Below are 72,089 nucleotides of genomic sequence, written 5' to 3' on the forward strand. Positions count from 1 at the left end.
CTCGCTAATAAGCAAATAACCGACGCTAAAGTAGGTTAGCGACGGCCTAACGTAGGGGTCGGGGCGGACACTCTAAAGATGGAAGCAAAGCATAATGACGAAGTGTCGCTACATGTAGTGACGACTAAGAGAACGCTAGTGGGACACTATACTAATGAAACCGACGCTGAAGTTAAAAATAAATTTTTATTAGCGGCGGCCACAGTCGACGCTAACTGTTACGTAATGACAATTTAAAGTGTCACTTTAATGTTTGTTTTTTATATAGCGTAGGCCATTAGCCGACGCTAATTAATTTTTTAAATTTTACATATAATGTAGCGTCGGTCCTTCGCGTCGCTATGGTTCAATAATTATGCGTTTTAACATCGGCTGTAGCCGCCACTAAAGTTTTTTGTCAATTTTTTTTTGTTAATTTTAATCTTTTAAAAACCAAATTAATACCTGTAATTTATCGAAACCTATTTTGCAATTTCAAATTATTCATTGATATTTATCACATATTAACTCCAACACAAGATAACAAAGTTGCATAAATCCACAATATTGCTACAATAATTAAGATGTCAATGTTGCATTAAAATATTGACACAATATATCAATTTGTGCCCATTCACAACGTTGGTACATAAAGATGTCACAGTTACATCAAAATATTGACACAATATATCAAACTTGTGCCCATCCATAATATTGCTACCTAAAGATGTCAAAGTTACATCAAAATATGAACAAATATATCAAACTTGTGCCCATTCATAATGTTGCTACCTAAGATGTCAAAGTTATAACAAAATACAAACACAAAATATCAAACTTGTTAAAGAACAAACACAGTATCAAAATACAAACACAAAATATCAAACTTGTTAAAGTACACAGTATTTTAAACAAGTTCAAAAACTAAGAAAAGGACAATGCATATGACTTAACATCCATCACCCATTTCCTCTAGATCCTCATCATAATCATCATCGTAAGGGCCTCTAGGATGGCTACTAGAAGGAGCAATGGAAGTACCCCCTTGACTCGACTGCCAAGCAAATAACTGTTTCTGAAATTCTTTAAATTTCCTTTTCAATTTTGTTGTTTCGGCTTTAGCTTCGTTTGCACGCGCATTAGCTTCGTCTGCACGTGAATTAGCTAATGCAGCCGCTTCACGTGCTCTAGAAGCCTCAGCTCTAGCCGCCTCAATAGCTTGGCTCTCCGCTTCTCTATTCGGATTTGAAACAGTCACTTGTGTCAAGTAAGACACTCCATACTGGATGTTGAAAAAGTGACACATGAATTAGACAGTATATATGAAAAATAGTTTTTCACAACCATATAGAAAGATTTCTTAATTCGGTTCAAAAAGGACAGAGATGACATATACCTGGGATTTTAACCTATCAAGCTCCTGATGATTTTGATGAAAGAGTGAAACTGCAGTTTTATTAAGAGCAAAAATTGGAATACTCCTGGAACACAAAAACTCAAAATCCAGAAATACAAATAAGCTTCCAAGAGATTCACAACGAACAAATTAGAAAACAGAAAATGGAGAAGAAACACAAATTCGAACCTTAAAGCTATTTCATGAAGAGAATGACAATTGGAATCCTTGAAGTTATTTCTTGAAGCGGTCCCTTGAAATTTCGTGAAGAGAAAGAAATGAGAAGATATGAATCATATGGAGATTACATAAAAACCCTAAATCAAATGAGATTAACCACTTACACCAAATTAAATGAAGATTGAGCTTTGTGTGAGACTGATAAGTGTTGCTGAGAAAAACCTAAATGAGTTAGAAGTGTTTTTGAGAAGCGTTTCTGCGAATCGTACCGTATCTTTACTGCGAAGGAGAGATTGAATCGTACCGTATCGTTACTGCAAAGGAGATATTCAATCGAATCGAAATGACAAATAGAGATGAATAGAATGAGAGACGAACCTGAAACAAAACAAACCTGAGAAGCTGAAGCTGAATCAAACGTAGAACCGCCGAACATGGTTTCTTTGAAGTTGAAGCGATGAGAATTTGAGACACAATTTCTTTTTCTGCTTTTACTTAACTAGGTTTGCTTTAGTTATAAATTTATTTAGTTTTATTTTATGATATTATGATTATAATTTTATTTAATATATATTATTAAATAGATTTCAAATAATTTGTTTTTTTATTATTAAATAATTTTTTTATAAGTTTAATATAGTTTTGATTTTATTTTATTAATTTATAATTTAAGAGTTAATTAATATTTACACTTTTATTTTATAAATACTTTTATAAATGAATTTTATTTTAATAATTATAAAATTGATTTATTTTATAAATTTGAGTTTAATAAAGTTGTAGTTTTAATTTTTTTTTATTTTATAAATTACGTGTAATGTTAATATATAATTATATTTAGTTTTTTAAATTTATTATTAAAAATAAATAAATTACGTGAAACAATAAAAAAATGAATTAAATTGGTGGGGAAATAAAATTATTTGGCACCAAAATTAGCGTCGACAGAAACCGTCGCTATCATTAGATTTAATATTATTTAAAACCATATATAAAAAGGAGGCAAACAAAATCGATGGAGGGAAATGAAAAAATTTGGCACATAAATTAGCGTCGACATAAACCGCCGCTAATATTAGAAATAATTGTTTTAAACAATATTTAAAAAGGAGGCAAACGAAATTGATGGAGGGAAATAAAAAAAATTTGTACCAATATTAGCGTCGGTTGCGGCCGTCACTACTACTAATATAAATAAATCTTAACTACAATAAATAAAAAGGAGGCAAAGTAAATTGGTGAAAAAAATTTCGTATTAATGTTAGCTCGGCCTAAACCGTCGCTATTGTTAAAAAAACTATTAAAATAATAAATAAAAAGGAGGTAAATGAAATTGGTGGGGGGAAATGAAATTATTTCGCACCAATATTAGCGACGGTCGGGGCCGACGTTATTATTAATGGCCTATAAAAAATAGAACAAAAGAAGTTTACTCAGGTAGCGTCGGTTTATTGAAACGTAACTGTGTCGCTAATTGCGTCGGAGTCGGGGCCGACGTTAAAAGCTTACAGCTAAAACGTTGTTTTCATGTAGTGATAGTGTCAGGACCGGAGAAATTTATTAATTTAGAGAGTTATTAATTTATCGATAAATTAATAATTATTAATTTAAAGAGTTTTTAAGTAATTATACTGTACATACCAAACAAAAATAAAAATTAGTCTATGCCTCTTAGAATTACGTTGCAGCGAACCTTGAGACTCAATGTAAATTAGTAACTACTGTGTTCATATGCATTGGAAATCAATAATGACTTTTGAAGTATAGTAAATGTAAACAAGAGGAACAAATGTGTTCAATGTATTCTTAAAGGGAAACAGATAACTATTGAATCATATTTCAATAGAGTGTAATATATTTCTTTCGGTTCCTATGAATTATTAATTTATGATTTTCTTGGGACCGAAAATTATAAAGGGATCTCCCGAAAAATTATTATCTTATTATTTTATCGAGTTTTTCAATTTTTTACATTGGCCCAAGTCGAGACCGGACAAATTTATTATTTTAGAGAGTTTATTAATTTACCGAGTATTAATATAAAGAGTTTCTACTGTAGTTGTTTATAATTTTAATTTTACAATTTCTATTAACAAATATTATATAATAAAACATATTATACAACAAAAAAACATATTGGTTTAATAATTTGATTGGATTTAATGAATTGAACATATGATTTCTAATATTTGTTATATATATATATATATATATATATATATATATATATATATATATATATATATATATATATATTCAGAAGTCATTAAACATATGATCTCTGATATATGTTCAATTTAAGTAAATATTTTATCGGCCCGTCAGAAAAATAGGTTCAGTCCGTCGAACATGCCTATAATTTTTAAATTCTTCTGTATTGTAAATTTAGGGATTCTATTGATATTATATGATTTTATCATCTAATAGAAAATAAATTTAAACACACTTAAGTTTTATAAAGAATCTCTGATAAATCTTGGACAAATAACAATGGTTGAAAAACTTAAAAGAACAAGTTTTTAAAAAATGGAATGTGATAAGTAAAATATTTATAACTTAATCCCGTTTATAAAAATAATTGTATGAACAGTTAACTTTTTCTCGTTTATAAAAATATTTGTAACTTATTCTCGTTTTACAAAAATATTTGTATTAGCCGTTGACTTATTTACATTTCTAAAAATATTTAGAACTTAATACCATTTATAAAAATAATTGTATCAACAGTAAACTTTTTTCTCTTTATAAAAATATTTGTAACTTATTCTCGTAAAATTATTCTTGTTTATATAATTGAATTAATAAATTAATTGATATTTTTAAATGTATCTTGTAAAATTAAATATGAGTATTGTTGATTAAATAATACTCCCTCCGGTCTCAATTATAAGCAAACATTTAATTTTTAGATTCATTCAACAGTCAATGTATTTAGTCTAATAATAGACTAAATACATTGATTGTTGAATGAATCTAAAAATTAAATTTAGTCTAATAATAGACTAAATACATTGATTGTTGAATGAATCTAAAAGTTAAATTTTTGCTTATAAATGAGACCAGAGGGAGTAATTAAAAATCAAATGAACCAATTAAAAATTCCATAAAATTAAATGTATAATTATTAGTATTTATTATTACTATACAGTATTTATTATAACTATATAGTATTATTGTATAGTACATTATTAGTATTTGTTATAATTATATGGTATTATTGTTAATTTGTTGGAAAAAATATATGAATCAATTATTATTATTAAAATTGGATACATTTAAAATATATGAATCAATTATTATTATTAAAATTGGATACATTTAAAATATACGAATCAATTATTAAGTAGTCATCTATCTGTGCGTTCACACGTATCGCATAATATTGTTATAAATAGTAAATAACTATAATATAGTGATGGTTAAAACATATATATATAATACATGCAGATTAAATAGTCTTGGTACGTATAATATATTTTAGTAGAAAAGTAATTAAATAATCATATACCTGTACGTTAACACGGGTCACAGCTTAAATAATCTTATATTTACTTTATTAATCTATTAATTAACATATGAATTCAATTAAGTATTAAAGTATTAAAGTAATAAAGTATTAAAAAGTTATTGAATTCATAATTTTTCTGAATGTATTATTATAAATATTTAGTCTTATGTAGTAAATATTATTAATTAATAGATTAATAAAGTAAATTAAAATTATTAAAGTATTATAGGTAATAAATATGCAATTATGAATGTCAAAACTACATGCAGTTCTCATTGAATAGTAATAATAGTGCATGCAATAGTAATAATTACATAGCGTCATAATTATTACTTTGATTAAATTATATTTTTAAGTTTTTAAAACACCTAAATGACTATTTTGTCCTTAAAATTTGATTAATTTATAAATTACTTTAGGATTAAGATGTAATTATGTGAGACATTAAATTTTTTATATTAGTAGTAGAAGTCGCACTAATTAATTTATATTTATATACTTTATATTAATGTTTTCAAAAGTTAAGTTTAAAATCAATGCTTATTCTTAATTTTTATTATTTTCTCAAATCTTATTTATAAAAGAAAGATTATATTTTTAGATTCATTAAATAGTAAATGTATCTAGTTCAACAATAAAACCAATACATTAGTTATTAAAATATGTTATTTGTTTTTAAATTATTTTATTTATTTTTCATACCATAAATAAATATAATATTTAGAATTGTATTTTTTTCGTATAAAATTAATAATATTTATTTATATATAAAAAATTGGAAAATAATTTGTAATAAAAAGTAGATAGAGTATTGTTTTAGAAGTTATGGCAGTTGCTTTTGTCGCGTGATATCTATCATCTTATTTAGTTTTGGTTTTAGTAAATGTATTTACTTTTCATTTCCCTGTTTATGTATACATAGAAAACATTATTACACTTATTTTTGGTTGTTTGTATCCTACCGTCTCTATTTATAAGCAGACTATTTTATCGCATATCTCTAATATATAAAATTTGAATTAAAAGATAGTGTCATTTTTGCCTAATTTCATTTCTTTCTCCTTATTTCTTTCCTAAAACCAAACGAGAATGAAGCATGAAAATTGAATAAAGTCCAAACATAGTAATCAAAATCCTCGTCACAATTCTGTCTGTGGCTCACATTGACTCATCAAATTAATCGAAAAACATATGTGTGGGTCCCTTCAGTGGGACTTATTCTCATGGTGTAGCTTCTTTGATTCATCAAGCACTTGCCTGTTGCCTTTACCTAATTGAGTTTTGGCATTGTGTGGCCATACTCTAGCACAGTGACACGTTGGAAGTCTTATTCTAAGACAAGACACGTTACATGTATTACTATTATTTATGAGTTTTGTTTGGGGATTATATTGTCTGCTAGTAAGAAATTTATTTAAGATTATTATTGTTGTTATTTTTAATTTTCATAGCAATGATTGATTGTTGAGTGAGAAATAAGCTTCAGATAGATGTTGATGTGGGTGAGAAATTTGTGGAGTAGCAATCAACCCAGATAATAAAGTAACAAGAGAAGCATGATGTGGACTCGGATCGTTTGATTGAGTTTCCTAATAGACCAAGTCGCTTTATATGGGTGGATAGAGGGGTAGTTCAGTTGACAATTATTAGTTGAGTTAAAGAATATAATTTTTTGGTCTAGAGTTTAACTCCTCACAATAACTTTATTAAAAGAAAGTCGCTTTATAAAATTATATTTTTTAAAATTATTTAAAAAAATATATAAATAAAAATTATTTTTAAAAAGTTATATAAATAAAATAAATTTTTTAAAATTAAAAACGGACCACTATCACTAGCAATTACTAATAGCTTTATTTATTGATAAGAGTTATATATATAAACGTGGAAAGGAAAGAAGTGGATATCACTTGAAGATAGGACTCAACTTATCTAAAAAGAAGTATCCCTCTCTCATCTATTTCAAAAATGTGATGGATAGTACTGGTGGAATAGTGGAGAGTATGCACTGTGAAATTTGGTGACTATGAATGAATCCTGAAATGTTGTGGCTATTATAGTATTTCGTTTTCTATCCACACATAAGAATTGAATGGTGGGTCTATTGAAGTAACCTAGACAGACCTCTTAAGGATAAGAGGGACCAGGTAATACGATGTCTCAACCACAATGTGATGGTCACTCACTGTTGCAGAATCAATTTAAGTTTTAATGTGACAAACATGTGGGCATCTTTATTCTTTGTCGCTTTACTTTTCTCTTCACTATCCAAAAGGAAAATTTGTGATAAGAGAGGCCAGGTCGGTTATGAGATTATTATGGCTCTGTTTGGTAAGATATATTTTCAAATTTATTTATGTCTTATAAGCTCATATAATAATTTAAACTCGTTTGGTAACGGTCTTTTCATCACGAGCTTATAGCTTATTTTACTAGCTTATAACTTATTTTTCGGGTCAAATAGCGTTTTAGCTTATATCGTATAGCTTATTATTTTTTCTTCCTTTTTTTATCCTTATAAGTTATCAGCTAACTTACAGTCAACTGCTATTTTTATCAAACAGACCATATATTTAATTTATACATTATTTATTTAGAATTATTATCCTTAGTAAGAATAAAATAATTATCTCAAACAATGTGTGATATGATACTACAAAAGGAATAATATTATGATAATGTTTGACATAGAGTACTAAGATTTTTCATGTTATGTTCGGATTTTTTTGGGTCTATTGACTATCAAATGTGAAACAACATATTTTCTAATGTCTTATAACATCTAATATGATGTTTACCTATCTAATTTATTTATCTAAAATAACATATATGCTAAACGTTGCTATGCGTGCATTTTGTAAATTATAAGAAGATAAAAAAAAACTTTGCTATTCATTCATTCATTTTAACTTATAATTCATGTATTAATTTAAAATATTCTATTTATGGAATATAATTCAACTAATAAATATTAATATTATTATATTGAATATTTTATTTTAAATTCGAATATGAAATGTCACATATAAAAAAAAAATCAAAATATCCATTTTATGAATGTAATCTACAATAACACAAGAAACTCAAAGAGCACACAAAACCAATTCACCACAAACCACACAACTGAGGAAAACAACAAGCAACAGCTATCAATGTGAAACATTAAGCTCCTACTCCTAATCAAATAAGTGGCTGAGACTTGACACCACAAATCATTTGACAGTTCTTAGACTTGAATTTTGTCACATCACCGAGACAATAATTTAACTCAATCAAGCAATTCAACAACAATTTCGGGTCAAGATCCTCTCCATTTTTCTTTCTCTCCATTTTCTTCATTATTATAGTTTTGTATATAAATAACACGTATTTTTATGACATGTGACATTTATTTCACATTTATTTAATTTTATATACTCAAAACTATAGTAATGGAGTCTTTCATTTCTTTTAAGAAATGGAGAGGATCTCTACCCAACAATTTTTGGATTGAGATCCTCTTCATTTCTCAAGAGAAATGGAGAATGCCATTACTAATGTTTTTATTAGATATCAATCAAATTATATAAATTATATGTCACACATGTCAAGAACATATATATTTATACATCAATATTTTGGTAATTATATTCTCCATTTCTCTTGAAAAATGGAGAGGATCTATACTCCAATTTCTTATGTAGCATTTTTAATATATTACATTATTTAGAACTTTTCAAATAGACAACAGTTAAACCAAAATAAAAATGAAGTGTGAGGTCTAAAAGTGTTAATACACTATAATTTTAAGGTTTAAGAGACTTCAACACTACATATTTACAAAAAAATTTAAAGTAATGGGGTATGAGTTACCTCTCTTATAAATCTAATTTTTATTTTTAGTGGATGCGGGACTTTAGCACTTTCACACTTTAAACCGAACAATCTCTCATATAAGTGTGAGTCACCCACATTACTAACCTTATCTACATGGGATCCATTTTCATTCTCCCACCTAATCAACCAGGCTTTGATACCACTTGTTTTTTGGGAAATAATCAAATAATCGAAATATTTTCAACCGAAATACTTTCTGAAATCTATGCAATTTAAACAGACAACCAGCAAAATCAATTTCAAAGCACAATAATAGTAACAAAAAAATAGAAAAGTAAGAACACCAAATTTTTAACGTCGAAAACTTCCCTCAAAGAGAGAGAATAAAAACCATGGGACCTAGTCTAGTAAAACCTTCCACTATATCGATAATGAGTATACAAAAGTCTTCCTAGTTACACTAGAGAATAACAATTTTCACCGATAAACAATAAAGGTGAGAAACACGCTCCATACAACTCCTCCACAAAATATGGATAAACCAAAACAACTCTAAGGGAAGCTAAAACTACTTGACATGAATATAAATAAAATTAACTAAGTGATATGAACAACATACTGAATTTGTAGCTTAAATTGATAATCTTAATTACACTTATCTATCACTTGTGCTTTTTCCTCTTCTTTATTGCAGTTTTCTAAAACTCTTGTAAGTTGCTTATTTATTGTGTTGTTCAACACCTAAATCTTGTAGGAATTTCTTCATCCACAAAAGTTCTTTAGACGCTTCAATTGCTATAATATACTCAGCCTCCGCAGTAGATAAAGCAACACATTTTTGTAATCTTGATTGCCAAGACATTATTCCCCATACAAAAGTCATCATGTATCCAGAAATAGATTTTCTATAATCAATATCTTTAGACATATCTACATTTGTGTAGCCATCTAACACAAAATCACTGATCCCAGAGCATAAGCACACTCTGGAAGTACCTCTAAGATATCTAAGAATTAACTTACATCAAACTACCAACTGGCTTTGTGCATACACTAGGATTAAAGAGAACCCGACTAACAACACAAAAAATATGAGCAATATCTGGCTTTGTGCATACCACAACATACATCAAACTACCAACTGCAGGTGCATAAGAAAAATTCTTCATATCTTCTTAATTTGTCTTCTTCACTTATAAGACATTGCTTAGAATTTAGTTTGAAATGACTAGCAAGTGGAGTACTCGCAGATTTTGAATTGCTCATGTTTAACTTCTCTAACATCTTCTTAATGTAATTGTGTTGAGACAACCATAATTTACCTTTTTTTTCTGTCACGAAAAATTCTCATGCCAAGGATTTTTTGTGCAGGACCCAAGTCCTTCATTGCAAAGGACTTGCTTAACTCTATTTGTAGGCTTTTAATTTTCTTAGTGTCATAACCAACATTCAACGTGATATCAACAAATAATAAGAGAATAATATAATCCTCATCAGAGAATCTTTTCATAAACACACAATGATCAGCATTAGTTTTACAATAACCATTTCCTTTCATGAAACAATCAAACTTTTTGTACCATTATCGCAGAGCTTGTTTAAGCTTATACAAAATTTTATTCAATGTATAAACAAGCTCTTCTTTACCTTTGACTTCAAAGCCATCAGATTGCTCCATATAGATCTCTTCCTCCAAATCAGCATGAAGGAAAACAATCTTCACATCAAGATGTTCAACCTCTATATTTAGGCTAGCCGCTAATCCCATCACAACTCGAATATGTGTCATCTTCACCACGTGTGAGAAAATTTCTTCATAGTCAATACCTTTCTCTGATTAAAACCTTTCACAATTAATCTTCATTTGTATATTGGTTGAGATTTATTCTCTTCAGACTTTATCTTGTATAATTCTTGAGCTGGTCCTTCACTCGAATCAACGACTCTGATATTATTGTTGGGTCATGAGGGGGTCCGAAGATCATCACGTCGGGCTTCAGGAGTAACCACACAAGTGAGAGAGACACCACATATTAACTCAAAACCTTACGGCTTTGGATCTATGGGTCTTTTCACATATAAAATGCTCAACATTCACTTTTCCATCCAATGTGAGACTCATACTCACACTTGATATACCAACAATCTCCCTCTTAAGTGGGAGTCCATTCATTTTTATGGGTATGCTCACCCTGAAATTGAAGATTTTTGATCCATATCTATTTTCACAGCCGTTGGATGAGAACATAACATGTTTCCTGAACACCCTTGCTAGGAAGGCTTTCAATACAAAGAGCTCCAGTCGAACCAAAATCTGATACCACATGTTGGGGAGTCCAAGGAGTGAGGCTCGAAAGTGTCAATGGGGTAAATATTTATGGCCAAAGAGACATTTACACCATATATCCATCTAAAACCTTAAGGAAATGAGGGTATTGGTCACCTCTCTTATAAACCCAATATTTCCTCTATTTCTAGTCGATATGGAAATTTAGCACTTTCACACTTGATATATCAACACTAACATCCCCATAATCCTAACACCCCCCATATAATTGACAATTTGACTATAATATTTCAAAAACATAAAAACTATTTTTTTTTAAAAAAATCAAAATCACGTATTTTAACTTTTTTTTCAAAAAAATAATATTTTGTCTAAGAGATTTGCTGGAAATTATTGAATTTTTACCATTAAGTAGCATTTTTCATTCAATTTATGTGTTTTTACCGTTAAGATATTTGCTGTTGTAGGGAGTTCTGGAGGATGCGAAAGAGATGATGGAGACAACCATCTATAAACTAGTGCGGGCATAGTAGCTTCCACCACTTCTTATCACAGGAGGATCCAATAGTCTCGTGGACCACATACTCTCCAGCGTGGAGAAGGTAGAGTTGTTGTGTCTTTCTCTCCACTGTTGAAGTTGAGTATATTGCTTCTAGAACAAGTTGCTCTCAATTTCTCTGGATGAAACAAATACTAAAGGAGTACAATGACGAACAAGATGTCAAGACATTATTCTGCAATAACATAAGTCCCATCAATATTTCAAATAATCCCCTTTAACACAGTAGAACCAAGCATATTGACATTCACCACCATTTTATTAGGTATCTTCTGGAGGATGAAATGGTCAATTTAGAGCACATTGCAACTGACCAACAATTAGCAGACATATTCACTAAGCCAGTTGGTGTTGTCCACTTTGAAAATTTGAAAAGTGAACTTGGTATGTGCATATGTGAGATCTTATAGCAGTCAATGCTAGGGAAATATACAAGGAGACCAAGGCAAATCCTCTTTTCTATTTTCTATTGCGCACTTATATTCATGGTGATTTATTCATTTTTCAATCACTTCTTTTATCTGGACAGTCGATACAAGCAAGAGAAAAGTTCTCTTATCCTTATCTAGTACTAAGATAGTAGTTATCTCTTTCTTCTTCCAAGTGTTTGTGCTAGCCAACATGAGCCAGAACCATGAGAGTCCCAAGAAGAATTCCTCTAGGAAGGGAATTAATATTGACAAAGCTATTGAGAGGTTTCTTAAGGCTGAGAGGAACAAGAACAATAACAAGAAGGGTGGTTCCTCTGTTGGAGGGTTACATGGTGGACCATCGACTAAAGCAACTGTACTTGGGAAGACTTCAGTTACTAGGATGAAGACTGTGAAGAAGAAACTAGTGTAAGAAAGTGACTCAGAGGCTGATGGAGATTGGGTTACCTACCTGGCTTCAATCAGGCATGAAGATTGAAAGACTCTATCTTAAAGGAGCTTATAATCCTGATGGTTGAAGGGGTAATTTTGTTTTAGTTCTATTTGTTGGCCCGTGTATTTTGGGCATTTCTTTCTGGATCTATAATGGCTCTTGTGCCTCTTAAATACTGGTTTTTATAACTGAAATAATGCTTGTGCATCTTTTGATGCTGATTCTAAATGTTCTACTCATGATCTGGTTGTGTATGTACTAACATACTAACCTCTGCATGACTGACCTCTAGCTGCTATTTTGGAGTGTTAACCCTTTTCCAAATTATGGAAAAAAGGGGGAGTAGTGGTGTGGTGTGATCTTTGTTAGTGAAACTAACTAACATGTAACAAGTTTTTGTTTAGTACTGATTCTGAAGTACTAATGATGTGCTTACATGTTGGAGCATTAGGCATGACACAAGCCTTTTTTTAGTAAGCTTTTTTATTAGTAGTATTTTTCATATCTTGATATTAACTACTAAATGTTTGTGTTATGGATGACTAAGTATGTGAATGATTGTATGCTTATAATTTTTATTTGGTAGGATTGTATGCTAATAACTATATGCTGACTAGGTTCATGCATGACTAAGTCTGTGAATAATTCCATGATTGATTGTTCATTTGGTTTGGATCAACTGAATAGATTGTTTGTGTGACATCTGTTCTAATGTTATTGACTTCTATTGCTGGTATTGGTTCTTAACTCTGATGATTGGAAGGTGGTTGTTGTTGTTGCTGCTGATTGTATCTTTTGATTGTCCAATGATTTTACTGGTTGCATTTTTCTGGACTGAATGAGTGCTATATTTTGGATTGGCTGCATTTTGCAAAACAACAATATGGAGAAATGTTTAAAGTGTTCAAGATTATTCTAGCTTGCTTAAGCTATATGGAGGTGCAGAAGGGCTACATTTTGCTTTAGCATCTATAGTCAAAGATTATATCAGGTTTTATTGTTATTGGTTTAGCATAATGATTAGGTGATTTGTTTGACAACTGAAAGAATATTAATTGAGATTTATTTAAATGGAGATTTAAATTTGAATTTAAATTGTAACAAATCATACCTTGTTGGAAAGATTTATGGAACTAATAATGTCCAACAAATTCTGCATTATTTCTGGCCAAAATCAAATCTAATATCCATGGAGAAAAGCCATACATTATTAAGCTATATAAGGAGCTCAAACCTGTATTGGAATTCAAGCATTCACATTGAAGATTTTAGAGTGTTATGTTTACAAGAGTCCCTGTTATTGTATGTACACCACTATGTTTTGGTAACTTGATATAGTTGGTTTGTCTTAGTTGAGTTGTAAATCAACATCTTTATGTATACCACTGTGTTTCAGTAACTTGACATAGTTGGTTTGTCTTAGTTGAGTTGTAACATTCAACATTATTTGTTTAGTTGTAAACACCAATCACGAGTTGTGTGATTGAGAAGAAAGTGAGAGTGTGTCTCATATTTAGTGGGAGTCCTAAATAGAAAGTCATTGGATAGTATTAGGAAAATGCATTGAACAACATAGAGTTTGTTGTTGCTTGTAAGACTAATTGTACTAAACTACTAATAGTGAATTTTCTTTCTTGGGTTGGAAGCCAACCCTCAAGATATAGGTGCATGTTGCATCGAACTGGGTTACTAATTGATTATGCTATTTATTGCTTTTCTGCTCCATCACCTTGTACAAGTTATGATGATTTTGGTTTATCTTGTCGAACCAATTTCCAGGATATTGCATGCGACACCTGTCCCATGAGAAACATAATTTAATACACAAAAGTGTCGATACAATCATAACCCCACAAAAATGTCGAGACACTCATAATTGTACAAAAATATCACCATCATATTTTAAGAGGTGGGGGAAATATCTAGTATACAGAATTTTTGAAATTTTCGATAAAAATCATAACTACGCACGAGATATTTTGCATACTCTGGTAAAAACACATATCGAATTTCTCGCATTTTAACTTTTTTTTAGAATAAATTTTTTTCAAAAAATATAAATTTTGAGAGAGGTAGTTCTGAATTTATTGAAATATGTGGGTATCATGATCAAGTGTGGGGGTGCCAAGTATATTTTTCTAAACAAAACCAAATGAGAGCTACCCCAACATGTAAGAGTTTACCACAAATAGTTCGGCCACAAAATGATGAGAATTATATATCACACCCTCCCCCGCATGTACCTAACACCCACATATTATTTTAAAATTTTTATATTTTATGCTAGTTTATATCTATAAAAAAAACTCCTTTAAAATAATAAGTTTTTGAAAAAGATATACGATATATACCATTTTTTTCAATAAATTCAGACACTCGTAAAATACAAATATAATTTATCAAAAAAGTTCAATTGTATTAATTTTGTGATTTTTTTAAATAATTACAAAAAAGTAGCCTATAGAATTTATCAAAAACTACTACACACCCTATATTACAGATTGAAAAAAACGATGACATTCTATAACATAACACATTTATCAGACAGTATTAATTAACTTTGTGTTTCATAAATAATTGTTAAAAAATAGTCTATAAAAATTTTCAAAAAATTTGGTATACCTCTACATTCCAATATTTTATACCGGTTCTTTGAAAAATTCAATATAAAACCAAATATTTTTCTAAAACTTTGTTTAATTTTAAAATTTTGAAAAAACCTATAAAACCATTATTTTTATTCTAAAATTTATTATTTTATACTATATTTTTGAAAAAACAAATATAACACAAAAATATCAAAAATTGTAATTTTTATTTTATTTTAAAAAACATAATCATTTCAAATGAATGGTGAATATCAGGTGCATATGTATTGGGTGATGGATATAATTCTCCAAAATAATTGCGTATGTATTTTAAAAAACTACTTCGTTTCATAATGAGTAACTTATTTAAAATAAAATAGTGTCTCAAAATAAACGATCCATTTTAATTTTTAATACATTTTTTTTTAATTTTACTCTTTAATTAATTAAAACTTCATCATACTCAATACATGATAGGGGCACTATAATAAAAATATTATTCTCTCTTATTTTTACACACTATTCTTAATATATGTGTAATGGCCTAATAAATCACTTATTGTGGAGCTGAAGGAGTATTACTAATACCCACCAAACTCCTAAAAAAGAGAGCCATAAAAAAAATGACAATCAAAGAACAAGGCTTTGATTGATTAGTGGATTACCCTACAATTGCCAATGCAAATATATAAAAATCTAAATTTAAAATTCAACGATGGCAGGGTTATTTTTTTAAAGGAATTTTATTATTAAAAAAACTTTCCAAGCAAAAAATAACACCTTCAACAAATTCACATTTTCGATATAAATTTGTCAGTTAGTAACCACGTTAAGCCAACTAAATTGATAGTTATGTAGAAATATTAAATTATAAGGTTCAAACCATGACATCTTACTAATTTACGAAACTGTTTTATAGTCGCAAATGTAAGTACACTTAAGTGAACTATAGAAACAATGATTGGGCTCATTGTTTTTTATTTACGTTTTTATTTACTCTTTTGTTATTAGTCACTGTTCTCATGATTGGTGTCAAATGACAATTAACTTTGGTGAAAAATTCGAGGTGACATGCTTTGATGGAACGTACAATTTTGAATTATGGAAAAGGATGGTTAAGGATATATTGACTCATTAAGGTTTACAGAAGGTGATATGTGAAACTAAAACGATATACATGGCATATACGATTGGTTAGATTTATAGAAAATTATCGCAAAATTGATGCGTCTATGTGTTTGAAACGAGGTGATGTATCATATCTTGGACCTAATATCTTTGACGAAGGTTAGAGATAAATTGAAGAATGAGTATGTGTCTAAGTTATTGATGAACAAATTGTTCCCGAAACGGTAACTATATAATATACACAAACACACACACACACACACACACACACACACACACACACACACACACACACACATATATATATATATATATATATATATATATATATATACACACACACACACGATGAGTCTGATTTACAATGACATGTCAATACATTTACCAATATAAACACTCACCTAATTAGGCTTGGTTGATGATGAAGACAAGACAATTATGTTGTTTTTACGACTACATGGTGACCACTCTTATCTATAAGAAAGACACTATGAACCACAATGTAATTATTGCTACACTCTTGTCTCATTCTTAAAGGAGACAAAGCGTAGAGGAGGGAAATCAATGTGAATGTTTGTATATGAAAAGCGTAGAGGAGGGAAATCAAGGTGAATGTTTGTATGTGAATGAGGGTCAGGATCTTGGGAGGAAAAAAAAGGTAAAAATAAGTTCAAGAAGAGGTCCAAATCTAAGAATGCAAAAACAAAGGAGTGTTCTGGTTGCAAACAAATTGAATATTGAATGAGGGATTATCTAAAAAAAAAAAAACAGGACCCATCAAGTTCTGCGAACGTAGTCCAAACCAATGATTCTTATAGTGGAGGAGATCTATTTTGTGTTTCATCTAAAAGGTTCACAAAAGTGTGGATTTTTTACTTTTGGATGCTATTATCGCATGACAACGCACCGAGAGAGGTTGACCACATTTAGGTTATATAATTTTAAATTTATTTATTTGGATGATGATAAATCATGTGCTATTAGTGGAATGAGACATTAAAGTTTCTATGGACGATGGTGACATGTGAACACTGAATGGTGTTAGATATATTTCATAATTATGAAAGAATTTTATTTCTTTAGGTAATCTAAGCACAAATGGCTTCTCCTATAAGCATGATGAATACGGACAATAAGAAGGATAACAATGTTGCTATGACATATTAGAGAAAATAGAACTACATGTAAAATCTAAAAATTGTAAGGGACTATTGTTTATTGTTGTGGATGATATTGTTAAATTTGTATTAGTCTCATAATAATGCAACTAGACTCTAACACATATGACTTGGTCATCTCAATGAGCGTGGAATGATATAACCTCATCAGAGGAATCAGAGGAATTTATTGAAGGTTGTTTTTCAACTTTAAGATGGATTTGTGTAAGTATTGTTTACTTGGAAAATAATGTAATGTTTATTTTAGGACACTAGAAAACACATTACAAAATAAATCCTAAACTATATATAATTTAATGTTCGAGTGCCTGCCAAAAAGCCCCCAATAGGTGGTTATAGCTTTTTTTTTTTTTTTTTTACTTTCACTAATATTTTTTCTTGAAAGATTTTGATATATTTATTAATGTAGAAATATGGACTCTTTGTTAAGTTCATTTATGTAAAACAAGTTCATTTATATTTCTGTGACAGGATTATTATACTTAATAGCAAATGGTGTATCAACTGATCCCACCCATAATACTCCATCTCTTTCCTCAGCATCACTAATAGACTTTCTATATCCACTCCTATCATCTTCAACAATTTCCAACACATCACCCTCCTCACTTAGCCTTATTGCCATTCCACTACTCCCACTCACCTTAGCTAAATATGAGTAAATTTTTGTTATGTCCAAAGGAAGCATAACCAACCCTTTTCCTATCCATGGATATGATTGTATCCATTTCATAAATGTTTGTTATTTTGAGTTAATTCCAACCCAAAATCCACCTCTTGGACTTCTTTTTATGTTGTCTCCAAAACCTGGTAGGTTGGCAAAGACTTCCAATGTTCCAGCTTTTGGTGATTTTAACCAATATCTTAGTATTCTACAGTTTGTAGTTTCTACTATTAGAATATAGTTGCCATCTTTGCTTAGTGCTACTCCATTTGGGAACGTGAGATTGTTTAGAACAATAGTTACCATATTTTATTAGTCTCCCTGATTTGTCTCCACTTAGGATCAGAGATATATAATTCCTGCATTTTACATGATACAAAAATTATCAAAACTTATAAATAATGGTTGCATTGATAGTATTATATTACCTTCTCTCATATTTGGAACTGCTGGTGGTAAAGTACACTGCTCCAGTATGTTGATCAATATCCAAACCGTTTGGAAAAGCCAGGGGTTGATTGATCTTCTGCTGCATGTGATATGAGTTTTCTAGCAGTGCCACCATTGTGCTCAATAACTACTATGCCCATGTATGCATCGGTGAGTCGGCGACATAAAGTCGGCCTGATGCTACGCTAAAGGAAAGCCCGAGTGGGCGCCTGCATATGCTCTCTATCTTGGAATGCTCCTCATATGGGCCTCCACACTCATCAACTCTGCCAAATCAACACTATCATAAAAAAGATGATACGAAAGATGAGCATGGAGATGAAGGGAAGGGTCTGATAATGTAACCTATGCGAAGAAGTGACTGCAAAATCGGCCCAACGATTTTCATGGCGGTTCCATTTTATAATTCTACCGTTAGAAACGCCTGTATACGGGTCAAAGGCGAAACTCTCCGGTCCAACAGCACCGTTTTCAATTGGAACAATCTCATATTGCCAATCATTGGAACCTCCGAATGGTACAAATGTTATGTTTACATCGCTGGATGGTTGAACGCTGCGCTTGTATGTTATCACCACAATTGCCACTACGGTTACCATGAGAAGCTGCAGTTGTGTTGTCATTCAGTCATTGCCATTTGAAGATAGAGATATATGAGAGAATTACAGCACATATATATGCACCAAACTTTCTTGTTTTTTGGTTCTGGTTTTCTGGAATAGGTTTTCTTTCCTTAACAACAAAGTTGAGCATATATATGTTACGTTAGTGTTGTTCTTTGGCTTCAAGACAATAGTATTATACGTAGAAGAATCAACAAAATTGTGGTTCTCTTCTAATAAGAGATATGACGAGAGAGCACTTAAGAATTTGGTTTTGAATTTATTTCTTAGCCTTTACTTGTCTCCTGGTGCTGCAGCTGATAGTTATACAACTCTTTTCAAGCTATATAATACTTTCCATTGTATCTTTGATTTTGATTTAAATATGTTGTCAGGGTCAGGGAGCATCATGGTTATCTAATATGTTGTTATCTTTTTGTGTTATGTTTGAATATATTTGTTCACAGAATTAAGGATGTTGTTGATTCAATTGCTTGGATGTCTATAATTTAGGTGACTTTAGGAGGAAACTGTGTAATTGTATGGTGCCTAAATTCAATCACAGGGATAATTCAACCCGTACTTAGAGAGCTATATATTTTAAATGCTCGAGAGAATGAATAATTGAATCATATTTTGGTAAATCTGAAATGCTTATTGGAATGTTACTTCTTATTCAATGGTAATAAAATCTCTTATCACATTAAATGGTAAATTGGTATGTGTTGCTTCACTTCACTTATTTCCTTCACAAATTACAAAAATCTACCACTCACCAAAAATCTTAAGTTTTGCCGATCACCATCTCTATTCCGATCACCTCCACCGCTGTACTCACCACCACTATTATGCTAACACCAATTCCAGTTATCATCTTTGTGTTTCTTATTTTATTGATTAATTTTCTAACTATTTTCTTCTTTTTTCATCTTTGAAAATTATTTAAAATTTTATTTTGATTGTATTATTAATTTTTTTAAATAGAGACCGTCAAATAATTTGTTAGAAAATAACAATCATTTTAAAAAAGAGATAGCATGAAATAGAATTGTTACAAGATTAATATTTTATTTAAAAAATAGTATTTCAAATCCGGTCAACCTTACTAAAACAAATTGAATCAAATCGATTAGTTTGATTCAATTCTTTTATTTTTTTTTTTTAAAAATAGTGAAAATCAAACCAAAACAAACTGATGCATATTTTACTCGTTCAAATATTTTTTTTAACTGAAAACCAATCCAAACTCGTAACACCCTTAAGTATGTTAACAATCTTAGACATTCTTTTGTGTCGATTAAGAATCAACGTACATATAAAAATTATAACAAGCAAACAGAAAACATAGCAATAACCTAACCACCACACTCAACTATTTAATCAAATAGGAGATTAAATAAAAATATATTTAACAGTGCCCTTCAAGTTGGAATGAAGATGTCAAACAAGCTCAACTTGGTGATGAACTCTTAAAATTGAATTATTGGTAAGGTTTTGGTTAAAAGGTCTATCAATTGATGTTTTCATGCAACATGGTTTAATTAATTTGATCAAATTAGATTCCAATGCTCTCTAATGAAGTGATAGTCAATATCAATATCTTGTGATCTTTCATGAGTGGTAGGATTATATGTTAAATAAATAGTTGTGTCATAGACTGAATTATTTTATATTTAATACTTCTTTAAAGTATAATTAATGACAACTCCTAATTTTATAAAATTGTTGGGGTGTTAGAGCAAGTTCCATAGGGATGTTGAGAAGTTTTTTTTTTTCTTTCGCACTCTGGTTTAGGGGAAAGGGATCCTAGTAATTCAGAGCTTGTGCCGAGAGGTATGAGCACTGGCCAAACATTGTTCACACCTAAGAATCGAACCCGATATTCCCCGAATTACGTCCTTAGCAGGTTGTTGGCTGAATTGATTGTCCTCCTCTAACTTATAGCAGAGGTATTTATAAAAACCAATTGGGTCTGCATTTTAGAACCTAAGAAAAAAGTGACAATACTTTTCCCTTTATATCCTAGAGAGTGTGACTTTCTTCTTTGACTGTTCCTCACATGCCGTTAATGGGTAGGGACACATCATTCCTCACATTTGCATAAGTGGACGAGTGATATAGCCAACAAGCGAGATAACTAGATAATGGATGCATGTTATAATAAATGGGCGACTATGAAGCCTTCTTGAGAGACTTGTTGTATTAGTTGTCGATGATGAACTATGTACTGCCTCATGTGGCCCTTTAGAAATATACAAGTGTACTTTCCCTCAAGCACGAGGGCTTGTAAAGGATGGAGTGATTTTGTTTTATGGTCTCCTCGCATTTAGATTAGTCTCTCAAGAATAGCCTAGGGAGAGTTCATCAAACATGCTTGGGACGAGTCCCTTAAATATGGTCTGGGGAGAGTCTGTTAAGTATGGTCTAAGGCCAGTATCTTATGAATGACCTGGGGTAAACTTCCAGATGTTAACGAGGTGAAACCTCAAACGTCAATTGATCTTTGATTACCAATAAGGTTAGCCTTCCAGACCCTACAAAAACAGGTCTAGTTCTTACCATTAACCTTTTTGTGTATCTTCTTCTCTTAAGCTTTCATTCATTCCCTCTGAATTCTTCAAGCGTAGAGCGTTTTCCAGTTTTTCCAAACTGAAACTCTCATCCTCATTTAAAAGTATGGGCTTACTAATATTTCGTTTCCTTTCTCTTTTAATGGAAATTGTTAGGATTTAGATGTGAGTTGTAAGGAAATAAGGCTTTTAAAAATTAGAGAATGGCTAGACAATACCACCAATTATAGATTTAAGAAATGGTTAGTTATGAGGGAACTAGTAGTTCTAATACTCTCTCTCTCTCTCTCTCTCTCTCTCTCTCTCCCCTTTATCAGGAACTCTTAATAACTGAGTGCGGGTACAGACGTTAAATATTCAAGCATTGAAGATTGTGTGTCCTTTTACACTATTGAAAATAGAATTGTTTCCTTTCAGCGGAAAGTTATATTTTCAAACACCGATCATGATGAATATGTTATTTTGGAGGCGTGATCTAAAGAAGAGAAGACCAACATGGCTATCCTGGATGACTCGCCCACCCCCTATTTCTATCTATACCTCCTTGTCATTCGTGAGTTTGGGGTTTTAATCCTTTTTACACTGTTTCAGGTTGAGGTTCTAGCGAATGCAAACTTCGCTCTTTCTTAGATTACTGATAAGTGCAAAAATTTACTTATTTTGTACATATGTTTTGTTGCACTTATCAATACTTTTTGTTAATACCGTTTGAATAATACCCCGTTTTGTGTATAAATACATATACTTTGTGATTAGATGTATTTTCATATACTTTTATACTTTTTGATAGTTTTCTATTCATTTTGTAGGTATCGAGGCGTATTTGGAGCATGAGCAATAACGTGTCGAAGACACGGCTTCAAACGCGCGTTTTTTAGCAACGAAACCAACTCGTCAACGAATAAAGCTCAAAACCAAAGAATAATAAATCACCAATTTGGTTGATATGTTGTCATTGTTAGATGGGAAATTGAATAATCTTTCTAACGCTTCGAACCGGACGCAAATCGGAGTTACGGTTCTCAAGTTACGTCATTTTTACTAAAAGCTGTTTTTTCATGACAGCAGGTTGGGCGCGATGCGCGCTCCTGCGCGCGACGCGCGCTGTACAGAACTCAAAATTGCATAAATAGGCGAAAATTAGATTTTTTAGGTTATGTTTTGGGTATTTTTGAACCCCAACTCATCCTAGGTCATTTTTGGGTAGATTTAGCTTGAAAACACCATTAGAGGTTGTAATCGAATGATCCGGAGTCGAAGCTTTTTGCTCGTGATTGACACCGCAAAAGATTTGGTTTTCTTCTCTTCCTCTTCTCTTTGTAACCACTTTTGTTGGGTTTGTATGTAAGTTACTCTAAACCCATGGATGTTTGTTACTCTTTCTACTAGTTGTATAAAGTTTGCTTTACAAATTTTAGTCTATGTTTTTCTGATCTTTTTGCTTAATCGCTTCGGATTTGTGTTGTTATAGAAATATGCTTCGTGAATCTTGATTAGGAGAATACCTGTTAGTTCTAGATTCTAAACATAGGGTTTGGGGTTAACATCCACATAATATCTAAGTTTAATGTCTCTGTGTTGTTCGATCGGTTGAGACATCGTCGAAAGAGCAATATAGTTGAACTCTCGTCGGTGTTGCAGAAATGGACATTGACGTGAGGGATATGTGGTGATTCTGATAAGTATTGTAGATTGAGTGCGGCGAAGTGATAAATCTAAGTTTGTGAGGAGTAGTTTAGATTCAAACCAGATAAGTTATTCTCTATCAAGAATGAATTTATTTTATGTTCATATGTTATATTTTCCGTTTTTACTTAAAACCCATTTAACCCAAACTCAAGAACTCCGAATCCGTCGAACTACTGCGATTCAATAACACTAATATCTGTGGACACGATAATTTCCCGGATAAATATTTTCAAAACTTTTGTTGCTTGCCGCTTTACCGCTTTATCATTCAAGTAACCTATACTTTATTTTTCAATATCTCTTTCATTTATATGAAACAATTTCTTTTGAAGAATATTTACATCATACATTTTTTATGAAATCAAACAAATTAATTACACTAAATTTTATTTAAATTTATTATTTATAAATAACATGTCTTCTTCTTCTTCTTCTTTTATTCTTGTGCCATTGGAATATTATACTTAATAGCAAAAGGTGCATCAACAGACCCTAACCATAACACTCCATCTCTTTCCTCAACATCACTAATAGACTTTCTATATCCACTTCTATCATCTTCAACAACTTCCAAAACTTCACCCTCCTCACTTAGCCTTATTGCCATTCCACTACTCCCTTTTATCTTAGCCAAATATGAATAAGTTTTTGTCATATCCAAAGGAAGCATAACCAACCCCTTTCCTATCCATGGATATGATAGAATCCATTTGATAAATGTTTCTCTTTTTGAGTAAATTCCAACCCAAAATCCACCTCTTGGACTTCTTTTTATGTTGTCTCCAAAACCCGGTAGGTTCGCAAAGACTTCCAGTGTTCCAGCTTTTGATGTTTGTAACCAATATCTTAGTATTCTACAGTTTGTAGTTTCTACTATTAGAATATAGTTGCCGTCTTTGCTTAGTGCTACTCCATTTGGAAATGTGAGATTGTTTAGAAGAACTGTTACTTGTTCACTTTTTGGTTCATATTTTAATAGTCTCCCTGATTTGTCTCCACTTAGAATCAAAGACACATAACTCCTGCATTTTACATGATACAAAAATTATTAAAATTTATAAATAATTATTGCAATAATAATAGTAATAATAATTCATGCAACTTTAAGACTATATGTGACTATTTGTATTACCTTCTTTCATATTTAGTACTGCTGGTGGTAAAGTAAACTGCTCCAGAGTTTTGATCAATATCCAAACTGTTTGTAAAACCTAATGGCTGATCTTGTACTGCATGTGATATGAGTTTTGTAGCAGTGCCACCATTGGGCTCAATGACAACTAGGCCCATGTAGGCATCTGCAACATAAAGTTGGCCTGATGCTGTGTTGAAGCAAAGCCCAAGTGGGCGTCCACATATGTGCTCTTTTTTGGAATGTTCCTTATATGGTCCTCCACAATCATCATCTCTGTAAAAATCAAGACTATCAACTCTATACCATAACAATAAGATGAGATGAATAATTGGCTAAAATATTCAAGAAATTTGTTGATAATTGTTATTGTGTTATTCGATGCTAGCATCGATTAATTTAGGAGATCAATTTTATTATCTACGTTAAATTGAACAGGTTAGTATTAGATTTTTTTTAAGTAGTCATATAAATTTTTTTTAATTTTTAAATTAGATGATTTTTTATCTTTAATCACACTACGAATAAAGGTGAAAATAGATTAGGTCAATTAATAGGAGCTTATAGTTTAACCTACACAGGTTCAGGTCAAAAGCTTTTTTTAATTATAAAGGATTAGGTTATGAGTCATATAAAAAATCTTTTAAATCTATCCGACCGACATATTTAAGTAAACATGAATAAATTTATTAGTTTTATATTATATTTTATACTTTAAAATAAAATATGAAAAATAAGATAAAAAATTATTATGAATAATGTTATAAATGTTATCTGTAGTCATAAATTGTTTCAATACGCTCTTAGATAAACTCGAATGAGTCAATGCAAACAGATATTTATGGTCGTTGATTTTTTAATTTGTTAGTCTATTTAACATCAGTTGAATTGCTTATTTACAAATATTTAAATGAAGTGAACTTTTAAGTAGGCTAGTAGGTCAATCAGGCATTCAAAAAGATTATACTCTAATCTAAAAATAAGTCTATGATAGATTACATGTCAGATTTAGACTTTAAATTCTTAAACAGATTAGACTTAGATTTAACAAAGCCTAACTTAAAATTTAACTCGGTTTAACCTATTTATTTATTTCAACTATATGTTCATATTTTTAAATTTTCACTAGAGATATTAACATTGAGCAACACGTATAGCTACTAGAGAAAATTCATAATCAATTGTTAATTGATTCAGTGGTGATTGACACTGGATTTCATAGTAAAGATCACTATTCGATCTCCCGCAATGCGATCGGGAGATGATTAAACCCACTTTATATCAGAACTGACTTCCGACCGGACTAAACCGGTGGTGATAAAAAAAATCATAGAAAATACACAAAATGATAACAATTCAATTTGGCCACGACACGTATCTTCTCCCTTCATGCCTTAATTGCATTTCTCAACTAACCATATAAAGAACACACTTCCCACATTTTTTCTTTTTTTCAGGCCCAAACTGCTATGGGCTGTACCTTAACTGCGTTTCTAAAATAAATGAATAAAAGCTTATTTTTGCTTTTATTTCCTTTGTCCACACGTGAATCAATTTAACAATGACAATACATTATTCTTTTGGACCAGTTCTTGTTTTTTAAATGACGAGAAAATAAGTTAAATTTTGTTTTTCTATCAAACTTAGACCAATATTATTTACAAAAATGTTTTAAAATTTGTACCGTTTCGATATGTTCAATACTTCAATTGATTGAACTAAAAAAAAAGTTTATTAAAATATATAGGGGGCTAAATCAAATCAACACTATCAACATGCTTGTAAAATACAGTGTCAAATAAAGTGTAAGTATTTATAAATGTGATTTTATACTGTGACTAATTCATTTTAATATATTGTCATGTCATACTTCATTGAGTGTAGTAATGAGACAATGAATTAAAGCATATTATATTCTAATTAGACTTGTGAATTTATGTGGCCGGAGCTTAAAATTTAACACTTCAAAATTTGTAGACTTAATAAAAAATTTATAATATTATTTATTTTAATTTTTAAAAAAAATATTACTTAAATAAAATCTTTTTTAAGAAATTTTTTATATTTTCAAATATAAAAATCGATTCTTTAATTCAAATTCAGATTCTTTAAGCTTTTAAATAAATCGTATTAAATTATATTTTTTTTAGTCCTATTTATAAGAAAAAATTGACTCTTTAGATTTATTTAATAATTAATATATTTAATCTATTATACAATTTAGATATATTAATTATTCAATAAACTTAGAAAATAAATTTTCTCTTATAAATAGCATTAGAGGGAATATTCCATACCGCTAATAATAATTCTTTAAAAAAAATTACCATTTCCTTTTAAGTAGTAGGATAGGATCCCAATCATTTGATTCCTAATTAAAAAAAAAATGGATGACCTTGACTTTTCATTTGAAGTTCAATAGTGATTTAATATATTATTAATTTTAAATCATTTTTAATTAAAAAAATATTATAGATTAAAATTACTTAGATTAATTGGCTCTTTTTTACATGTACATTTTAAAACAGTATAGAATTTCTGGAATTAATTTTCCACACCAACAATTATCCAATAATAGTTCATCATTAGACCAGTTTGTTTTAGTTTTTTTTTTAAAATAATTTTTATAGTATTACATAATTTTCTGTGAATTCTTTTATAAAGAAACTTTTAATAAAAGCTTCAAATGAAAATTGTGTTTGAATAGTTATTCTTAAAATGTGATTTTAGGTATGAGAAAAAAATTTAGATATCAAAATTTTAAAAAAATCACTTAATTTTGAAGTTGTTTCAAATAGATTTTCATAAAAATCATTTTTAAAATACAGACTTCATTAATACGTGTTTATGTTATTGGGTGTCAAAATTAGTATTTTATTTTAGAAAAAATAAATATAAAAAAATTTATAATATTTTGAAAAACAGCTTTGGAAAATCTATTTCCAAAAATTAAAAAAAAAAAATCCATTCTTTTAAAGTGGAACATACAGACCCATTAGCTCATCATGTGAGATTCTGAAGTACTGAACAGTATCAAAAATATCCATATGAAGTATGAACCTTGATTTGTTACCAAAAAAAAATGATACACGTGGAGTCATAAATATCATGTGATTAAGAGAGAGGTTAAGAGTGTGAACCTGTTTGAAGAAGTGACCGCAAAGTCCACCCAATGATTTTCAAGACTGTTCCATTTCATAATTCTGCCATCAGAAACTCCTGCGTAAGGTCCTTCCCCGTGAGCATCAAAAGCCAAACTCTCTGGTCCAACTGCACCACCGTTTTCAATCGGAACCATCTCGTATACATCGGAAACTGCAAAGGCTACTGATGTTTTGGAGATTCGGACACCATGATTGTATGTTAACCATGCAGTGACGATAACTGCCACCATGGCCGCCGTGAGATGGTGCAGTTGTGGCCGTATCGTTGCCATTTGAAGATAGAGGGGAGAGTTTTGAGCCCTTTGTATATATATATGCACAAAACTTGTTTTATTGTTTTGTGTGCTGATACTCAGGACTAGGTTTTACTTTGGATAGAATCCTCAACTTCAAGGATATATAGAATTCAATTATAACTATACGTATAAACTTTTTCCTAGTTAGGACCACCAGTGGTTATTGGATGTTATTGTAGGGAATTAACTATATATAACAAAAATATTGGATGATTAAATCAAATAAATAATGTTTAATTAATTTTACATTATTATATACCACAGGTAGAAAATTTATTAGATACATATCTCCAATAAAACTTAATTATGAAAATGATACACCACCAAAAATACCCTGTTAGGGTGTTACCCCACTTAAAACTAATTATAAATATTTTTTTCTTCCATATTTTGACTTTTATTTATATATTTTCATCAAATAAATAAATCATTTTTATTTTTATGATATTTTTAATATTAATAAAATAAAAAAATGATTTTAGTAGATTATAATATATAATTAAAATGAGAATAATATTTGTAATTAATTAGTTAATTTTTTTATATCTTTTAACTTAAAATGAAAATAGTTATTATATAAAATTGATATGTGTTGTGTTATATTTGCAGATAACCTTGCCTAAGGCGACAATTAGGGATCGTCCTAGGAAAAGGCAATGACACGGGGTCTTCTAAAGGGAGATATCGCCTCGCCCTTAAATTTTCTTCGCTCAAGGAAGGGAGAAACGTGGGATAAGACATGTCTAGGGTAAAGAGAATGTCAGAGCCGTTACTGACTCACGCTACCCTTGGAAATATAGATCAAACTGTCCACTATTTTACTAGGTGAACATTGGCCCTTTCCAAGACAGCCCTAGTTCCTAGACAGTGGCGGAGCCAGACAAAAAAATTTGGGATGACCGCTAAAATAAAAATATATAAACCTTATTGTATACAAAACATTTAAGGTTATTTGAATTCAGTAAAAGGATAATTGTTTCTAATATAGAGGTGAAAGTTGTAGATCATACAATCTGACACGTCGCGTAATTTAAATAATTTGGATTCATAATACATAACAATGGATAAATTGAACGTTATGTAAATCGTTCAATTTAAGATGGGGTGAAATGTCGGAGGCCTCATGAGTTTTATGTGACACGAAAGTACAACTCAAGGTGAAGGAAAATTTTCATGTATCATACAACGATAAGACATATTGTGTCATGTACGAAACAAAAGGTTGGACAATAAAGAATTAACACGAGAATAAAGAATTTAGAGAGATAAGAATATTGTATTGGATGTGTGGTAAAATTAGATGAGATAAGATTAAAAATGACAACATTAGAGAGTGTTTGGTAGCAACTACTGGTTTGAACATGTAAAGAGAATATTTGTGGATTATGTTATAAAGATACTAGATCAAATGAAGATGGAGAGAAGTCAAACAATTAGAGGAAGACATTGAAAAACTATAAGAGAAACTATTCAAAAGGGTAAATTCTTTGATACCTACAAATTTTGATTGGATAAAGATATAAATTTAAGGTTTTAATTTATTTTAAAATAAAATAATCTCTTGTAACTATCTTTAGGCCCCAATAGAATGGCCAAAATAAGTGGGCCTTATCTTATTTAACTTTTGGCCGGCATAGAACAAGTACTGAAATTTTTACCTTAAAAAAGATCTCGAGATAAATATGATATAATACTCTATTGTGACTTGATCATCTTTAAATTTAGAGTGTTTAAATATTGTTATTTGATGAAAATTTTAAAATTATGTCATTTATTATCATATTATAACTTAATATTAATATTTATTTATAATTATATAATATATTTTAATTATTGAATTGAGTTTCTAAATACATTGTATTTTAATTTAAGATTTAAAATTAATTTAATTATATTTTTTAAGGGAGTTTGATAAGAATATATTTTCTACTTTCTAATTGTATCCATATTATACAAGAAACAAATGAACCTATATACTATCTTGCTTTTGCTAGACATTATATTTCCTTTTTCCAATGACAATCTAGTACTACATGTTATGTTATCGTAAATATTTCATTTTTCCAAGGGTAGTTACTAATAGCATTTGAGTATATAAATCTTAAAATAAAAAATGACAATGGGGTGGCCATGGCATGGCCTTCCCCGGTCATAACGTAGTTCCGCCACTGATCATAGAGACCCTTATAAACGCCTCATCCCTCATGAAAAAATAAATTTTCTTTAAATTTATAGACAATTACTATTATTTAGAGAGCACTTCCCTCTTAGTAGTCTTAACATCGTCAATTTAACCGCTCGCTCGCAATCCAACGCTAGCTGTAACACTCCAAAATTTTATTTAGAATTTTATTTAATTTTTGGTTTATTTCTTAAATAATTATTGATTACTTTCAGAGTAATAATAATAATAATAATAAATTAAGAGCTTATTTATTTAAAAATAGTAGAGAATTCAAATAATTACAATTAATGTTTGGGTTAATATAGAGATTTTCAATAAAATAGAGGAAGTTAGATAAAATTTATTAAAAAATAAGAGATTTAATGAAAATAAAATAAATAGAATAAAATAGTGTTTGAAAAAAAAGAGAAGAAGAGGAAGCAAACCCTAACAAAGAGAATTGCAAGAGTGGGATCTCCAATCAGAAAGAACTTAAGTTTTTCAGCTTAATCGAGATAAAGGAGACAGATTATTCTATATTTGGTGTTTAAGCCTCGGGATAGTGGGGATTCCCTTAATCCCTTTTTACTTCTGTAATTGATTGAAATATTTGAATAATTTAGGGTCTGATCAAAACCCCGGTGATTATATATTATATGTGTTAAAATTTCATCGTTGATATTTAGAGTTTTTTGTTGAATTGATATGAATAATTGATATTATATGTGTTAAAATTTCATTGTTGATGTTTATAGAATTTCATGTTGAATCGATATGAATTATTGATATTATATGTGTTACAATTTTATTGTTGATGTTTATAGAGTTCTCTGTTGAATTGATATGAATAATTGCTATTATATTTGTCAAAATTCCATCGTTGATGTTTATAGAGTTTTTTGTTGAATTGATATGAATATTTGATCTTTTATGTGTTAAAATTTTAGTGTGGATGTTTATAGAGTTCTCTATTGAATTGATATGAATAATTGATATTATATGTGTTAAAATTCTATTGTTGATGTTTATAGAGTTTTGTGTTGAATTGACATGAATAAGTCGAATAAGTCGAAATGAGTCAAATAAGTCGAATAATTTGCAATAAGTCGAAATAAATCGAATAATCGCAGAAAACACAAGAGAGTATTGGTTATCTTGTTTCACGCATAACTTCAGTTTCGTAAGTCCTATTTGAGGTGCGGTCAGTTGTTTTGGATAGCTAAGACATAGATCTTTCTTAGAGTAATGAACTCGTGAGTTTAAATGTGTGAAGAGGTCGTGATTATGGTAATACCTGATGATGTTTATGCGTGTGAATGATGTTGTGAATATGGTATATTCTTATGAGGTTTATATGAATAACATTGTGTAAAGTAGTAATTGTGCACGTGACGTGAGTTTAGTGTTGAAATTGAACATAAGTGTACTTAATTAAGAAATTAGATGTTGAACTAATGGTATAGGATGATTAGCTGTGAAAATAGATGTCTAAGTACTATTATTAGCATATGTCGATTAATTTCTACAACTTGCGTTTAGTATACCTTGTTAGTCATTTGCCTATAACTTTAGTTACCCAACTCTTTTAAGAATGAAACAAAGATTATTAAAAATAGAGTTTGAAAAACTTAGGCAGCGGAAAGTAAATAGCAGAAAATAAATTACGGAATTCAAAGAGTTTGAGCAAAGAAAAAAACACCAAGAATTATAGAGGTTCGATCAAATAAAAAGGATACATTCCTCTCCCCATGAATTGATCTTGAGAGTTTCCAATAATAATTGAGAGCTTTTAGTAGGAAAGATTAATGAACCCCCTTATACAAAGAAATGATGGTTGATCTTTGTAACGCCCCGAATTTAATTAATTAGTTAATTAAATTATTTAAGAATTTAATCATTGGATTTAATCGAAGTTCGTGGATCAATCGGAATTGTCGATATTATTTTGGGAAGCGTATTGGATTATTAAGTTAAAGTCGAATTTTTTTCGGTTAGTCGGAGAATTAATAAAGTTGATTTCGTTGAAGAAATAATAGTAGAAATAATATATTATTAATATTGGACTATTTGTATTTAATTCGGATTTTATCGACGAAGTCGGAATTATTTTATTAAGTTGGCATGGTAATTAATCAGATTAATTTGGTGAAATAAAGTTGAAGTGTTATTTTATTAACGAGCTTAAAAATAACTTTAGGTTTAATTTAAGTTATTGTGAAGTGAGGAGGGGGTATGTCACTTATGCCCAATTAAGTTATTTATGTGATTAAATAAAATAACCTTACTATGTTGGATTTAGAATTGAAAGAAGGAAGAGCTATCATAACACAAAGAGGAATAGGGTTTGGAGGAGAGGTGAAGAAGAGAGTCATGGCGGAAGAGAAAAGCTAGAGGAAGTCCAATTTTCGCAGCAAGTTTCTGCAGTGAGACACCTTAGTAAAACAGACGTTTCTCCCAATCCAACCGTTGGATCGTCGCGGTTCTTGGACACAACGTCCCAGATTCGTAGAGGTAACTTCTGACCGGAGAGATTATCGTTTTGATGATTTTAAGTCCGTCTGACAAAGTGATTTCCGAACAAGTTTTTGATGCGTCTCTGCACGTTGTTAGAAAAGATTTTCGGAGAAAAGTTGGAAGCGGCGGCATAAGCTATGGCATCCGGGAGAGTAGAGAAATCTCATATCCAAGGTAAGGGTAGGGTTCTATCTCTATAAATGGGATTATGATGAATGATATGTGGGGGTTATGGTTGTATGATTGCCTCTGTTTCGTGTGTTGTGATTGTATTGTTGAATGTTGAAATTGATTGACGTCGGTTTATAAGGTTATAAAAGTTCAATCAATGGTCGTGGGAAATTAACTTAGGGTTTATAATTATTATTATTATTGAGGAATTAGTTGTAGAAAATTGCTAGATGTTGGTGGAGTATAACTATAATATAGCTATGTTCCTGTGATGGTCGAAATTGAATTGTACGGGAATCGAAGGAAGAAAATTGAGTTTTAATTTTTGTTGGAAGATGTTGTCAGCGCAGGTAAGCGCCAAGGTTTGGACGCGGCACGAAATGAAGGTTTATGTGGTGTTCGCGACGCAAAGAGAGGTTCGCGGCGCGTGCTATACGAGTTTTAGAAATATGTTTTGATTTCTGGCTGTTGATGTTTTATGTTGGTTGTTGGGATCAAACCTTAGTAGGATTAACTTGAGAAGAATTATAATTATTATTAGTGAAGAAATTGGTTTAAATTAATTAGAATATTATACCGTTGGAATTGATTAATTTAATTAGTAGAAATTATAGTGATGATTCTTAGTGATGAGATATGTAGTTAATGGATTAAGTTGTATAAAGATGGAATTGGTGTGAAGGAGAAATAGCATTAGTAATAACGATGATATATGTAGCAGGCTGAATTAGTAGCATAATTGGAATTAATAATAGAATTAACGAATAGTAGAATTCGAATTAGAATGATAAGAATTGTTGGTAGTAGATTAATTAATAAATTGAAGAATCAGTACCTAGATGTTTAGGGGATATTTTGTAATGATTAAGTTGATGCAATTGATGCATGTTTAAGTTGTTGTTTTCGTTGATGTTGTTGTGGTTGTTGTTGTTTATACGTTGATTAAGTTGCAGGTCTTATGACCAATGTTGTTTAAGTTATTGATGATGCGTTGATTAAGTTGCAGGTCTTATGACCAAGTTTGATTAAGTTGTTTGCGGTTGTTGCATTGTTGTGTTGTGACGTTGTAGTTGTTGTTATTTTTGCATGCATACATTTACATATTACGTTGGCCTGGATTGACAAAATGTTTAAGTTGGTCTTGATGACACCTGTTTAAGTTGAAATGCCTCAAAAACCTGGCATATGTTTAAGTTGGGAGTTCTGCTCCAATGGTACCACATGCATTTGCACAATTGAGTCACATTTGAAGTTGTTGTTGTTATTACGTTGTTGTTGTTGTTATAAGTTGTTGTTATACTTGTTGCTAATAATTGTTATTATACTTGTTGTTGGTAAATAATTATTATAACAATTGTTGCTATTTGTTATTATAACTGTTGTTTGAATAAGTATGAAGTGGTGAAATTGTATGATCTAATCTTAATTTTATATTTATCATACGCTTGTTTATATTGTTGGATATCTCACCCTTCTACTGATGTTTCCGCTACCATGGGAAATGGGCAGGTACTCAAGAATAGTTGTGGAAGTCGAAGTATTTTTATGAAGTCTTTAGTTACTGTTAGTTCGAGTTGGGTCTTGCTCTGATACGTAGCACTCGGGGGATGAACGATTGTCTTTTAATTGTTGTTATAACTATAAGTTGTTAACTTTTAAGTGGAGTTTATGAAGTAATATGATGTTGGTGAAGTTGTTTTAGTTTAATAAAAATATTATGCGAAGTGAACTTGAATAATTGATATTATTATTAATAAAAGTTGTTTTATTTTTTAAAAGAGTAAACAGGTTTTATCGGTTCATGCGAGTTATGTGCTATGTATCTATGATATATGTGATTAAGTTGTTTGTTGTTTTACGTTGAATGTGACATCCCAATTGTATGTTGAATTTCCGCACTCTGATTTTAATAAATATTTATCGGGTAGATTTGGGGTGTTACAATCTTCAACCAAATAATACAAGATAATGGATGTGAGTATTTTTGTATTTTCTTCGATATAATGTCGAGAGGGAAGAGACCAATCTTCCTTACCAATGGTGGATTAAAGCATTAGTCTTCTTTCCACGAACACGGATCTTGGAGCGGTTAATCTTCAAGTTCCAAAAAATTTGAGCTCCATACTTTGGTTTTAGTCGGGCTAACAAAAACCTGTGAGATTCTAATCAATTAGACATATGTTCTAATCGATTAGAAAAGTCAAAATTATGCCCATGGATTATTTGACTGCTCCCGATACATCTTATACAACTTCTAGATGTTTTTCAAAATATTTTCCGTTGGAAAATATTTTTGAAAAAGGTTTTAGTGTGTGTGTGTGTGTTGTTAGACGACGAGATCCTATCTAAAGGGGATGAATAGACCCCTTATTTCAAAATTCAAACTTTTAAAGATTTTGAAAAGAGTTTAAACTTTGGCTAGATGAAGTTTCGCATTTAGATCGAAAGTCGTCTAAACCAAACAAGTTATTGGAACTCGGATACGTGCAACCGTATATGGTATGACAATGAGACAATCAACCTTAACAATTGAATTCCCAAATTAACAGTTCAAGTAGTCACAAGCCAATCAATTTCCAACTAATTAAACACAAAACAATAAAATGTCAAATTATCGAACACTTGGTGTGCGATTGATTTTTCAAAAATTTCTTTCAAGTTTGTTGATACTCAAATTCTCTTACAATTAAAGTGATTGCAAGACTATCAACAACTCAACAATGATAAAAAAAATTCCAAAAAGTTTACTAGGAATCAATCGCTCAATCAATATATTTAACAATTTGATAATGGAAATTTAAATGCAAAAGATAAAGAGATAGGGAGAGGACACGAGGATTTGTTTAGGCAATTCATCGGTCATCCTTGCTATGGCTGCATCTTCCCCCAATTCCAATTTGGAATTGAGATAAGTTCTTACTATTCAAATATATTGTTTTTACAAAAGAATTCAAGCAACTCAAACCTACTAACCCTAAGTTTGTTGTTGACCCTTGCAATGTCTCTCCCCTTGATCTCGACTCGATCAAGTCGTCTAACAATACCAATATGATTCACTTTTTTGCGCTACTCCTTTGTAAGAAACCACTATTCTTCAAAGTTTTCACTAGCCGAATCCCAATTGCAAATTATTGTCACCCGATAATACCAATTGATTCACCATCTCACGCTACTCCTTTGTAAGAATCCACTGTTCTTCAAAGCTTTCACTCGCTCGAACCCAATTGCGAATTAGCGTCACCCAAGATTTACCTAATTGATTTAGCGTCTCACATTACTCCTTTGCAAGAATCTCCCGTTCTTCAAAGCCTTTCACTCGATCAAATCTAATCTGCGTAATCCTGTCCAAAACCGTAAAATCACCAATTTCATGAAATAATCCCCTGTTCCCCAACTCTATTTTCTTAATTAAATAATCCCTAAATCCACAATGATCTTAGAAGACAAACACTTGGTTTTTCCGAATGAAACCCCCTATGATTCTCAACTCAACCTTAGGTTACAACAACCTAAATTGAATGTTATCAACCAAGTATAGATGGCACCCAAACAACAAATGAGTGTGTATAATTTGTTTGTGTGTATGCATAAAGGTTGAAGATGATGAGCAGTCTTAGTATGTGTTTATAGTTTCATCAAGTTGAAAATTATGCATGTATGATGTATTTATAGTGGTGCAAGTTGGAGGAAAAAGGAAAACCTAAAAATGTTAAAAGCAATGCAATTTTTCTAAAACAATAGCAGCATGTGTCGACTCATGTAAGTCATGTGTTGACATGTATTAATGCATGTGTCTACCTGTATTAGGTTATGTGTCGACATACTCAAACAGAAACTACATGCTTTAAAAATACAGCACGTGCGTCGACCTAAAAATTGTATGTGTTGGCACATAAACCTACAGGCTTTAAAATTCCAGCACATGCGCCGACGTGAAAACTGCATGTGTCGACATATAGACAGCATGTGTTGACACATGAGTCAGCACATAGAGGCAGAAGCTACAATCTTTAATGTTGCAACACATGTGTCGACCTATAGAAGGTATGTGTCGACATATACACTTGTGTTTTGAGAAAATATTAACTTTTAAAGCTTGCAAATGATTTCTAATACTATATAATTCATTTTTGATATATGATACCTTTTTCAAACATGTTCTAGGTGCATTCTAAGATCCCTAATGCAAAGGTGCTCATCATGACTCAAATACCATTTAATGTACATAAATGCTAAAGTTTTCCTAGTGTTAACATCATTCAAAACATCTAATGGGCAAGTGAACTCACATACTCCCCTTTTTTGATGATGGCAAAACTTACGACGATGCATTTCACGTCTTCATGAAGGCTCCCGCCTGAATATCTGCATCACAACTTCGTCTCACATATGCTTCTCCCCCTTTAACAACATCAAAAAGATACAAAGTAATTCAGGAGAAGTATCATATAATACACAAATACGAACATATCACACAGAAGCGTTTTGCAATAGTAAGTGTCGCGGCAGAAAAATTGAGATTAAGCTATTGATTAACATAACTCAGAAAGCAAGATTCGGCATCAAACTTTTTTGTTTTCAAAAGAATGGGAAAAAATGAATAAAACCCACAAAAGTTTTAAAAACAAAACTAATAAAACAAAGAGAAAAGAGTACGGGGGTTGGTTATGCAAGGGGAAGGTATTAGCACCCCTCACATCCATGGAACTCCATAAGAATCTTTTATAAATCTGTGTTTGAAAATAAAAGAGATGTGTGCAAAAATATTGATGAGATGAGAGAAGAACATTTTTTTATTATGCTTGGAAAGACGTCGCATCTTGTGCCTACATACCCCTTCTGTGCAATAGGGAAGTCAGAGCATTTATAGTTCCACTTATAAAGAAACAACAGAGGTTTGTTAATTGATTTTGAATGAAAAGGCACTTTGTCATCCTTAAGAGGAAAACTCAACTAATCACCCATAAGTATGAGACAATGGACTTTTGCATCATCATGAGGAAGGCCTCCAGCTTGGATAGAGATCACTAACTCTCTCAAGTGGAAAATGTCAACATTTTTCAAATCAATACTATGGGGATAGGAGAATTACATCTCAAATATTAAGATGACTTATGTCTAATATTTTGAGAAAAGGTTTAAAGGAAATGTCAAGTGGCAAAATATTTGAATGAGATTTTGTATCCTTTATGATTTTGAAAGAGTTCAATTATGCTTAAGATGTTTTAGCATTTATTGAGAAAAGATTTTTATGATCACTTGACAAAGTCAATGTTTATTGCAAAAGGTTTTAAGTTTAAAAACAATAAGATTTTGAAAAAGGGAGAAGATTTTGAAAATTTAAGAAGATGATCAAGAGATGAAGAGACTATCCTAAAGCAAAAGATAAAAGATAAGGACAAGAAAGATCTAACCACACAAAGGAGCCAACACTTGACATGAAGTCAACATAAGCATTCCATTCCTTTAAATTAAGCCCACAAGTATCAGATAACCAAGAAATAACAGATAAACCAAGCCAAGTATCAGTAAGATCAAATAAAAAGTCAAGCCAAAGTGTTTTATATGGATCATTATGTATCAAATAACTTTGTGTCAGATGAACTTGTATCAGATAAATTTGCATCAGAGGATTTACTTCAAGGTATCAAATAACATTAACATGCATCAGATGAAAACAAACATACAAATAACCAAAGGCCACAGAATAATCCCAAAGTCTCGAATACAATGAACCAGATGGAATAATAGGTATTAGATGAAAACTCCAATCTAAGGATCTATCCTAAGTCCAAAAGTCCAACTCACCAAGTAATGAATAGTAACCAATAGTCCAAGTCTCAATTAAGTCTTTTTAGGGTTTTCTTCTTCATATCCAAAGCATAGTTATTCAAGTTTCGATTTTCAAACTTCAATTATCAAGTTCAAACTTTCCTATTTTTCAAAATCACACTCTCAATCACCAAATTCAACTTTCACCTTGTTACGTTAGTCCCCGAGCCGTAACAAGTAACCTTCTTATCACATTAGTCCATTGGCAGTGATAAATGCTCCTTGCATAGATGAATTATCTTCAAGTTTTCACTTGCTTTATTTACAAACTATTGTCCAAACGCTTTCAAGTCTTATCAACTTTATTTGATTAGTCCCTTGGCAAAGATATAGTTGACGCCCGCATCTGTTTACCCCTAGGTTGTGGTAGAAATGAAAAATCTGCGATAACATTCTCTCTCATATCTACCAGATCAGTCCCTCGGCAAGGATAGATATATCAAATTCATAGTCCAGGCATTGATGAGTTATCTACATCATTTACGCCTCTTACTAGTCAAATTTTAGGGTCTTCCATTATTTAATAACCCTCTGATCCGAACGTGCGAGAACTGCGCCCTCTCGTACCCTTCAATCGAAGAGTAATTAAATAGGGGCATCTGTCATACCCCAAATTTGTCCCCCTCTTTGAAAACTCAAAATTCTTCCAAACTTGAATTTTATAAATTTTCTTGGTTTATTTACAATAACATTTTGGGTGTTATAAATATTGGATTCCACTTTATTTTTTCTATTTAAAAATATAATACTTTACTTGTAAATTATTGGTATTTTCTTAAATAACAAATATTTTCCTACACTTCATACACTTTCGATTGACTTTTTATTTTGAACAAATAACATAGCCTAATTGGCAAGGAAACAAGGTTTGCAAACACGAGGTCATAGGTTTGAACCCTACCTCCTACATTTTTATTCTTAGATTTTCCCAAAACATTGGTACGACATAATTCAAAAAAAAGACTTTGGGCTTTTTGGATATGAGTTACTTCCCTTTTGAGATTTTTAACCTAATTTCCACTTTATAAATGGGCTTCTTGGGAATCCTATTGGGGGAGGATTTTTTTCACATTCAAGTACAATTTCTCAAACACATTTTTTAACTTTCTGTGTTTTTCTTCTACCTCTTAGAGGTTTGTCCTAGGGTTTGTCTTGAACAAACCCTAGCCGTGTTCTATTAACAGACAACGACCGACAAAAATTTTCTTTTTATGCAAAACCTTTTTATGAAACCCTTTATCAAAATTCCTATGTTTTTGGCCAATGTTTTCATATGAGGCCTCCCTTTCTTAAAAATGTTTATTTTTTGCCAATGATTTCATATGAGGCCTTCTCTTTTCCCCTTGTATTTTGTTATTGCTACACTTTAGTTTTTTCATACAATTACCCTTTTGGCCAGTGATTTTTTATGAGGCCTCTCCTATTGAATTTTATTTGTTTTTTAAAAAATTGTTTTTTTAATCATATGATGGTATAATTTTAAATATATTTTTATATTTTTAAATCAAATCCCCCAAGGTTGTTGTTCTTGAACAACAACAACAACAACAACAAGGTTGTTGATTTTGACGAACAACAACTACTAAAACCCCAAAACCTCTTTCTTTTTTTAAAAAAAAAATCTAAAGGCTAAATGGCCCCCCTTGAATACAAGGGAGGCAAAGAGTGCCTATCATATTCCATTTGCCTAATTTACCTACTTACCCAAATCTCTCATTTTAAGGGTTTCTCACTTGTCCTCCTTTCATTAGGATAAAATAAGTAGTGGGTGACGGCTCATTTAAACGTAAATTTTAAAGCAGGTTGCTACATAGTGGAGCAAGCTTTCGACGCGGTGGAGAGAAATTGACTTACTAGGTTAGCACTCAAACACCAAAGTCAGTTACTGAGTGAAAAGTAATGTGAGAAAAAATTGTGGTTAGAATATAGCTTTGCATGAGATCCCTCGTATATGAGAAGCATTTACACATCCACTTGCTTTTTGGAGTGGTATGCAGGGAATTTTGAATGACATAAAACAGTAAATGACAGTCCGGGGTATGGAACGAATACAGGCCTAGAAGACGCGTGTTCAATATGCCTCAAATCACCTTATGACCTTAGATTGATGATTGGATATTTCTGTTTTGAGTCTCAAACGACCTTTGCATATGCTATTCGTTAAAATAAACTATCTCCGAAAAAAAATATAAATAAAAAGTTTTTAAATTTTGATATATTTAATTTTAATTTTTAACTAAATACATTAACTACTTACACATTATTTTAAACCGGATACATCATTCGAGATGGTGTAGTGCAAAGAAACAATTGCAGAATGCATGATTGAGTTACCAATATTTTTGTTAACTTGTGGTTGTTAAGTTCACGCACTATTCTTTACCACTTTTTAAATGTCTTTCTCCTATAATAAATTTGATAAGACTACCTTATTTTCTCGTAGCAACCAACTAATTAGTAGGTGGTACATTCTTGTCTAACGTATACTCTAGTCTAGGGGTATACTTTAGGGCTCTGTTTAGCAAAAAGCCATATTTTAACTTACAGATCATATGTTTAAAAAATATGTGCATAATTGCGATTTTTTTTCAAGTTTATATTGTTTTTATTAATTTAGAATTTTTATATTAGTTAGTTAAAATAGTTTATAACTTAAAGTTTAGAATTTATTTTTATTACTTTCAATTTTATCCCTAGTATTTTAATTGAAAATAATTTTTATTATTATTAATTTCAATTTTATCTCTAGAATTTTAACTTAATTCTACATAATAATTCAATTTATTATTATTATTTTCATATTTATAAACTATTTTAATTGTGTTGATTTCATCAAAATTTAATCAAATAGTTTATATGTCCGCTATAAAACACATTTATTATAAGGGAAATGCTAACTAGTGCCCTCAGGGCAATGGTTAAACATTAAAAAATAATAAATTTATCTCGGTAATCTGCGTATCTAATGTCTCGAAAATTGAAATATTAAATTTTTTATAAAATAATTTTTTTTTGGAATGCTTAATCATTGCCCTGAGAGCACTGGTTAGCAAGACCTTTATTATAACCAAAAAGTCCCCAGCCAGGTGTCAGAATATTGATAATAATATCAGTCAAGAGACTACCAACTTACCTCATAAGCATAAGAAGAAAAATAACATAGCTTGAATAAGAACTTCTCGCCAAACTTCCAACCAGGTACCATACACAAATTTAACAACTGAGCATTGCTATTTTACTTTAAATCCTTTAATAATTTAGAATTACAATGGTTTTCTTTTCCAAACGACTTTTTTATTTTGATTTACCACATGTCAAGCTCAATTCAATAGTTCTTTTCTTTAAAAAAAAAAAAAAAAACCCTCATATATTTGAAATAGGAACTTGAAATTATCATGAACAAAACCATATAAGAGAAAGTAGAGATTTCCTCATTCCATATTGCAGAAATTTTATTCTATACCCCCGATAACTATCCTCCATCTTTACAATTCATTTAGTTTGACTAAAATACTCATGTATTATTTTGATTTTTTTTATAAAAATTGCATTACGGATAATTTATAGGCAACTTATCTGATTATTACAACAAAAGTGAATTTTGGTAATAAAGAAAACCGACGGTCTAACCGTTGTCTATTCTACTAAGTTCTCAGAAGTCTTATTATTATGTTCTCTAGTCCATATTATGTCTAGAATATTTTTTTGAAAAATAGTATTTCGAATAATTTATAGGTAAGAAATCTAGTGTCCAGAGGTATAAGGAGTCTGGGATGCTTGACTTTTTCCCTCTGAAACGAAGCATGTTGTGCAACCCGGTCGTGTCTCAACCTGAATTGTCTGTCAACTATAATTTCTGTAAAAGGACAAAACAAAAGTTACATAATGACTCATGTTCAAATAAAGGAAGTATACCAGGCAGACTTATTCCAGAGATGCAACTCCGATTTTAATGTACACGTTGAAAATTTTTGGAGATGCATCTCTGGAAATTATTGCAACTCAGTCAGCGTCAATGGCGGCTTGGGGGGTCTGTGGACCTCAAAAAAATGACATTGATCATCAAAACAACCTAACTAAAACATTCTACCGTAGTTCTAAGCTAGCAAAACTTCCGATTTTCTAACCTAAAACTCAAATTCTAAACTATTTTACATTAACTCAAAATAGTACAAAAACAACTTACAAACTCTATCCAAAGCTTAGTTCTTGTTGCTCAATGAGGTTTGAAAACTGATATTTAATGAAGCTTGCTTGTTATTTGATGGAGATTGATGAAATTTCGCACAAATGGGGTTGCATGGTGTTTGGACAAAATGGTTTTTGAAAATGAATATCTGAAAGTGAGGAAGGGGAAGAGACAATGACGCGTATTTAAGACAAAACCGTCTGAAGATACATCAACGGAAGGATGCTGGAGATGTATTTCTGGAATATTTCTGCATGACATCTGATCTTAACATCTAATCTTAAGATAACACATGATTTAGGGTCTTGTTCAGCAATGAGAATACTTAGTGTTCTTATGAAGATACATCTACGGAAGGATGTCGGAGATGTATCTCCAGAATATTTATGTGTAACATCTAGTCTGGAAATATCTAAAGTGCTTTCAGAGATATATCTCTATAATCTAGGAACATTTTGATATTTGCGCGCGCTAGAAAGTCAATGGTGCATTAAGAAATTCTCAATTCAATAATCACATATTAGAAGGCCCGTGATGAGAAGGCCCATATTTAACTAAATATATTGGTTGCAATTTACTAGCCATCTCCTCACTTAGATCCCACACTCCCAAAAATTATAAGAATTGTCAAAGATTTGTTTGCTTTACAAATTTCAATAATTCACATTTAAAATTATGATTATATTTTTTAAAAAAAGATTATGCATCTTTTATCAAGTAAAGCTAAAGAACAAGTAAGTATATATTTTTTGAAAAATGTGCATATTTCTAACACATTTTCATTTCTAAAATAGGGACAACTTCTTTACCCATCACAAAAAGTTGGGTAGTGTACCTCCAATCAATCACATAATTTCATCTCATTTAACACATAAATTATTTATTAAAATACTACAAATATTTGTTGTTTTCAAAACATTTTACAAATGTGCATTTTTTGAAGCGTATTTCCTCCGGCCTGAATTATAAGCAAACATTCTCTTTTTAAATTCATGTAGACCAGATACATTCATTACTCAATGAATTTAAAAAGAAAATGTTTGCTTATAATAATGGCCAGAGTGAGTATAAAATTAGAAACTAATCTGTCATTTGATGTAGTTCTCTAGACTCTGTATACTAACATTTATGGTGGTCCATGTTAAATGTCAGCAGAAGTTTAGCCATGGAACGACTGTCCACATCTGGCTGCGTGGTTGAGGAGATTTGATGACTGCTGCAAATCCCAGTCTGAGTTTGAGTGCTATGGAAGAAAATAAAGCAACTATGCCTTCAAATGTTTTTACTGGTTTTGAACGCAACCATGCCAGAACACACCATTAAGTTATGTACCTCCAATTGTTTTTGTAGAATATTACAAAGAATTCTTCCCAACTGCTTTTTCTGTATATCCCTTTTTATTAATACTACTTTCCCAAAAAACATGACTTATCCATCACTCAAAGTAATTCATAATCCTATATGCATTCTGCATGAATGACTAAAAAAAGAATAAACCTTTCCAGAATTTTATATTGACTAAAATTTTCAGACCATAGATTATTTCCATATTTTATTAGCAATATATCTTAACAATCATAATAAGATTCGATTTGCAATTCGAAAAGTAGGTATTTCAACTCGCAATTTAAATCTCGATTTGATGACATGCTCTTAAGTTAATTCAATCTAAGTATATGAGTAATTCAAATACCATCTTACCTACATTGCATTCTCATAAACTATAAACACCAATATAAGGCATTAACACTGATGCAATCCAAAGTTTTCCATCTCTCTCTTCTACTTCGCTGATGAACTTCAAGGTCTTCCCTTCACAATCTTCCAAGACTTCTAATATTTCCCCTTTATCACTCAACTTTATAGCTGCAGCATGAGGCTTCTTCGCCACCGACGCATGCAACTGCTTGAAATTTCCAAGCTTTAACAATGCTTTACCTGCCCATAGATTTGAATAAATCCACTTTGCAAAAGGAGTTTCTTTGGCATGTAAAGCTACCCAGAACTGCCCTTCTGAATTTCTCCTTATATTATCCGGAAAACCTGGAACAACAGCGAAAGTATCGACTTGGCCGGCATTAGGTCCATGAAGCCAAAGCCTCAGAATCCTGTGAGTTGAGGTTTCAGCTACCAGAAGAAATGAACCATCTTTGCTTAAAGCTACACCATTGGGAAAAGCAAGGTCGCGTAATAAGACCTTCACTTCTTTCGTTGACTTGTCGTATTTCATTAACCGCCCAGTCTTGTCTCCACTAAGAAGTATAAGCATAAATTGCCTGCAAATATATTACCATGCTGGACATTAGAACAACATAAGTATAAGCATAAGTGTGAGAATCACATTTTGCACAAAAACAACTTATTAACCCTTTCATGCTTATTTTGTAAGAAATTCTTCGTACTCAATAGCAACGTTGTTTAATAAAATGCAGACAGAGTTGATTATAGAGAGGCGGGTAAAATTTAGTGATGAACTAACCTTCTCTGGTATGCTGTGCTTGAATCGGTGAAGTAAATCACATCTTCATCTTCACTGATGTCCATGTCATTGGTGAAGCGAAAGGGCTGTCCTTCAGCTTCTGTTGCTACATCCGTGGCCAAACCCCCTGCAGGTCCTACTACTTTGAGGCCAAGGTAGGAATCAGCAATGTACAGATCTCCATTTTTCTTATCAAACTTTAGTCCTAGTGGCCTCCCACAAACATGTTCTAATTCTGGTGCAAATGGACGTACACAGTCCGACCTTCAAAATCAGATAAGCAAAACACATAAGAGAACAATGTCTAATATAGTTATGAGTTAGATTTAATATCATGCAGAGTTTCATTCAAAGCATATGAGACTAACATAATTATCAGTTTGTTAGAGCAATTCACCATTTTGCACAATTGAGAATAAGAAGGTTTGAAATGTAAATAGTGATTCGTAAGGAAAATAATATTCTCTTCCTTGCCCCTTATGTTCAAATTAGTTGAAAAAAATTAGTAGTTGCCACATCCTAGTGTGCTTCATATCATGCTACTATAACCAGTATAAACTCACACACACAACCCTAAATACCAGGATTCAAACCCTGGTGATGGCGTCCAACCAAGCAATATCGGCTTCTACCAATTGAGTTAGGATTTGCATACACTGTTCCTAAATTACGGCATGTGAAACATGATGTAAGAGTAAAGTTAAGGGTTCCACGGCCTAGAGCTAGAGAGTATATCTATTTAAGGGATTAGTATTTCCCAATAGACACTCTTTCTATATCGACAACGGATTCCTTCACCACATCCTTAATCTATGAAGCACCTATACATACACATACACATACATCAGACATAACACCAACATGTCAACAACAGTAATAATTTGAAAAATAAATAAATTGAACGTAATCACATAAATTGGATGTCAAAGACTCACAAATGTCAAACACCTTACACGCATTTATTCAAGATATCAAAGATATATTTAGGAACTAAATAAATGCAAATAGAATTCATTTTCAATAACTGAACCTAACCAAGTACTCTCAAATCATTGCCCAATTAGTACAACAACTCTAAGCCAAAGCACTCAACTACCCTACAAACTATATTCCCAATTTAATGACTAATTAATACCTATTGGAACTTGTGACGGCAAATTCAGTCCAACCACGTTCCTCTCCTTCCCACTTCAAAATCCGACCATCAGCAACGCCAGTGTACGGTCCTTCACCCTTACTATCAAACACAAGACTCTCCGGCCCGACGGCTCCTGTAACATGGAGTAACCGAGCAGCATGGAGATGGTCCTTGGATCCAGGAATGTGCACCGGTGTGAAGAGGTTTTTTGGGATGAGTAAGGTGAAGGTGATGGCGAAGAGTGCGAGGAAAATTGCAGCAATTAACATAGAGTTCATGTTGAAGATGATAAGCTGAGAAAAATGAAAAGTGGTACCAAAATTTGGTAATGTGGAAGTGAAATTCAGTAGATGACAGAGATAGTGTCGTTTGTTAGTGTTTTGATTTGAGACGTGCGTGATCAGCGTTCACGAGACGGTCCTACCGAGGAAAATTCATTAACTCTACTTCATCAATACTCCCTCTACCTACCCTTTCTTTCTTTCTTTCTATTTTTTTGGACACTTTTAATAATTTCATAATGGAACAATCTTTACATGGACATGAACCTAAATTCATATATTTAGGAATAACCAATAAGAAGAGAGAGAATTTAAATTTATTTAAAATTTAATTTCGTTTTTAATTGCCAATACGGAGGGAGCAATTCTTGCATGGACACGAACCTAAATCCATATATTTAGGAACAACCAATAAGAAGAGAGAGAATTTAAATTTATTTAAAATTTAATTTCGTTTTTAATTGCCAACATGGAGGGTGATTGTGATAATGGAGGGGAGAGATAATTTTAGTTTTATTATTTAATTAATAAAAAAATGTGATTGGTTGTGTGTAAATCCAGGTGGTATAGCTATGTCCATCTAGGTATTTTCCTGTGATAATGGAGGAGAGAGATAATTTTAGTTTTATTATTTAATTAATAAAAAAATGTGATTGATTGTGTGTAAATCCAGGTTGTGTCCATCTAAATATTTTCCTTCATAATGAGTATGTAATCGGTTAAAGGAAAATAAATGAAATGTCTCAATTCAAGCGGGGCTGAGTATTAAGAATAGGGTCATTTTATTTAATATTCTTAAAAAGTACTCTCAAATTGACGGCTAAAAACACATCTCAAATTAACATAGGATAATTGCAGTCTCATGTTCTAAATTATTTAAATATTCTAGATTAATAATTTTATTACATTTAGCATTGAAGAATAGGTACCATCTAGTGATAGTTTTATTTACTTTTTTTTTTTTTTGAAAAAATTCCATACATAACTAGTAGTAAAAGTAGATGCATCAAGATATGACAATCATTAGATTTTAATCCAATTAATTTAAGATCTATTATTGATATAAGTTTTTTGACATTTGAAGAGTAGTCTTGAGAAACGTTGATAGCTTGCAAAAACCTTTTTTTTCCTTTTCTTCACAGAATATGATATGTTGGAGCAAAATATGTTCTTTTACTTATTTCTTTTGGGGTTAACTCTTGTCTTATACCCATCTCCACCAGATCTAGACGAGCATTCTTACCATCTTTTGTCTTGTTTTGAATGTAGAGAAGTGTTTCAATCAAACTATCATATATCTATATTTTTCTCCACATGCATCACATCAAGATAATATTTTACATCGAGGCTAGACCAATTTGAAATATCAAAGAACACTAACCTCTTTTTCATTTATTTTTTTCACGAGCCATTTTTTCTTTCCAAAGACAACATTGATGTGTAGTTGTCGTTTATAAATTTCCTCCTCAATTAAGGGATTTGGAGTGAAATAAAAATTTTGCTCACTATTAAAGGTCTTCCGTAATCTACAATATGGAAGCCCAAGGTAAACAATCTTTTTTCCATTCTTTAGTTAATGGAAACATGTATCAACTTCACATATAGGACAAATTTTTATCTCCCTTCAATTTATCTCCTTACACATCTTAAAATTTTCACCAGAATACGCATCACCAACATCAATATCTTCCTCCCACAAAACTTTTAAATCGTCAATCAATGACCTTAGATAAAAATCTATATCGTTTCCTAGTTGTTATGGACTCGAAATCATCATAGACAACATCATATAATGCTCCTACTGGATGAAACTTATTCTTAAATGTCAGACTCCTTGGGTGGAACATCTTCTAGAACATCAGACTGTTGTAATGAAACCTAATCATCATCTTCTTCCTCTTCATTATTTTCAGTAGCATCATAAATGACAATGTTTATAGACTTCATCATTATCTTGGTGCTCTTGTTAAAAACTCTATATAGGCTTTACTATTTGTGGAGTAACAAAGGAATATTCCTTCCTCACTTTTGGGATCCATCTTTCTCTTTTGCTCTCTATCTTGCAGGATGTAGCACTTACTTCTAAAGACATAGAAGTACTTGATGTTGCGACGGGAAAAAATTAAGATTAAGATATTGATTAACTTAACTCGAAAACAAGAGTCGCCACTAAACTTTATTGTTTCCAAATGAAAGGGAAAATATCGATAAAACCCAACACAAAAATAAAACAAAAGAGATCTGGATACAAGGGGTTTGTTATGCAAGGCGAAGGTATTAGCACCTCTCACATATATGGTACTCCACATGAACCTCTTGAAAATCTGTGTTATGATAAAATCGAGTTGTTTGCAAAAACATTAGGGTGATGAGAAAAGAAGTTTTTTTATTATTTTTGTGCTCGCCAAAATTTCAAGAGTCTTGTGCCTACGTATCCTTCATGTGCAATGAAGAAGTCAGAGCCTCGTAGTTCATGGTAAAAGTAACCACGAATGTTCGTTGATTGATTTTAAATTGAAAATACATTTTGTCGTATCCGAGTGAAAAACACAACTTGTTACCCACAAATATGAGGAAGTAAGCATTTGCATCATCTTGATATGGAGAACCTTTACTTGGACTTGCTCACAAGTACATCTCTAAATTCTGGTGGAAAATATCAACCATTTCACAACATCTTATAGAAGCACGGTGGTTTGCATCACTACAAGAATAGACTAATATCTAATCTGTAGGATCAAGCGCTTACCATTATGCTAAAAACAATTGCTGTTAGAGAGGGAAGACTTTATTTCTTTATAGTATGAGCCCTCAGGGTCTGCGCCTAAAGCAAGGATTGAAAGCTACCTTTAGGCGCCATGAATTGGGATTTTAAGCCCATTTGAATCCCTAAGGGTGACGCCGGATTTATTTATCCAACAATCTCCCCCCAGTGTCACCCGAGGGATTTTTGAACCCTTGACCATGCTCTGATACCACTTGTAGGATCAAGCGTTTACCACTGCGCTAAAAGCAATTGTGTTTAGTGAAGGCACAACTTTATTTACTTATAGTATGAGCCCATAGGGGTTGCTCCTAAAGCAAGGTTTGCAAGCTCCCTCTAGGCGTCATGGGTTGGGATGTTAAGCCCATTCGATTCCCTAAGGGTCACAAAAAGAAATTTGATGAGGTCTGTCTTTTTTTAGAAGTTTTGAAAAGAGTTTGTGTATGCTTAAGTGTTTTAGCATTTATTAAGAAAAAGATTTCCAGGATCACTTGACAAAGTCAAGGTTTATTGAGAAAAAGATTTTCGGGATCACTTGAAAACAGGGAAAAGTTTTGAAAATTGAAGAAATGGGCAGAAGATGAAGAGACTGTCCTAAAGCATAAAGAAAATGACATCAAATAAAAGGTCTCATTGAAAGGTAGCCCAAAAGAAAGTCTTTGTGCAAGTGTATCAACCATAATATGAAGCAAGCATTTGATATTGCTCAAAATGAGCACTCCTTTCCCTTTGGATTTAGCCACAAAATAAGAAAAACAAAGAGAATATCAAGATCACAGAGCCAAGAAGAATCCCAAGTCTTCAAGTAAAGATCAAAAGTTTTCCAAAGTAGAGCCAAGTCTTGAATTGAGATTGAAAGTCCAAGTAGATCATAAGGTCCCAAAGATAATTATTCCAAGCAAAGAAGAACACTAAGTCCTAAGGTCAAAAATACTCCTCAAGCAAGGGATAGTAACACAAAGTCCACAAGATTAGATTCAAGTTTTTTTAGGGTTTTATCCATTTTATAATGTTTTTGTTCTTTTTTTAATTAATAAAGCAAGCGAAGCAAAAAGATAAAAGGCATAAAATAAAAGGCACAATAAAATGGCAAGAATATAAATGACATGAATGTAAATGACATGAATGTAAATGACATGAAATTAAATGACATTAAAAGTAAAAGTTAGATGTTAGCACAATTATAAGTTAAAACTAGTGTTACCGAGGAATCAACCGAGTCGGGATAATTTAGCGCTATGTTAAGCAATCGTAAGTGGACTTATGTAGAATTCATACCTATATGATGTCGGTCAATAGCAATTTATGTGTCATACATGTTAGAGGAATGATACAAAATCATCCTCCTAAAACAATGTAACACAATGATCAAAACAAAATCGACAAGAATAACAAGGAGAAAGAGAGATGATCAAACACAATTGAAATATAACAAGGGATCATCTATCATCAATTTCAATCATTCAAGCTCACAATACAATGGGATAAACTTATCACTAATTCAAAGTATAAAAAATGATCTAATGATCATTTAATCAATAAGTTTGAAATAGTGAAAGTTTATACAACCAGAGCATCATTCAAAAACCAATTGAAATTAATGTAGCATTAATTGATCAAGTCATGATCCAAGTCAACCAAAAGTTAAACAGAAGTGGATTAGAAAAAATTATAAAAAAAATATGAAAAAGGTTTTTAAAATGATTTAAAATGGAAATTCAATGGAAAATTTCAAAGAGGCATCAAAATATCAAATAAATTGCCAAGAAAATTTGAGAAAGTTAGAAACATTTCAAGTAATTGGATCTCTAACATGGAGAGAAAATATTTGAAAATGTGTGAAAGTTAATTGTTAAATTAAAATTAAAAAGAAAATAGAAATAAAATAAAAAATTATAAAAATGATTTTAAATTCTGAAAAATATATATGTGGTAGAAAATATTTTTGGTGATTTATGAAAAAAAAATAGGAGTAAAAAAGGTCAAAGGATCAATTAAAAATAAATCATAAAAGAAAAGAAAAATTAAAATGAATTTAAATTAAAAGAAATAAAAGAGGCTAACGGCCAGGAGGCGTGTCAAGCTCTCATTGGATGGAATTTGAAATTTCGCACCAGAGCGCGTGCTTTCCTTCATCGTCTTCAACCTCAAATTGATTTTTGCAAATCCATGAACTCTAAGAAAGTTCATGTAATTAAAGGATCTAGAAATTTATTTTAGAAATACTTGGATCCAATGAGAAAGTTCATGTTGACAGCGGTAATCATGTAGGTTAAGAGATGAAAAAAGAATACCTGATGGCTTGTATGATTCTTCCTCAACCGGTACCCCTAATGCCTTGAATACTCTTCATATGGAAAGAAGGGATTATTTTCTTGTGTACGGTATATTGGAGATCATCGTCTAATTATAGATTGATGGCCAATTAGGGTTCCCATTATTTCGAAATAAGCCATCCTGATATCCACTCCTATTTGAACTCATATTCAATTAATTGAATCAATTAATTTATTAAACAATTTCTAAATGAAATCTAACGAGCCTTTTAACTTTATTTGATCATTTAATTATTTAAGGCGATATAATTAAAATATATATAAGTCCACAAAGTAATTATTTTGAAATATTAAAATATTATATATAAAATATTCCAACAATGAGAAACTAGAGTTCAGGTCAAGAAAATGAAGATGATAAACATATTTTTTATCATCAAAATTTATTATTTTATATTCTAATATGAATTTTAAATTTTAATTAAATAACATGTTAATTAATATTTAATTGTAAACACATTGATATTGACATGTCATTGTCACGTGTTAAATGAATATGTCTTTGGAAAATCGAAGAAGAGCAAAAAGAATTCAGAAATTAATAAATAGGAAACAAAAAAAATTAGATTTTAAAATGCGAGATTAAAATTTATCAAAACTTAAATAAGAGACGGAAAGTGCAAATTAGCTTAAATTAAAATCAAAGTATTTTTTATAGCTCGTCGTGATGTTTAAATGTGAACAAATCCTAAACTAATCTAGACTAGTGGAACGAGCATGCATATTCAACTCTGAATCAAATAAATTTATCCTTCCCATCCCCTAAACCCTTTCATCCTATTACCACAATCCTGAAGCCTTATTCATGGAATTATGGAAGAAGTTGGATAACCGTAAGAGACGATCCAATCATCAAAGTACGAAATGGGGCAATGTTAGTGGAGGTAGTAGTGGTATGTGTCCGAGCACTACATTTTTCTTCACTTTCTTCCTGGACGATTATAGGTCAAAGGACATGTATGTAGTGTTCAAGAAGTTCAGAGATATCAATGAGGTGATCATTTTGCCTAAGTTGGACAAGATTAGGAGAAGATATGGCTTTGTGTGGTTCTTTCACATTAAGGATGAGAAATTCTTAAAAAAAAATTGGATAACATCTTCTTAGGTTCAAGGAAGTTATTTTTTAATCCACCTAGATTCAAAAGGAAGGAAGATCATGGCTTCATTCATAATGGAAGATATTCTAAAGAGCAATGGCAGTTGCCAAGTTTCTTCAGGACCAAATCAAGCATCCCAAAAAGGTTGGATGCACATCAAGATGGAGGGAAGAGGGACACCAGGTATTATATGCATGTGGTGCGTTTTAAATAGGTGCACTTAAACCATGTAGCAGTCAAGGAAACTAAGAAGTGTAGAGAAGGGATGGTATCCAAAGTCCCAAATTCAACTATGAAGATATTCAACAAGGCTTATATATGAGTGGTGGAGAACTCAAGATTGGCTTATAATATCCAAGATTTGTTTAATGTGGAGGGATATTTCACAATCAAAGTTACTCCATTGAGAGAAAATATGTGTTTGTTAGAGGAACGTGATGAAGAAGAGTTGGATTTTAGTGTCCGAAGGCAAGGAATAACCGAATCAATGGCTTAAAGAAGTTAAGGTTTGGAAAGCAACATATGTTGACAATCAAAGATTGACATGGATTCATTATTATGGAATACCTTGTCACGCTTGGTGCCCAGATTCTTTTGAAGCTCTGTCAGCACTAGTGGGATTGTACTTGTGCTCTAACGTTAAAGTCAAAGGAATTGGGTAAAGGAGTAAGTTTTGGTGAAAAGGAGGGCAATGGAGCGTTGTGGGAAGTGGCATCATAAGATCAAGAGTCCTTGTCCAAAGAGAATCCTAGGTCACAACATAAGGCCCATTTTCAATCTTTTAGTAAACCCAGTCTAAAAAGAAAAGGATTTTTAATGAGGATTTCTTAATGCACCCTATAGGGTGGCAAAACACCATATGAAAATTCGAAAAATGCCCCTCAGATTCCAGAAATACATTTTCACAACAAAACACGTCTTAATTGAGACTCATCCTAAATTCATTCGTAAATGAGAAAAAAAAATCTAGAAATACACTTCCGGGAAAATTTTGGAAGTATATTTATGTAAAATTTGTCCAAACATTACGAAGCTTTTGGGGACAATTAAGACGTTTGTCATACCAAGTTTTTGGGGACATACCGATAATGTTGGTGTTTATCGCCTCATGAATTTCAAGGATACAAACATTACGAAGCCTAACGATTTCATGGAATCAGTCCAAAAGTAATACCCACATATTGCAAAGATTAGAATATATGAAACGAGAGAAAAGTTGAAAGTGATTCATTACATGATAGATGAAGTATATACTTAGAATCAGGCATGGAAGTCCATTCTATGTATTTTTTTAGGAAAAGACCTAAAAAAGTTGAGAGATTTGGCAGCAAGCATGAAGTACTTTCTCCCATTCTTTCTCTCATAATGATTCATTACTTAGGCTTTGTTTGCGAGTTTGGAGGGGAATGGAGGGGAGGGCTTTAGAAAATAGGAAGAATTGGGTGAAAAGAATAAAAAGATTTTGGGTAGGAGGGTTTTGGAGGATTTGATTTTATTCATAACATCAAAAACCCCATAAAATGGGAGAACTCAAAAATTGTATTGAATGAGGGTTTTGGAGGGCTTACATAAATTTTCTAAATATCTTTTAGGTTGTTATACTATTTTTAAAATTAACAATTTAGTAATGATAATGACTTTTTTATCATTCTAAACAAAATCGTTTTTTTCAAAAAATGTCAAATATTTTTCTATATTTTTTTAAAATTTTGTTTTCGGAAGTCCTCCCCTCCCCTCCAAACTCGCAAACATGGTCTTAGTGTTTACGAATTACACTTCGGTATCTTTTCCGGAAGTGTATTTTCGAACTTTTATTTTTGATAAAACATCCGTGAGACTGATTTTCACATATTTTTTGAGTATTTTATTGTGTTTGAAAATGTATTTCTGAAAACTGGAGACATTTTAATATTTTCACGCAGTGCGTTAAAAATATATGGGGTGTATTAAGAAATCCTCATTCATTCTTGATTGCAATGCTGACTCAGAAGCTGTAAAGCATCTTAAGCCCAAAGCGATGGTTAAGTTAGGGGCCCAATTAACAAATCATCGATCCACTTCAATGTGAGTTCTAGAAAGGAATTGGGACTTTCTTCACCTAAGGGAAAGGCGAACGCTAACCTATTATGTCAACCGTCTTTCTCTGCATTGCAGCCACCCAAAGTTCTAATCCGAAAAAGTAACAATATTCTCCACAGTGATGCATCTCAGTCGGAGAAATCAAAGGACAACTTCTCAGGAGGGTCAGATGTATGTCGTCAAACAACCATAAATTTGGATGTTAAACAAGGTAACAATAGATTTACAAGATTGTTCTGAGGACGTGGCATCGATATCTTGGAAAAAAGCTAAAGAGTATGGGATTGAATAAATTGATCAAAATAAGTTTTTATAGAAGAAATTATGGCTAATGAGTATGGGAAAAAAGCTAAAGAGTCTCTCCTCTGATCTGGTGAATGCATGTAGTGATTTACCAGTCCCAATTCAACAGGCTTTAGACAATATTTGGAAGATTAAATTTCCAAGTCAGTTACTCATGTTTGGTTATTCTTCCAAGCAGAATTGAAGAATTTGTGGAAGCTAATTATAGGACCTTTTCCAAATTGTTCAAAGTTAGGACAATCAAAGCTGCGAGCGGATATATTCTGGCTTTTGGTTAGTTGGTCGTTGTGGATAGGGGGTGTTTATTAGGGGTGATCAAAACCAAACCAACCCAATAGAAAACCGCAAACCAAACCAAACCAAACCGAAACCGCAAAAAACCGCATTTGGTTCGGATTAGTTTGGGTCAGTTTTTACGAAACCGCACGGTTCGGTTCGGTTTGCGGTTTGTATCTTGTAAACCGAACCAAACCAAATCAAACCGCACTATTTTACAACCTAAATTTTAGTAACTCACATCCAACCCAAACTTAAACTTATTATACATTAGCATTATGATTACGAACAATTTTCTCATCCTTACACATATAATTTCAGTCCCGATCTTCTAAAATCTCTAATAACATTATCGCACATTCTTTGCCACATACATCTTTCCTCTTCTTCTATAATCTCTACTCTCTTATATTCTTTCTTTTTCACCTTCTCATTTTTATGTAAATGTTTCGTATTTCAGTTTCGTTTTTATCGCATACCTTCTTCTCTAATCTCTCAACACTTTTTTTCTTGTTCACTTTCACTAATCTTTCGTCTCTTATATTTTTTTGTTTCGTTATTATAATTTTTATATTGTTTTATGCTATTATTTTATGTTTAATATTCCACTTTTGTCTAATTTAATTTTTACATATTAAATAGAAAATTGTTGTCAAAATATGACGAGTTTTGTTGTTATTTGATAGTGTATGAATGTATAAATACAAAATTATGTTATCATCTATATGTGTATGTATGGCTCAATAAAATATTTGTAAAAAACCGAACCAACCGAACCGAACCAAACCGCATTAGTTTGGTTTGGTTTGGTTCGGATTTTTTTTAAAAGCCAACCGAACCAAACCAAACCGCACTATTTTTTCTCTTGCGGTTCGGATGATTTTTTTCGTCAAAACCGCCCAAACCGCACCGCGAGCACCCCTAGTGTTTATTGATTTGGAATCCGAACTAAATAGTGTTTGGTTCAGATTTTTTTTAGTTCGGACAAAAATCGAGCTAAACCAACTAAATACGATGTTATTTGATTCGGTTATCTGATTTTTATAATTCTACCTGAGATTCGTTTACCTGAACGAACCATAACTAATTTATATCATAATCATTACAAAAACTAATATAAAGTATTCAATTTCAAAAAGAAAAAAAAATGAAATTTCATTTTTGACATTCAAAATCTATATGTAGGAACGAAAAAATTAGAGATTTTATATTATTGAAATTTAGTTGATGTGCATATTTGTTCTTAGTGTATCCGATCAATCAAACTCAAATCAATCCGTTGTTTCTCGATTTGGTTCGGTTTGGACTTTATCGTAAAAATGTGCAAATCCAATCCAAATTAATCCATATATTTTGATCGATTTAAATATCAAATTCTCTCAAAATCGAATCAAACCGACCCGCAAACACCCTTAATTGTGGATTAGTAGAAACAATATCTTATTCAACGGAAATTTCAAAGATATGACGAAAATGTTTGTCAATGTCAAACGTCTTTCTTGAAAATGGGTAGTCCATAAATTTAAAGTGTGTGAAATTTGTAATTTATTTTCTTGGAGTCTTTCTTCGTTTTCTTATTTATCAAGGATTTCTTAATGCTCTCTTCTATCTTTTGCTTATAAAGAAAAGAGAAAAGATATCCTTAGACTGTTTTTTAACACCTACACCGTATATTTCTACACAAAACATACTAACTTTATTTTTTAATAATATATATTATCTTGGTTTTTGTGTCCTACTATTTTGGTTTGTTGTTATTCAGAGTGTAGGATACGGTGTAAGTAAAACTGGTGTCAACATAGCAAAGCTGTAAAGAAAAAACTCTACTGTAACCGTATGTGTTTTCATATCTGATATGGTTTCCTTTTCGATAAACAAATCTAAGTTTCTTAAAATGAAAAAAGTTGAAAGCAATTAAATATTTGATACGCCTTTAATCTTAATTTGATAAGCCTTTTTTTAATAAGCTACGATATGCCTTTAATCCTACTCCAAGTTCAATTCCAAAGGAAAAGAAATTTAGTGCCTCTATGTCATTAGAGAAGGACAGTCAAACACCCACAATATGGCCCTTCATTTCTTCATAAGGACAGGCTTTGTTTGAGTGGATTGGGTTTGTATACCTCTTTTGAGTATTACTTCACATCAACGTGCAAAATATTCAAACAAATTAGTAATCACATGGAACCTAAGATCTGCTCAAATCGCTAAAATTAATGGAAAGCTAAAGCAGGCCAGACTGGGTTTATGAACCAAAAAGTTAAGGAGAATGTGTTGTAAAATTTCTTATACTAATCAACCAATAAGGAATCCTTGTGTTTTTGTATTAATAAACTTATTGTGATCTTAATTTCTGTCCCGGTAACACGTACTAACTAACTACTAAGGATACATCATACATGTTAGTGTTTTCCATAAAGTTATGTCATATTTAGATACTCCATTAAATATTTTACAACCTATGAGGACTTTCTTTCTTTAAACTTTTAAAGACTTAATTTCCGTAAAACCTTTAAAGAATTGTTTGTCAGGACTTAAATTACAAAAGTGTTTTGTTTGCTACACTTCACACAAACTAATAAAGTAAATACAATTTGGTTATAAGTATTTAAGTTTCCTAAAAAAGAATAATGAAGAGAAGAGTACTTGTGCCTAGGTGTTTGTTCTTTTCTAATTTTACAATAATTTGCAAAGTTTAAAAATTGTTTAGAATTTTTCAAGACACAACAATAGTACAATAATTAGTCATGGAAGTGTGCAACCTTCAACATTTGAAGTTGTGCTTTATATAGGACTTGGGAATTTTGAATTGCTACCTAATTGTTTTTTCCAATCATGTGGCAGTGTTGGTAATAGGATTTTGAACTGTGATTTTGATGGTGTGATGAATTGAGTTAGCTTGTTGTAGAATGCATATGCAATCTGAGTTGTTGTGTATGTTTGAAGATGTGAGTTCCGGCTGGTTTGGATACTTAGCAATCGATTTGAAGTCTGTTTTTTGGATGAATATTATGGTTAGGGTTATGAGCTGTATGCTAATTGGCTGAACTGTTTGGGAATTTTGTAATGTGTATTTATATGTGTTTTTTGGATGCAGGTTTCATGCTTACAACATGGTGCATCATGGTGCAAGTACAAATATAATGGAGGCACACTATGGAACTTTGGACATGGAGACAATTGGATAAATGAGGAAGATGCTACCATGGACACAGTATTTGAAGATTCAATATGAAGAAAGTAGGCCTAGGGTAGTGATAACTTGGTATAGCTATTTTTTTAAATAAATTTTCTTATGTATGTAATGGCTTGTAATATAAGGAACATGGCCTTTGGAAAATGTAATGCAATTGAATGTTTCCAGCTTCGAATGGAAGGTGTAATGGCATGTAAAGGTTCTCCTTATAATGAGATTGAAATGTGAGTTGAAATGGATAGCTTGAGATTTTTTTCAAAAGCACCTTTTTTGAATTTCTTTCCCTCCACATCTTCATTTGAATTTCCAATCTTTCTCCAATTCAAACTTCATTTGAATCCTCAATGTTTCTTCAATCTTACCTTGTAGAATGAACCATGCCTTAAGATAAATTAAGACTTCAAACTTCATTTGAATCCTCAATGTTTCTTCAATCTTACCTTGTAGAATGAACCATGCCTTAAGATAAATTAAGACTTCAAGTATGACCTAGGTCAAAAAGTCAACTTTTCAAAGTTGACTTTGACCAAGGTCAAAGTTTTTGTCCATATGCTTTGTGCTCAATAGATCCTTAACAAACATGTGTACCTCAAGCTTTGTAGGATGTCTAATCTTATAGACCAAACAATTTCCCATAATACCTTGTTCACCAAGCAACCCAATTAACCAAAGGAAATACCTTTGACTTAATGATGAACAAAAACTCTATTTTATGGAATGAAACCCCGTGAACCCATCATCTTCCCTTGCACAGGATCCATGGCCAACACCTTATCATCCAAGTAACTAAATGAGCCCCCTTTGGATTGATAATAAAAAGGTCCAAATGAAACCCTAACTAAGAGGGGTACACCACATGATTGTCATAACCAAAAACCCTGATTCATCTAATAGCACAAGCATAGTAGAATGATTCTCAATCCACAATCAATAAGGTAGTGAAACCCTAGAACCAGTGAAATCTTGATCTCATACGTACAATGATCTAATGAGTTCAAGAATATTTTCCAATGAAATGCATGCTAATGAAGGTGGCATAATGGAAAGATACAAATGAAAGGAAGATCATATATATAAGCTAGATAAATTAAGAAGGATAGGACAAATTTGGGGTATGACAAAGATGACCAAACAAGTGAAGAAATTGATGCTCAAAATGAAGGAACTTCTGAACAAAACGTAAGGAGGTCCAACAGAACAAGAACTGGATCAATAAGACTAACTAATTATGAAATATTTCCAGACTAAGCAAATGATGCAAAAGGTGATTTAAAAGAAGAGGCAGTGATGGCTAAGTCAGAACCAATTGATTTGAATCAAGCCATGAATCATTCAAATTGGTTGGCAACTATGCAAGAAGAGCTTAGAGCATTTGAAAGAAACAATGCGTGGGAGCTCATGGACAAATCAAGCAATAAACAAATTGATATGAAATGTGTCTTTAAATTGAAACTTAGACCTAGACAATGAGATTTCTAAATACAAGGCCATACTAGTGGCAAGAGGCTTCCTGCAAAAATATGGTATTGACTTTAATGAAGTCTATCCACCTATTCCAAGATTGGAAACCATTAGAATTATTATGGGTATTGCAGCATACATAGGACGAAAGATGCCTCAGTTAGATGTAAGATCACGATTTTGGAATGGACCATTGGATGAAGAGGTCTATGTTAACTAACCACTGAGTTTTGAGATTAAGGGCCAGAAATTAAAAGTGTACAATTTATGAAAGACCTTGTATGGTTTGAAACAAGCTCCAATAGATTGGAATAAAAGGATAAATGGCTTTCTAATCATGATAGGATTCACAAAGTGCACTTCAGAGCATGGTGTGTATGTCAACAATTAAATCAAACTCGGTTAGATCATCCTATGCTTATATGTAGATGACTTTCTAGTCACAAGATCAAATGAAGATGAGATCGTAAAATTTAAGGCAAACATGATCCAAGAATTTGAAATGTATGATCTAGGAAATTTGTCATATTTCCTAAGAATGAAGTTCAAGGCACAAGAAAAGGGGTGTTCCTCAACCAAAAGAAGTATGCACAAGACATTTTGAAAAGGTTCAAGATGAGCAAGGTAATGCAACAGTCACGCCACTGGAGACAAAAGCTAAGTTGAGAAAGGATACAACTAATTAGCTTGTAAATTCAACATTGTACATGCAAATCATTGGATCTTTGAGGTATCTATGCAACACTGGACCAAAATTTGTCAAAGTTTTGAGCTGATAAGCGGGTTTATAGAGAAACCAAGAGAATGCCACATAATTACAACCTATAGAGTATTGAGCTAAATCAAAGGCATAATTGATCATGGTATGTTGATGCCAAGGTAGAAGAACACCACTATGAATGCATTTGTACATGACTACACTGATTCAAATATCATTAGAGATAAAGATGATAAGAATAGTAGTGCAAGCTACTTATTCATGATTGGAGCTGCTCCATTTTCTTGGAGTTCCAGAAATCATGGAATAGTAGCATTATCATCTTATCATGATGCTGAATATGTAGTAGCTTCCTATGCAGCATGTCAAACAGTATGGATAGGAATGAAGCTTAAGGAACTTAAGATCATGGAACATGAAAAGATGAAGTTTTTTGCAGACAACAAATCAACCATAGACTTAGCCAATCATCCAATGAGTCATGGCGAAAGTAAGCACATAGAGAAAAGGTATCACTTTCTTAAAGATGAAGTGAATCAATGGAAGCTCAAGTTGGAGTATTGCATATCAGAAGTGTAGTTAGCAGACATACTCACAAAACAATTGACGAAGAAAGGTTTGATGAATTAAAAGAGCTTATTGGAATGAGAAGTTTAGAGAATATGAATTAGATAGAGTGTTGGATATGTATAATTCATATTATGGTTAAATATATTTTTGGTCCCTATAAATATCTCAATTTTAGTTTTTAGCACTTATAAAAAAAAAGGTTGACTTTTAGCCCCTATAAAATTACTTTTGCACTCACTTTTAGTCCCTCTAGAGGGACTAAAACTGCGTGCAAAAATAATTTTATAGAGACTAAAAGTCGAATTTTTTTATAGGGACTAAAAGCTATTTTTGATAATTTTATAGGAATTTCAAATATATTTAACCCTTCATATTATAGTTGTTCTAGCAGTTACAAAGTTTATAAGACTAGTTACAAAGTTTGTGAGATTAGTTACAAAGATGTAAACTAATTGAGAATTGTAAACATGTATATATACATATTAATTACTATGTTGTAAATAATAACTCTTTTTTCTCAATAACGAAAAAAATGACAATATTTTTTTTTTGACAGAAAATAAATGATATTCATTAAAATCGATAGAGTACATCGTTGCAATACAAATTCAAAATCGCCAAAAACAAAAAGGATGAATCTGCGAACAAATCCACAGCATCCATGTTAATAGCATAAAACGGCAAATTGCATATGCCTACAAATAGTAATGTATTGACTGTATTGAGATGTTCGAAATATTCATGCTTCCGAATCTGTAGCGTTGACGGCACCAAAGTCATTGATTGAATCTGCACTAAATCGAAACTAATCTTTCAACCTGAAACAAATGAACACCGCACAAAAACGGAAAAACAAAATACCCGCACAAAGACGAGAAATCAAAATACACCACAAAAATATGGGAAATCAAAACAAACGATGACCCACAAAATCACAAAAAATACAAAAAGAAAAGGTGTGAAAATCACTTATTTAAAAAATAGATAAACAAAAACGATTTGGAGGGGTGATTTTGGATCAAAATTGATCCTAAATCACCCCTCTTTGAGAGAGGAAGGAAGAAGAGGAAAAGTGGCGGCTAGGGTAGCAGCTTTTTCTTTTATTTTGATAAACAAAAAAAATACAACTTAATCTCACGGAAGGAAAATGACAATATTTTTTTACAATCAACTTAATCTCTTTTTTTCTTCACTCTCAAAAAAACATTAGATTGTTCCAACACTATGGCCTATAAACCTTGAACTCGTTGTATAAAATCTAACAAATATTCAAATTAAGATACATATTATTCAAAACTTTCAATCTCACGTTCAGGAGATGTACTAATTTGATCGTCATACTCCCACCATCTCCAAAAGATTCAAATCAGCAATCATCATCAAATGTTCCAATATTTAGATTTTCTAGATCTAATTAGGGGCATGTTTGTTTCAACTTTTAAAAAATATATTTTTTTTGTATTTTTGAAAATACATTTTATAAAATTGTATTTCAAAATATTACAAGTTTTTTAATATTCATTTTTTAAATTAAAACATTACTTTTGACATCCTATTACATAAACAAATATTATTAAAGACCAAAACATAGTCAAAATCGCACTTTTTAAAAAATTGGTATTTCAAAAATAATTTTTATAAAAATCTATTTGAAATAGCTTCAAAATTAAGTGATTTTTTGAAATTTTGATATTCAAAAAATTTCAATAAAAAGATGAAATACCTAAAATAACATTTTAAGAATAATTATTCAAACCAAATTTTCATTTGAAACTTTTATAAAAAAAAAACTTATAAATTTTTTTAACACAAAATTATATAACACTATAAAAAAAATATTTTTTTTAAAAAACCAAAAAAAGGGGCCCAAATGAGCATCCATTTTCAAAAATGAATTTCTTACAAACTCACTATTCTCTTTTTGTCATTGTGTGGCATCTCATTTCTTTTTACACTCATATACCTTCTTACAAATTCACAGTAAAATTTTTAAAATACCTCTATATTTCAGATGTGCATTTCCGAAGACACATTTTTCTTAAAAAAACGTGATTTCGGATGTGCACATCCGAAGTTTTTTTTATAAAAAAAAGTGTTTTCGGAGATGCACAACGGAAATAACCCAATTTTTTGTGTTGAAATTTTTCGGATATGCATATCCGAAAAAACTCAATATTTATTAAAAAATTAAAATAAAAGTGAATCAATTGTTTTTTTTAATAAGCAATTTGTAATTTAACCGCATATTAAAAAAAGTAATTAATCTTACAATTTAACCGCATATTAAATATATTCTATTTAAAAAATAATTACTTTTATAATTTTAAAAAAATTAATAAATAAATTATTACAAAATTAAAATTTTATTTAACATTTTATTCCTTATTTATAACAATTTGTATTTAAGTTATTCCTTATTAATAATAACTCACTCTAATTATATTATAAATAAAGTAAAAAAAATTAGAATATTGGAATACTTCCGATATATATATATATATATATATATATATATATATATATATATATATATATATATATATATATATATATATATATATATATATATATATATATGGGTGGCAAACGAGCATTTCCGTCATGTTTAGGTCTGTCCCGCAAAAGCCTGCGAAAAAATGGGGCGAGACGGACATATTTGAGAGTGCGGGTCTAAAACCTTGTCTCGTCCGTCAAAAAATGAGGGTGAGGCGGAGAAAGCCCGCAGGCATTGAATCTTTTAAGCCTAAATATAATAAAATTGTATGAAAAAGCTCATGTCCGCAAAAGCCTGCAAAAAAGCGGGGCGGAGCAGGACAGACACATTAAAGGGAGCAGACTAAAACCTTGCTCTGCCCCGCGAAAAGTGTTGGTAAAACGGGTTTTCCTCGTGTAACGTACCCGTTTTGCTACCCCTATGCATATTTGAATGAACTAATATTCCATTTCTTTTTTTGGAAGAGTTTTTTCGGATATGCATCTCCGAAAAAAGACCTGACATTTTAATTCCATCGTTTAAATGAAAAAATTTAAAAAGGGGTGATTTCAGAGATGAATATCCGAAATCTTTAAAATTAAAATATAAGTATTTTTGGAAATGTATTTACAAAGAATATTTTGGAGTTTCAAAGATGTTTTTAACTCGATATGAATGCCGAAAGAAATTTCCTACTACTATTTTACGTCTTGCAAAAGTGTAAATTTGAATTTGTGAAAATTTGACATACCAAATTTGATTCCTCCTTGTAACTGAAAATCAAGACCCGAGGGAGTAGCTGTATCTTTTATTATTTTTACTCTCTTATGGAGATCTCAAAGTACAACCATATCTCTTAATTAAAAACTTTTAAACAAATAAATTAAGTTTGCCGTCTATACATTCAATGTATCCAACTTTCAACAACTTTAATTATTCCATTAAAATCATTAACTTAATGAGATTGTGATCAGTTAGACCTGCTCATATGTAGGATATTATTGATATTGATATTGAGCTTAACTTCTTTATTTGTTATTGAAATCCTTTGGATCATTTTTTGTTTGTTACAGCTCATTAGATCTTTTTCTGTTTGTTGCAGCTCATTATTGTTTTCTAGTGAAATATTAAAGTCCCATATTTCCCACATGAAAACAATCATATATTTTATTTAAAATATGATTTGAAAATTATATTTTGCACGATAATTTGTTGTATATGTTTGCTCAACTCCATACGTTGTATATAGTGGAATATGGTTCATTTTTTAACAAAGACTCGGTTTAATTCTACCAAGAAAAATCGTGAGATCTAATTTAATATCTTAAATATATAAAATTAATTTTAAAAAAGAAACTGAAAAAATATTCTTATAGTTGTCGTTTTTATACTATACTTTTTATTCTTATTGAAACCTTAACTATTTTTTCTATTCATTCTTCTCTAATTTTATATGGTTCTTTGTTAATATTGGTGTTAGAGGAGGTTAAAGATTGTAATGTGTAGTCTTTGACGTTTGGCATGATCATCATCATGGTATAGTTATTACTTGATTTAATGGTTTCAATCATCAAAGAAAGTATGGCAAGATAAGTTTTGTGTGGCATATGTACTGTGATCCCCATTAGTCAAAAGCATAGAAATTTGTTTGTAATTTAGAGGATGGTTTGTGTTGTGAGGCTAACTGTTTTATCATAATTCAATTTGAACCCGACGAAATTATAATTTTGTCCTCTGTTATTTTAGATGTATTTTTGGAAGTATTTTTTTTTTAAAAAAAATTGTTTCTTTTCGTAGGAACATCTACGGAACGTGTTTAGACAGAATATTTCGTAGATGCACCTACGGAACAATGATGTATCTACGGAACAGTCTGCTAAATTTTCAAATGACATACATTTGACTCAAAAACTCAATTTTTATAACAACAATGGAAAATCCAATTATAGTCAATTAAAGTAATATAATTTAAACACTAGTAAATAGGACACCAAAAAATCACATCGTATAAATCGTCGAGTAATAATGTCGAATACATATATCAGAACCCCATACATAAATGAAATCAAAATACATATATCAAATAAATCAAAGACATCACTACTGTGTGTGTCTGACATTATCCTGCGTCTCTCCGCTGCCTCTAGCCTCGCCCCCGCCTCTGCGTCCACCGCGTCGTCTGCTGGCTACTATGCCTCTACCGTCGAGTGCCCCACCCGTCCTGGCACGGTTTCTACAGTACAAAAATGCCTCCTCAACCACCCTAATGATACTCTCCACTAGACGAAGGCTAGCAGACCCCTCAGGGGATAAACTATCGGCAATGCTTGCCCGCGCCATGTCAGCTATCTCACGACACCGAGGAAGAACATCCTGAGTGTAGTCCATATGATCCTATTGAGTCTGCAAAATCTCCTCGTGGGCTGGTCTGGGCGATGATCCAAGTGTGGTGGGAAGCATGTATGAGTGTGATACTCTATAGTACTAGGTGATGTATCCCTCGACGCAGCTCCAGTCCCTCTCTGATGTGGTCGCTCGAGTCTTGGCAGGAATCATGTGGTGCTCCAAGTCTGCAAAGACCTCATCTAGCTGCCGACGGGTCATGGCGATAGGAGCAGAGTCATAAGGGGGGCGATGTATCGTCTATTGGTAGTCGAACTGACGGATGACGCGCTCCGGAAGATAACGAACAATGATGGTCGAACTGGCAGTCAACCATATAGTGCAATCTCATCAAACGGAACCGTCTCACGGTGATTAACGTAGCAGTCATAGTGGATGTGCTCGGCAGCCATGCGGTCAAGACAACGCCTACAAGGATCCGACACCTGGTTCCCTCTAAGGGGCGAAGGCTCTGGCACGCGACATGTCCTCAGTGTAACCCGACACCTCTCCCCTGCCAATAATGTCAAAAAGTATTGTAGTATCCAACCCTGAAAAAAAAACACGGTGATCAAACCTACTATCACAAATATATAATTAACTTTGAGAAAATGTAGAAGGATATAAGATTGTCACCATTAAGAGGGTACAACTGCCAGCCAAAGACCTTGCCTTCCACAGGCATCGCTCTCCGAGTCTAAGGTATGTGTACGTCAGTGCAGCCGCTCCCCAGTTGTACTCATGGACAAGTGCGATGTCTGATAAGTACGTTAGATAAACGAAGTTTGTGTACGTCGAGCTCGTGTCTACAAAGAGATGAGTGTCTAACAAATATAGTAAGTAGCATCTCATCACCCGTTCTCTGTGTATATCAGCCTCTGCCTCGTCACCAGCAGCCTGATGTGCCGCAAGAAGCTCCTCATCATATATCCACTTCAAGGTGTGAAACCTCACGTGTACCCCGCGCGTCCTCTCCACCTCCTCAAGCGCATCAGCAGGATCAGTCCCCAGCTCCAATCAGCATCTCCATCGCTTCCTCCTTCGTTTGCCTACCATGACTAAGGAGGTTACCCCTGATAAGTAGATGCAGGAGGCATGCAATGTTGTCCAAAGTGATGGTAATCTCACCATGAGGAAGATAAAAGGATGAGGTATCTGAATGCCACCTCTCTACAAATGCCATCATCATCCCATTATGAATCATCTAGAAGCCGGCCGTGCAGAGGTCCCTCATACCAGAAGCTGAGAATGCATCCCGGAACCACGACTCGTCAGGCTGTGCGAGAGCGGCAATCTTTCGGTCGTGGTTGTAGAACCTCTAGGGATCCCTCTCCTGAAATTTTCCAAAAAATAACAGCTACCTTCAAGCAGTGTCATAAACTGAATAATAAAATAAGAATTAATAAACAAAGAAAATTTACCTCCCTCTCCCCGATATGCCTAGCCAAATGATCTGCATACCCTGTCAACAGGGACACGTCTATAGCCCCCCCGAGTACCAAACAGGCTCCAGCACCGGATCATCCTCGCGTAGCTTGGCAGATGGCACCGAAGATCCTGCAGCATCCGTCATTGGCACAGGTACAAATGTAGAAGAATTTCCCCGTCGACATTTGCGGGCGGAGGGCATCCGTGAGGAATCCTCAGCATCATCCCGAGGCCTCCGTGATGCATTAGTAGATAGAGTAGACCTCTCAGCTGGAACAGACGGAGAATTCCTGTCGACTGTAACAGATGGAGAATGCCTAACTGGAACAGGTGTAGCATGTACATCGGGTGTCGAGGGCACATCAGCTGAAACGATAGCTCCATCTGTCACATGTGATACTACACACATTCGTTCACGCTGCACGGATGCATGTTGTGCAGTCCTCCCATGTATAATGTGATATGAATGGTCGGCCATAATGTCTGCATTGTGATTTAATAAAATCGAGTATCTTACTAGGTAGTTATACAAGAAAATGAAAGAAAGAAAATTTCAAAACCTTTCGTAGATGCATATACGGAAGTACCTTAAGTTTCAAATAACAGAGTTTCTTCCGTAGATGCATCTACGAAATGACCCAACATTCCACTCTACGAAATTCTATAAAATCATAGAGCTTTAGATAATTGTTGAAAGTATATTGGAGTACTTTTAGTTTATCGTTTCCACAGGGATTGGTGCGATATCACCGCCGTTCTATAGTTTATATTGTTTCGAGTTAAAGTTACTTTGGTTTTGGTTTGGTAAAAGATCATTCACAAGTTTAGTAGAAAAGATTAAAATAGGAAAGTTCTAAGTTTAAAGAAAAGTATCAAGACTTGATTAAATCAACCAAAAATTGTATGTCTTCCTATAAACATGCGTATGAATTCGTTATGAACCAATACTTCACGTATCGTTCGTCTATACCATTTATTTCCGCAACGTTATAGCAAGATTTACCTTATTGTTCAACCAATGATTTCTCAACCGATTGAACAATACAAATAACATTTATAAACCGATACAAAGTGATTATCAATCATTAATTCTATGTCTAGACTTAATGTTTGATAGATGATAGAGCTAGATCAAGATTCAAATATTGTATTTCACAAACATTTAAACCATAGAAATTCAAGAATAAACAAACTAGATCATCTATATTGATTAATAACTTGTTCATACACAATATTCATAAGAAAAACATACAAAAAGTAAGGAGGATTACATCAAAGCCTTGACACCAAAAGTGTTTAGCTATCCATTAACATGGTAGCTTGCACAAGAAGGAAGGAAGGAAGAATAGCAATCATCAACGGTGATTTCTCGACGATCAATGCTCTGATTCTTCGATTCTATGTTGCTACAGTTGTATTAGGGTTTCTTAGCTCTCAAAATGATGTAACAAGTCTCAAAAACAGAACTGTCCCTTAAATACAAAATACAGATTCTGTCCAGCGTGCGTCGCGCACTGTAGCTCGCGTCGTGCCCCCTTCATTAATGATCAAACTGCCCTAAAGCGCGCATCGCGCGCTTTTTTGCTCGCTTTTTTGCTCGCGACGCGCGGATGCCCCTGGATTTTGAACTTTATTTTTCCTTTCAGCGCGCGGCGTGCGCTCTAGCTCGTGACGCGCCCTTGAGCCTGACTTTGAAACTTTGTCTTTGCAATTCTTTCATCAATCCAAGCCTCAAGTTCCATCCACAAAAGAAAACCTGCACAAAAATCACTAAAAAATAGATTAACAGAAAATGAAAGTTAAATTAACTAAAATACTATTATTTACTTCAAAATAAACGGGGATCCAAGAATATGCGAATAAAATAGTCGAAAGGTACCAAATACAAGAGCAAATATTAACACAATTTGGCACCTAACAATAATAAAGTTGAATTAGGGTATAGTCGAATAAGTCTTTTATCAATATGTGCCATGAAAAGAACAAATCCAACTGTCCCACTTATAAATGTTATCATTATAATAATCATGGTCATCTAGAACTCTTTTGCTTTTCTAAAATGTAAAATTTAAGATGATCTAAAGGGGTTAACTCGAGACACCTTAAATCTACTAACTTAAAAAAACCTAAATGATTTGGGTATTAAAAACAAAATTTTTAGTCGTGCATGCATGTATGCTATGCAGCTTAAAAGGCATAAGATATAAGATGAAGTTGTGCAAAACATATGTATAAAGACTCCATCAAAGGAAAATTATATTAATCATCCTGAAGGTCGAGGTTTTTGGAAAATATTTTTTTAGTGAAAAAAGTATTTACAAATTATTTCCTTCTAGATGGAATGATGTTTTAGATAACCTTTTATGTCAAGCGATTCAGAGAGATGGCCATCCTTATATTTTATCCATTCTTTTTAATGGGGGAGAATTATGAAATTCTCTAAAGGATTAAGGTAACAGACACGGTAGAGAGAAAACTTGAAAATCTCTGGTTAACTTTCTAACAAGTGCTCTTTTAATTGCCTAGTCCCTTTTATTAATTTTTTTTAATCACATGATTTAGAAAATAATGTGTTTAAGAAATGGAGTGGAAAGCTATTAAAAATGGGGTGCAAGAAGAAAATCAAAGTCCGAAGTTATCCAAGGCACAAACAGACAAACGAAGCCGACAATTAGCATATAATCGATTAAACCTAATAGGCTGATTTATTAGTCGCATTTGAAACTCAAATTTCACGCCACCTAATAAATTAACCCTAATTGAATAATCGATTAAACAACCCTAGAATTGCTGCCTCCATCAATAAATCAATCAAAATCGATTGCATCAATCCCCTAACCAATTAAAAGCCCATTTAATTGATTAAGGCCATTATATATACATGTATTTTTGGCTCTCCTCTCTTCTCATCTCATCTAAATTTCTCTCTTCATCACTCTTGCACTCTAGATTTCTTTTGTTATTGCTTTCTTGTGAGTTTTGTGAGTTCTACTTAAGTGTAAGTATCATCATCACTAATGGCACCAAAGAGAGTCGAAACTTATGGAGGCACCTTTGTTCTGACATACTTCTCCAGTGATTTCTCTTTGCAAGAATAAGAAAACAATTTAAATAGAGATTTTGCTTCAAAGACTTTCCCCCATCATACTCCTTGGATTTTGAGTTTTTGAAAAATTATCAATCTTGCATTAACAATGTCACTAGAAAAATGTTTCTCACTTTAGTAAATATGTTCTACTCCAACCTCGATTACAAGGACGAGATCATCACTTTTGAGGTACGAAAGCAACCAGTCTCCTTAACTCTAGAAGAATTCACTGAAATTTGTAATCTTCCCTGGACCGACTCTCTATGCAAGCTAGCTGAAATAGAAAGTAGGTGAAGAATTTAATTCCGTTAATGCAACTTTCTCATTTCCTGTAAAATCCAAATTTATGGCACTCCTACTCCTTTCACTGTGGACTATATGCGCACACATACTCAACTCATTCACTATGCCGAAACACGTATCCTCATTCCAAGGAAATACAATCTCGAGCAAGTATCCAAAATTGATTTGGTTTTAAATTGGAAAATAAAATTAAAACCAATTGGAAAAGCGGAGTGATCTGTTACATGATTTAAAGCCGTAGAAAGGAGATTTCGTGATTTTATTATAGGGTGATCTGATCACAAAAATCTTAGAGCATTATAGTTTCAACCTTAAAGAGAAAAAATCCATTAGTAATTTGACAAGGTTAGGGAGGTATGCCTTAGGGCAGATGCGGTTGACCATCATTGATGGAGTGGTGATGCAATAGCCACCAAAATTAAAAAAAGTTGTCCAAAATCAACAAACTCAGCAACAAGCACTAGAGCAAGAAGGTCCCTTAAATTTGGAGGAATTTGATTATGATATCCATCAAACTATTCCTACTGAATATGTCTTCAACACCATCATCAAAGAGCATTTGGAGGTAAGGAAAAATCACCTCTATATATTCCTATAGAGATGTGGGAGTGTGTATATACATATATATATATATATATATAAATTTTTTCAACAAAGATGTGAATTAGGAGGAATTGGTCGGCGAAATATGAACCGAAGGCTGAATATTGATATACCTGAGAACAATACATTTTTGTTACCGCGAGATATATTGACAGCTGCGGATCATTTGATTGAAATGAAATTAGGAATGGGTA

General features: G+C 31.9%; 2 protein-coding genes and 1 pseudogene across 2 annotated transcripts; all 3 read right to left on the bottom strand.

Moving 5' to 3' along the window:
* Window positions 1–17,937: 17,937 nt before the first annotated feature.
* LOC131622864 (protein STRICTOSIDINE SYNTHASE-LIKE 2-like) lies at window positions 17,938–19,220 on the bottom strand (annotated as a pseudogene).
* Window positions 19,221–23,494: 4,274 nt separating this feature from the next.
* On the bottom strand, window positions 23,495–28,191 carry LOC131622908 (protein STRICTOSIDINE SYNTHASE-LIKE 2-like). The gene is made up of 3 exons (XM_058893919.1): window positions 27,731–28,191; window positions 24,591–24,866; window positions 23,495–24,480 (listed from the first exon to the last, which is right to left on the bottom strand). Exons 1-3 carry the CDS (start codon window positions 28,024–28,026, stop codon window positions 23,895–23,897), a joined length of 1,158 nt encoding a protein of 385 aa, XP_058749902.1. The 5' UTR covers window positions 28,027–28,191; the 3' UTR covers window positions 23,495–23,894.
* Window positions 28,192–44,511: 16,320 nt separating this feature from the next.
* LOC131622909 (protein STRICTOSIDINE SYNTHASE-LIKE 10-like) lies at window positions 44,512–46,982 on the bottom strand. Its single transcript, XM_058893920.1, has 3 exons — window positions 46,535–46,982; window positions 45,400–45,663; window positions 44,512–45,196 (listed from the first exon to the last, which is right to left on the bottom strand). Exons 1-3 carry the CDS (start codon window positions 46,813–46,815, stop codon window positions 44,635–44,637), a joined length of 1,107 nt encoding a protein of 368 aa, XP_058749903.1. The 5' UTR covers window positions 46,816–46,982; the 3' UTR covers window positions 44,512–44,634.
* Window positions 46,983–72,089: the final 25,107 nt, after the last annotated feature.

The sequence above is a fragment of the Vicia villosa genome, unplaced genomic scaffold (assembly GCF_029867415.1).
Source record: "Vicia villosa cultivar HV-30 ecotype Madison, WI unplaced genomic scaffold, Vvil1.0 ctg.000045F_1_1_1, whole genome shotgun sequence".
Lineage (NCBI taxonomy): Eukaryota > Viridiplantae > Streptophyta > Magnoliopsida > Fabales > Fabaceae > Vicia > Vicia villosa.

Coding starts and splice junctions, on each gene's coding strand:
- LOC131622908 (XM_058893919.1), bottom strand. CDS start 28,026: ATGGCAACGATACGGCCACAACTGCACCATCTCACGGCGGCCATGGTG. Junction 24,867..27,730: donor GCGGTCACTTCTTCAAACAG/GTTCACACTCTT, acceptor TGATTTTTACAG/AGATGATGATTGTGGAGGAC. Junction 24,481..24,590: donor AGTACTAAATATGAAAGAAG/GTAATACAAATA, acceptor TGTAAAATGCAG/GAGTTATGTGTCTTTGATTC.
- LOC131622909 (XM_058893920.1), bottom strand. CDS start 46,815: ATGAACTCTATGTTAATTGCTGCAATTTTCCTCGCACTCTTCGCCATC. Junction 45,664..46,534: donor GCCGTCACAAGTTCCAATAG/GTATTAATTAGT, acceptor CTGATTTTGAAG/GTCGGACTGTGTACGTCCAT. Junction 45,197..45,399: donor AGCACAGCATACCAGAGAAG/GTTAGTTCATCA, acceptor ATATATTTGCAG/GCAATTTATGCTTATACTTC.